General features: G+C 42.1%; 5 protein-coding genes across 5 annotated transcripts in view; 4 read left to right on the top strand and 1 right to left on the bottom strand.

Moving 5' to 3' along the window:
- Positions 1-16,038: 16,038 nt before the first annotated feature.
- Positions 16,039-25,013, top strand: lman1 (lectin, mannose-binding, 1). The gene is made up of 13 exons (XM_083657603.1): positions 16,039-16,259; positions 17,328-17,482; positions 18,303-18,410; positions 18,591-18,652; positions 19,267-19,366; positions 19,715-19,838; positions 21,082-21,140; positions 21,295-21,427; positions 21,994-22,181; positions 22,836-22,915; positions 23,978-24,137; positions 24,252-24,388; positions 24,492-25,013. Exons 1-13 carry the CDS (start codon positions 16,040-16,042, stop codon positions 24,526-24,528), a joined length of 1,563 nt encoding a protein of 520 aa, XP_083513729.1. The 5' UTR covers position 16,039; the 3' UTR covers positions 24,529-25,013.
- Positions 25,014-28,765: 3,752 nt separating this feature from the next.
- On the top strand, positions 28,766-36,786 carry cplx4a (complexin 4a; the record flags this gene model as incomplete). Its single annotated transcript, XM_083657655.1, has 3 exons — positions 28,766-28,929; positions 31,455-31,542; positions 36,559-36,786. 3 exons carry the CDS (start codon positions 28,766-28,768, stop codon positions 36,784-36,786), a joined length of 480 nt encoding a protein of 159 aa, XP_083513781.1.
- Positions 36,787-40,048: 3,262 nt separating this feature from the next.
- On the bottom strand, positions 40,049-41,770 carry LOC310795595 (E3 ubiquitin/ISG15 ligase TRIM25-like; the record flags this gene model as incomplete). The annotated part of the gene is made up of 1 exon (XM_083657663.1): positions 40,049-41,770. One exon carries the CDS (start codon positions 41,768-41,770, stop codon positions 40,112-40,114), a length of 1,659 nt encoding a protein of 552 aa, XP_083513789.1. The 3' UTR covers positions 40,049-40,111.
- Positions 41,771-47,187: 5,417 nt separating this feature from the next.
- Positions 47,188-53,022, top strand: rx3 (retinal homeobox gene 3; the record flags this gene model as incomplete). Its single annotated transcript, XM_083657654.1, has 3 exons — positions 47,188-47,422; positions 47,943-48,178; positions 52,585-53,022. 3 exons carry the CDS (start codon positions 47,188-47,190, stop codon positions 53,020-53,022), a joined length of 909 nt encoding a protein of 302 aa, XP_083513780.1.
- Positions 53,023-69,097: 16,075 nt separating this feature from the next.
- Positions 69,098-72,089, top strand: part of znf532 (zinc finger protein 532) — a gene marked incomplete at both ends in the record, with an annotated part of 8,486 nt that continues 5,494 nt past the window's right edge. The window contains one exon of the mRNA XM_083657377.1: positions 69,098-71,572. Coding sequence (XP_083513503.1) covers positions 69,098-71,572 — 2,475 coding nt within the window. The remainder of the gene's footprint in view (positions 71,573-72,089) is intronic.

Raw genomic sequence — 72,089 nt, 5'->3', positions numbered from 1 at the left:
TCCTCTACAAGCCTTAAAAGTGATCATTAAAATTTTAAAATCAATTCTAAAACGAACTGGAAGCCAATGAAGTGATTTTAAGACCGGTGTGATATGTTCTCTCCTGTTGGACCTGGATATGAGTCTAGCTGCGGCATTTTGAATTAACTGAAGTTTATTGATGTTTTGTTGTGTGAGACAGGAGAAAAGTGAGTTGCAGTAGTCTAACCGGGATGAAATAAAAGCATGAATGACAGTTTCCAGATTTTTAGTGGATAAGAATGACCTTATTTTTGAAATTTTTCTTAATTGGAAAAAACATGATTTGACAACGGAGTTTATGTGCTGATCGAAATTGAGATGGTTGTCGAATATGATACCGAGATTTCTACAGGAGTTAGTAATGTTAGATGAGAAGGGGCCAAGATGGGAGGAGATGTGATTCTGCGATGAGTCTGGAGCTATGATGATGATCTCGGTTTTGCTTGTATTTAACTGTAGAAAATTTGATGCCATCCAGTTGTTGATCTCTGTAATGCACATATGGAGGTTATTTAGTTGATTTACATCATTAGTGTCAAAGGAGATATAAAGCTGTGTGTCATCGGCATAGAAATGGTAGCTGATATTATATTTTTTAATGATGTGACCTAGTGGAAGCATATAGACAGCGAATAGTAAAGGCCCAAGGATGGATCCTTGAGGCACACCATATTTTAACATTGTTGGAGATGAATGAAAGTTGCCAATTTCCACACAGAATGACCTCGCAGACAGATAAGAGTAAAACCAATCTAAAACCAAACCTGAAATGCCCACCCAATTTTTAAGACGTTCAATTAAAATACTATGATCAACTGTGTCAAAAGCAGCAGACAGGTCCAACAGGAGTAGTACAGAGTGTTGACCACGGTCAGCTGCTAAAAGAAGATCGTTTAAAACCCGAAGGAGTGCAGTTTCTGTACTATGGCCTGCCCTAAAACCTGATTGAAATTTCTCAAAGCATTCATTACCATTCATAAAAGAGATGATCTGTTTAGCTACAATTTTTTCTAAAACCTTTGCGAGGAATGGGAGTTTTGAAATTGGCCGGAAATTATTAAGGATATTTGGATCTAGAGTGGGTTTTTTAAGGAGAGGTTGTACTACTGCCTTTTTGAAATAGTCAGGAACAAGGCCAGAGGAAAGTGAAGAATTTAATAAATCGACCAGAAATGGACTGATTGTTGGAAGTATTTCTTTGAGGAAATGAGTAGGGATGATGTCGAGGGAGCAGCTGGAGTTCTTCATGCTGGTAATGGTCTCGGTCAACTTTTCAGCTGTTAACAGGTCAAAGGAGGTTAATGTATGGGTCGTGCTAGGAGGAGAGGGTTCAGTGACAGTCTGGACAGTAGCAGAAATGTGATCTCTGATGGTCTTAATTTTATCAGAGAAAAAGGATTTGAAATTATCACATTTGACAGTTGAGGGCTCAATGACAGCGGGGGGAGGATTTGAGGTGTGACTTACAACATTAAAAAGGGTTCTGGGGTTGGATCTATGTTTGTTAATGAGGTCACTGTAATATTTATCTCTTGCCAATTTCACATCTCTGTTAAAACTCTTCATTAAATCCCTCAGATTCTGCAGGTCCGTAGGTTGACACGAACCCCTCCAGATTCGTTCAGCCCTACGACATAACTGTTTTAGGGATCAAACAGGAAACAGGAAGTAGGAACAGGACATTCTAGAGTAGACCAACCAAACTGGTGTGTTTGGTTGACAGTTGTCCAGACAGACATTTGGTTGCACTCCATAGCGCCACCATCAGGCCAACCTTGCAATAGCAACTATTCTTTCAAATTTCTCCTACAATGTTGCCTTAATCACAGTAGATTTTTACACAGCATATTTGACTTCCGGCATCATCTCTGTATCGCATCATTTTCATGTTACTACTACTTGAAACTGTTTTGCTGTGACACACAAAAGTATTTGATGGTGAAGATGCACAGATAAGAAGAGGGGCATAAACTGCACACAGCACCCGTTTGCGAGGGGCTCCAGTCATGATGAATTCATATACCGCCACCATCAGGACAAATTGAATATTGTTCAAATGGAAAAGTCAGGCAACAGTGTTGACCAGTTGCAGGGCTGTCACTATAACACTAGTCTCTTAAAACAGACTGTCTCATCTACATCCGGCGAATGCAGCTATACACAGTCTGTACGTTACAACCCCCAGAACATGCACAAGGAAGTTGGGAAAAAACCTTCAGACAGGAAAGAAGTTCGACGGAATCCGACCAATCACGACACGTGTGTCCACGAAAAATGCGGCATATTGGATTTTGATTGGACTAATGAGCGGAAGACCCGCCTTTCTGCGATTCTGATTGGACTAATGAGCGGAAAACCCGCCTTTCTACTTCCCATTCCGGTTGGTGCATGATTCTCCCCCACGAAGTACAGACGGTATGGCGGAAGCATTTGAAAATTGCGGAAGCCAACTCGTCTGTTCTAAGAGACTACTATAACACTATCAATGGCTGTCACTGCAAGATTTGTTGTTGACATGTCAAATAAAATAAAAATCACCCTTATTATCACTGTCAAATAGCTTTCCACATATGCTTGGACAGCATTGTATTTTATATAATATTTTTGTCTTTTTTCATATGCAGATTTTAATCTAAGCCTTCTGCGCGATTGTTAAATTTGTCTTCACTTAATCGAGGCTGGTCTTGTTTGTGTTTTTAGTTGATATGTGTTCTGTTGCTGCCCCAGTAGGCCATGTGGTTCCCATGAAAGATAGCATCCGCTCTCGCTGAAGCAAATGTTGGATATGAATAAATAATAATAAGCAAATATATAGCAAATAAATCTCGAGAAATAAATGCATTTCCATTTGATTATTGTAACTCAAACCAGAATTTAAAAAAAGTATAGTGCAGTCCTCAAGGCTTAATACTCTTTTAGAACAGTGTGTGTGTGTGTGTGTGTGTGTGTGTGTGTGTGTGTGTGTGTGTGTGTGTGTGTGTGTGTGTGTGTGTGTGTGTGTGTGTGTGTGTGTGTGTGTGTGTGTGTGTGTGTGTAGGTGTGTGTGTGTGCGTGCGTGTGTGTGTGTGTGGAGGGGGGGGGGGGGGGTGTTCATCTGGAAGTGAACCATGAGGAGAGATATTTATACAGACAAAGCTGTAAAAACTCACTCCAGGTCTATGTATGAATCACAGTTCTATCACAAACATTGTTTATTTTCTGTTTAACATGGTTAGTTATTAATTGAATTAGCTTCATGAGCGCATTGCAATCTGTTCAGCAGCCCCATTGTATGAATTGAAAAAAGCATTGACGTCATTGGGAAAGTGTCCCTTCTTTTCTTCCTTCCTGAAAATCGTTTGCCTGATAACAGCAGCAGTGCGATCACACAATGTACTGGTGTACTGGCCATTCCCCAGACTTCATGGGGCTCTATTCTCCCACAGGCCATCGGCGCTATTACGGGCCTTAACCGCAAAAAAACGTGCCTTGCGCCTGTTTCGGCAAGATAGCAATAGGCTTTAGGCTGCCAAATGCGCTTTAGGCCGAATGGGCGTGGCGCAGTCCCAAAGTGGGCGTGTCGGCGCTAAATACCAGCCTAGTCATATCTTGGGAGCTGGCCTACATTTAGCGCTTTGCGCTTTTCAAAAGCAGGCCTATTCTTTGCCTTCACTGCTTCTTCTCTGTCACCCTTCTCTCTCTCTCTCTCTGAGTTCCCAGCATGCATTGTGTTTCTTCATTTCGCTACTAAATAGCCACCAAATGAGCCAAAATAGATATAAAAGGTAGTTCTAAATTAATGTGTAATGGTAACACAGCCTGCCATTGTCAACATTTCAATATTGGACCAAATAAAACCTCGAAATGAAAACACCACCCTATGTGAAACATATATGTCCTCCTGGGCATATATATACCCCTTGTCGAGTTAACGTGATTTAGAGAAGTAACAGCGGAACGCGCTTCGGAACGCGCTTCTAATGGCATCTGCTATACTGTGATGTCCGTCCAATAACTTGGCCCTATTTCACATTTAGTTTTACAATAAAAACACATTTATGCAATGACTTGACATAATGTAGGGTATATTTATGTGCATCATCCTTCCTGCAGCAGGCGAGAGAAAATGATATCTTTCTGGACAAACTTTCACCAATCTAATAGGCTATATTTTTCTAGCTGATGCATAGAACATTATTTTCACTTTGATCTTGCTATAGTGTAGCGTATTTACATGCTTGCAGTATTGAAACTGCAGTTAGATTGGTTTGAGAAGCATAATAATATGGAATAATAGCCTATAATGCAGACAGACAGGCTGGATGAAGGGAGGGGGGGGGGGGGCAGAGCGTTTGGCTTTCGTCTGGTTTTGCGGGATCACTGGAATTGGAGCTAAAAAGGCAAGCGTGCGATTCGTTTATTGCACTTATCCAATGAGCATGACGGTGCATAATTTTACGCCTAAAAGGCGTGGTTGTAATGCTTTGGGCTGCATCTAGCGCCAGCACGACGATATCAAGTGCGCCTTTCCACGCCCACTGCTTTGATCTGCGCCTGCCGCTCGGCCTAGAAACTGCGCCGATGCAACGATAGGGGCCCATATCTCTCTTGGCTCACGTAACAAATGTAGACGTGTGCAATGATGACAGCCCTTTGTTTGTCTTTCTGATGTCAGCTGCAGGAGGATGAGAGAGAGGCTGGTTCTCTTGAGGTGAGAGCGATGCTTTGAAAGCAGAACCTTTTTTCAAATCGTGCACTCTGATTCACCTTCGTCTCTCTTCCTCATATATAATTTATTTACCTCTCTCTCTCTCTCTCTCTTTATAGTAGCAAAAGAAGCAGATGTGATCTTGGGAGCTTGACCAATTCAAAACAAGGTGATGTCATTGTTATGATTCCTGAAGATCATTGTAATGAAACTCAAAAAGGTGCCCTGCTCAAAACCCTTCAGTATGACATATCAATTGTTGACAACTGTTAGCAGAGGTCATGTGAATATGAGACGTCTAAAATCATGGAGAAACTGTGCTTTCTTTTATTTTCTTCATTTTTTTTTACACAATATGTGCATTCATTAATCATCAATCGCAACCCTTCATTTGTATATACTACTACAACAGCAACAACAATAAAAAACAATAAAATAAATAACATAATTTATCCATCAGGTTAATCTCACATGAGTTTTGCTAGATCTGTCATCTTTTAATCTTATTTATTTATTTATTTATTTATTTATTTATTTATTTATTTATTTATTTATTTAATTATTTATTTATTTATTTATTCATTCATTTATTCATGTATTGATTTATTGATTTATTGAGGAAGTTAGTTACTTTTTACTACCTCAAACGTGATGAGGGATCAAATAAAATGACTGGAGTATAGTGCTGCCTCTCAAATTCTGTACATAGCTTTTAATTTAATTTGCTCATTTTTGCTCTTTAAGCTGTTTCACCCGGGCCAATATTAAGGGTGCTACTGATTTCAGAATTGAAGCAGGTCAATCAGTAAATTACTTTTTCCACATTCTTTATTATTAGGGTGTAGACAAAAGAGTTACAAAAAAGGTTTAGTGATCATTATTTTTGCATATAACTTGTCTAATGTTGCTCATTTTGTTATAATGTAAAACATTTACAGAAGAATCTATTTGGCTCTCCTTTCATTAGTCCTTCAGTAGGCCTATGCCTCCCTCAATCCACAAGGTGGCAGTCATTTCTTAGTTATTATTATACTGTATTCCCCCCCCACCCATAGCAGGCTATAGGCAGTGTTCAATGAAGTCTCATCAAACTTGACAGAACAATTGACTGAATAGTTTCATGAAGATCATCAAAACATGATCTTAAAGCTTTGTGACTGCTGGTTTAGCATAATATGCAACTTGTGACCATTTTCTTCCTTGTTTTGTCTACAAATCAAATATACAAGCTATTCTACAAAAAAGAAAAAATCATGATAAAACAATGTCATTGTTATGATGGCAGCATTTATGCTCTTGTCTACCAGAGGGACAATTATAACTTGATTTTTAGAGACAACAGTCTTGTTTGTTTATTTTTATTTTATTTTTGGGAGACAACACACACACACACACACACACACACACACACACACACACACCTGTAAGCTAAACCAACGATACTAGACAAAAATGAACACCTTTGTTGTCATCTTCATCAACAACAACAACAACAACAACAACAACAATACTGGTTGACCCCCCCCCCCCCTCACAACACATCCAACAGTTCCATCAAACAACGTAACAAACTGGAAACACCTAAGCCAGACACCGCCTCATTAAACACTACAACATTGTTGACATGTTGTGTTTGTGTCGTTGTTTCAGTCAACAGTGCATGTCAACATTTGCTTTTGATTAAAGAGGGACCGAAATAAAAGGCCCTGTGCACATCCCTATAATAACAAGCATGGAGCATCCCCGTCCAGAAAAAAGACAGGACAAGCTTGGCAACATATTTGTCCAAAATCCCTTCTGGAAGTAATTAATCACCAGCATACAAGAGAATACCTCAAAAGATTTCAAATATTTGCTGAAGTGCGCCCCTTGTTCCTAATTATATCTCCCCTGCCTGACCCCCCTTATTATTTAGAACTGGCCACACACAAAAAACTGAATGGGAACCGTCACACAGCTAGCCCCGCCTCCTCCCAAAGCAAATGCTTAAAAGCACAAATGAATGAATGAATGAATGGGTTTACTGTGCTGCAACAAAGACTTTAATGAGGTAATTTTATTATAGCGACCGCTCAGAACTGTTGGAAACAGATGGGGGGGGACAAACAGAGGGGGGCAGCATAGAGGAAATTAGTGCTACCCAATTCATTCATTAATACATTCGAGCGGGCAGCAAATTAACTGCCCCAAAAATCCCCCCATTCATTGAAGATTATGATGGGGGAGAAAATACATTGTTGCCCTCCAACGTAATTGAAAGACAGTGCAAACTCAATTCTAATTAGGCGAAAGGCAGCCCCCTCCCCTCCTCTCTAACATCCCCTATTTCCCCCCTCTAAAGAAGGCTTGCTCTTGTCGGGGGCCTAAGTTTAAGGAAGTATTGAGCCTGAAGGAGACAATAATGAGAGATGGGTTTGGCCCCTGTGCTTTATATGCTGCAAACAGGTAGAGGCAGATTGAATGGTTCTCTTTCTGGGGCTCCTGGGGGGCCCCTGTCTTCCCAGCACAACAACCCCTTGGCCCTGAGAGAAGCTAGGCTCTGAGGAGTGAATGGACCATGCTGCGGCCAGGCATCGCTGAATGGCCACAAAGTCCTTCAGTGATTACTGTGTTGTGTCAGTCTTCATCACACACATGGACACAAACACACGCGCGCATGCACACGCACACGTACACACACACACACACACACACACACACACACACACACACACACTAGAGATCGGCAGTAACTAAGTACAACTACTTTGTTACTGTACTTAACTAGGATTTTCAGGTATCTGTACTTTACCGAGTATTTATTTTTCTGACCACTTTTTACTTTTACTCCCTACATTTTAACACAAATATCTTGTACTTTCGACCCCTTGCATTTTCAAAACACGCCAGTTACTTTAGTTTTAATGCACGACAGACAAAAACGATCTGCACCTTTTACGTGTGGAAAAACCATATCACACCAATTATGTATCCAAAGTATAGTCTGTATACATCTTAAAACATGTTTGGAGGGGATCTTTTAAGTTTAATAGTCTTCAAATTATGCTAATATGATGTGAGTTACAGTTAGCGTTGCACAGAAACAGCTGGTAGAAGTACTTTTTTACTTTTCTACTTTATTACATTTCAGAGCCTGTTACTTATTTGATTTTACTTGACTAAACAAGTTGAATCAGTACTTTTTTTTACATTTTTTTTTACACAAGTAACTGTACTTCTACTGAATTACGTGTACTTTTCCCATCTCTGGCACGTGCACGCGCACACACACGCACGTGCACACGCACACGCACACGCACACACACACACACACACACACACACACACACACACACACACACACAGACACACACACACACACACACACACACACACACACACACACACACACACACACACACACACACAGTCCTTAGCCCTCCACCTCTCCCTCTCTCTCACATTGAGTTATCTTTACTCAGACATTGTCTCCGCTAATTGGAGCTGATGAGCGACTAATTGGTAGTTTTTTTTTACAACAGCCAGTACTTAAGCCATGGCAAGCCGAGGGAGGCAGCATGAGCAGAGTTAATAAGAGGCTTTGCACAAATGAAGGCTTTAAAATGGGCCCGTTTTCACAGAAAAAGGGAGAAAAGGGAAAGTTGAGGATATCTTTTGTCCGCTCCACATCTTTCACTTCTGTGTGCAGGTATCTGAAAAGCAGGGGGCAGCGCTGGAGGGCACACACAGCGCTCGCTGCAATGCTGAGCACTTGTGTTGTGCATATAAAGGGCTCTGTTCTGATTGTGTGGGGGCCCATCGTTTAGTGTGTCTGTGAAGAATGCTCCTCAAATGAATGTAGCCAAGTCCTTAGAGATACAATAAGTGCCCCCTCTCTCTCTTCCAACCTGGACCACACTGGACTGTGTTGAACCAATCTGAAATAAAGGTTTAGTCCGCCCACATTGTTAAGGGTGAGTGTGTACTAGCCTACGTGTGCAGAATTGAGCCAGCAAATAATATAACAGAGATACTAGTCTATCAGAAAGACGTATGCGGTGTATGAAATCCTTTGTAAATTAAACATTTCAAATGATCGTTAATCCAATGCCTATACTCTGGCCCTAAATATGAAAAGGGGAGTCTGTGTGTCTTCCAGGGATGCAGTTGTGTGACATTACAGACAAAGAAAAATCATATTACCACATAAGGTCTGCAGCATTCATGTTAGAGATTGTGCATAACCACACCACAGCTCAATCTTATAGAGAGGCATAGTGACCGCCTACTTCCTGCTTCAGCACTGTACCAGAGATTTTCATCTGCCATTTATTTTCCCATAGACATTTCGTAAAATGCTTATAAAAAATAGTTTTACTTGTTCAAACCAAACGGTTCAGATATATTTAGAAACAGGGGAGGGCGCATGACATTTCACTCGGACCAAAACGTAAAAAAGTTGCGAATTTAAAGAAAATATTTTTTCGATGTAGTTTTTTTAAGTTTGGTCTGAGTGAAATGTTATATGTTCTGTCCTGATTCTAAATATAGCTGAACCGTTTGGTTTAACAAAGTAAAACACATTTTATAAGCATTTTACTAAATGTCTATGGGAAAATAAATGGCGGATGAAAATCTCTGGTACAGTGCTGAAGCGGGAAGTGACGTTCCACTTTGACTCTCTATACAAATTGAGCTAAGCCACACACCATGGTATCACACCAGGAGGTGACAAACCACTCTCCCTTTCCCAACATGCAGCAATGTAAACATCTTGAGATAACGAGGACAAGGATCCCCAATGCAAAGCAAAGCTATTATTTGTTGGTCTAAGTTGGTTTAAGCAAATTTCTTCACTGATTTTTTTCACCAATTCCCTACAGAAAAAGCAGGGGGGGGACGTTTCTAAAAGTGTCTTCTATTTAGTGGAGAAATGTCAGTGTGTGTTCAATACCAAAACAATAAGACGTTGGCTCAGTGGTTAGTACTGTTGCCTCACAGCAAGAAGGTCCCGGGTTCGAACCCCAGTCCGTCCCAGGTCCTTTCTGTGTGGAGTTTGCATGTTCACCTCCCCGTGTTCGTGTGGGTTTTCTCCGGGTGCTCCGGTTTCCTCCCACCACCTAAAGACATGTTAGGGTAGACTCCTGTCAGTGCTCCTGACCAAGGCACTGGCAAAAGGAACTAGAGTTGGTCCCCGGGCGCTGCACTGCGGCTGCCCACTGCTCCTAGTTCTAGGAAGGTTCCTAGTAGAGGATGGGTCAAATGCAGAGGATACATTTCCCCATGGGGATAAATAAAGGATAACTTAACTTATACCGGTCATAGGAAAAAACATAATCAAGCTATAATCTGTCAGTGTTACAGATTCACGACTCACAAGATAACCTCTATGTCCAATAAGTGTTTCCTACAGTGCATTTGTATCCTACTTTTTCCATTTTACCTTTACTTAAACATTAATGCTATAAACTAGTAAATACAGCACAATCATCAATCAACTCATTACAGCCCAGGCCCAGATACCTTTTCCTATGGTGTCATTCACTGGCCAAACGTTTGTGCTGAATCATCTGTTGTGCTATTCACAGTCTCTCAGTGACCCACTAACATCCTACAGGTTTGCATTGTCTACTTCCAAAGGAGCCATTAGTATTGCTATTGTTATTTTAATCCTGCATTTCCTAACAAAGAGTGGGAATTAACTCTCTAATGAGGACTTCCTCAGACACACACCAGAGGCCTCTACTCTACTTTCTCTGCATGCTGACAGAGGGTTCGATTTGAAAATGTTACAATAATCAATTGTGTAAAGAGAAAAAAAAGGCATATAATTTAGTGTTTCAAATCTGTGCTGCTTGCTATTTTTTATTAATCTATAAAAAAAATATTTTCTGTCTATTTTGTTGTATTATTTTGACAAATTTGATGTGTTGTATCTACTACTATTTCCTGCTGCAATTGCTCAATTTCCCTACATTATTGTTGATATTTTATTTCAAAGTAAAAGCCCCTCTTAACTGTGCCACCGTGCTGGCCTGACATTATCTCCTGTTATTCTGGCTGCATACACATACATTACATTTTCTCCATGTCCAGATATATCATATCTTCATAAGTTTCACCTTACAGTTTGTGGTATTTTGTGACCACATAGTTACCAATTCTTACATATGGCAGGGCATGGTATGGTGGTGACGCATGGCATGACATTATATAGTAATATACAGTAAATGCCAGAAAAAAAACCTGCGTCAGCAAGGTGACCATACAAGTCCAATTATAATTTTAGTCATTTATTTGGCAAATTACTGACTGATATAGGTTGTGAGTGATTGTAGGAATATGAAGAGAACGCATTGTGTATTAAGCATCAAATTGTATCACTGTAAAACCCTGCTGATCAGTTAGTCCTTAATTGTCATTTGCTGATCATTTGCCAGAACAGTCACTCAGCACCCCCCATACAGATGAGAGTAACCAGCATAGCCTGTATCGTTCTGGGGTTCGTGCCAAAACCCATAATCACAGCTTCGCACAGAAAGTGATGCTGTGCCTGCAGGCAGGCGCGGACTGCATAATCAGGCACGTCGGGCAAATGCCCGATGCCTGGCCTGGCCTGGCCTGCAAACATTTTTTTTTTTTTGTGTGTGTGCCCGCAGTCAGGCCACTCACTGAACAGCAGGCCAGGTGCCGCCTACTGGTTTACTAGTGGTTTTATTACTTTATTAGTTAGTCTGAAGTAATAATTACACTTCAGGGCTAAAGTGGGTGCATCTCATTGTAAAATTGGACTCGGCCCAAATTGGGATTCAAACGGCCTAAATTGGGCTTCAAACGGCCAAATCTGTCTTCAAACGACCCAAATTGGGCTTCAAATGGCCCAAATTGGGCTTCAAGCGACCCAAATCGGGCTTCAAACGGGCCAAATTGGGCTTCAAACGGCCCAAATTTTTAGCATTTTTTTTCCTGCCTGCTTGGTATCTAATGCCCGGCCTGAATTATGATCCCAGTCCGCCCCTGCCTGCAGGCCCTGCAGAGGCAACAGAAAGAAGCCAGTGAAGGTAACTAGAGAGTGAGTGACACATGGTGAAGGTAAGTAGAGAGTGAGTGGCAGATACTTGTGTCATCCTCCCCTCTCCCACCGAGCCTTTCACACTGCAGTGAAAGCTCCTGCAGCTGGCACAGCTGACCTTCCACTGACCTTAGACCCCCTCCAGAGCAACATGGACTCAAAGGACTGTGTGTGCAGCAGTTTTGGGGGTAACTCATTACAAACGTAACATATTGCATGTAATATATTACTTTTAGCAGTAACTCAGTAATATAACTTATTACTTATAGGATTTCAGTAATATTATACCAGTTACTTTGTCAAGTAACTCAAGTTACAAATTGAGTTACATTTTATTAAATTAAAGCACATATTTAAAAAAGATACAATCATTTCCTAATCAAACTATGTGTTTTTATGCAAATAACCACTATAGATGACAATAACAAAGGAAAAGAATAACATTTAGAATTTTGGATTGTTTACACTGACTTCAAGGTGGTTGAAATTATTTTTCGGGATGTTCCGGGGCGGCGATGTCATTCTACTGCTGCTGTTGTTTTGGTAAAAGTAATGCAAAAGTAGTGTAATAAGTAATGAGTTACTCTACACAGAAAGTAATATTGTAAAGTAACTTATTACTTTCAAATGAAAGTAACTAGTAATATGTAGTATATTACATTTTGAAAGTAACTTGCACAACACTGGTGTGCAGAGAGTGGTGCAGTTGGCTCATTTTGATTTAACTGCATTATAATCATTAAGGTTTCTGTTTGGTATAAAAACAAGTGAAATGTTATTTTGATGAATGATATACCAGACCTCACAGAATAATGTGCTGCTGACACATTCATCTTGTTTCAATGTGGCTAAATACTCAGCTGAGTTTGTGTTTAGTTGTCTCACTAAAACCCCTAGGCTATACTGAAAAAGACATTTCTCATAGACGCCAGAATAATTATGTTTCATGGGGAAGGGGGGGGGGGGCTGTGTATATAGATGACGTTCATTCAGAGTTTATTTTGTACACTAAAGTATTTAGTTTCAGTGTTCTGTTGACAGCATACTGTAGGCACTCAAAATAGTCTACATTTTGAATGCAAGCCACATATCGAGCATTTATTTCGAAACAGACTCTATAGACCAGGTTCTCAAACCTTTTCATGTCAAGGACCCTTAAAGTGACACAAATTTGAACACAGACCCTCATTTGATAAGATTTTGTCGCAGGGTCCCCCATCTGATATGATTTTTTTCTTCTAGATATTTTATTACAGACATATGAATTCCAGTATTATCCCATAATAATGAATCCCATGAATTATAGTGAAAATATGTGAAATATGTTTTTCTGGGTGCAGATCAGATAACGAAGACATGTGACAGTGACTGTGGTACAGTGTGTCGTGGCCTGTTAGGTAACAGCAGACAGGACTAAAATTACATTTTGGCTGGCTGGTCGCCTGTGCTGATGTCCACCCAAGCTAGCCTCATAATTTGACTAGTCATTAATTTCACTCAATCATAGTCTCACAAGGACCCCATATTTTCACTGACGGCTTCATTCGCAAAGGCTCTACTTCAACAATCACTATAAAACAGTACTTTCCTAAACACAATGTTGTTGTCTGCCGAACCGGGCTATTCGTGTTCTTAAGTTCTTAAAATCTAGCATCCAATAATATATGGTGGTGCACAGGAATTTTAGGCAATCTACAGTAGTGTGTTTATATATTTTATTTTTTATTTCTCTCAATCCATACAGAATAAATTGGCAACATACATTTGCTTGAGATAGCGCTTCTCTTCTTGTTGCTTGTAAAAGCAAAGTTTGCCACGTACTTAATCATGCAGCAAAAAAGAAAGAAAAATATACAAAGGAGTTACAAATTATTGGGAAGCACATGGCTAAGGTCGTTAAAACAAGAAAATTAAAAACATGATGTAAAACTACAGTAGGTCAATGAAAGCGTATTTTGAGACATGATTTGAAAGATAATACTGAAGTAGCTTATCTACAGAGTTCCTCAGGCAGGATGTTGTTGAATGGTCTAATCTTGCTAACAAAAAAATCACTTTAAGTCTGTGTCGGTACTGTGGAAAACAGGAGCTGGTAAATCTACACTTATACTGGATGCTTAACGAATTTTGTTCGGCCACAGCTATGCCATTTTACGTGCGATCGGGCTGAAACTTTCAGGAAGTGTAAAAAGCACCCCTGCAGGTGACCTAACGGAGCCTGATTTTTTAATTTGGTAATTAGGGATGATTAATTGCCATAATTACCTAATGATTTCCCCCTATCCACCTTATTTCTAGCTGCCATGATGCCTGATGGGTGCTTCTTCCGCTTCCGGTGTAATTTTTACACTGTTTTAACTTGACAAAAAAAAGTCTATGAGGATTTTGCAGCAGAGCCATTCTGCTCTACAGCCGTGTCGTTCAGGTGATGGGATAACGTAATGCATTGTGGGTAGTCGGCTACTGTGGCTAATGCTAGCGGCTAGCGTATAGTTACTTTACTGAATGACCAAATTGATTTAACTTTTAACCATTTCGAGTAACACTGTTTCCATACGGACCCCCAGCGTTGGTTAGTTGTTTATAACGTGACTATATTTATAACTTTTATAACGTCCTCCAGTTTCCGGTTTATAATTCGGGTCTGCAGCCGAGTATAACAAAGGAAATAGCAAGCTGTAACAATAAGTCACGTTAAAACGGACCTTGTACCCACAATTATTTTTTACAGTGGGGCATTCAAAAATAAGGTGGATAATTACCTAATGATGTGATGTTACTCGAGCAATGATGACATCATCTGGTGACATCACCACTAATGACACCATCATTGAGTGCTCGAGTGACATCACTGGTGACATCACCAATTCTATTGTTTTGTAAGAGAGAGTCTGGCTGAACTATAGACGTGGAGACAGCCATTCGCCTCATGATTTTGGCATCTGAACGGCACCACCATGGCGGCCCCATCCGTTGACGTCACCGTGGGAACGATGATGCTGGGTAACGTTAGAAGTCAATCACTTTTTCACAGACCCAGTATTGCAATGAGCCACAACTGGCATCATTCCAGCTGTTTAGTTCTCGACGCCAACATGTGTTAACACAGTCCTCCTTTACAACAAAGCAATGATATCCACTGGGCTGACCATTGTGCCAGAACCTGTTTAAAGAAAGAAAACAGTCAACTGTACTTGATGGAATGATGGAAGATGCACAGGCCAACCTGTTGACTTTGTTTTAAATTGGACCGAAGAATGGATGTCTTACTGTGTGCTGTTCAGAGGTTTACCATCTACCCATTTCCAGATTCCCTCATCATCCCTGTCACTCAAACCAATCTAAATGGTCTTTTTCAAGGAAGCGATGAATTTCTATTGTTTAAAAGACAAATGACATCAACTCACTTGTGAAACACTCAAATAAAGTATGGAATGTGAGACACGTTTACTCCTTTTTTTAAACAATCAAACAGCAATGTGTCACTTTTCCCTTTACCTGTTCTTTGCTGTTTATGATGAGCAGGTCTGCTCCTCTCTGTAGACAGTCCTGATGAGCAGGTCTGCTCCTCTCTGTAGACAGTCCTGCCTGCTGTCCTGCCAGCTCTTCTGATGATCTGACACATAGTAAAGACTGGTGCTGAATGATCTGCACCATCCTCCAGCTTGACAGAAGAACTGGGCTGCAAGAGAGGAGAATATCTTAAAGGCAGCAAATAAAAGCACAAATGCCTATGCACACAACACAACACAACACACACACACACACACACACACACACACACGTACACACGCGCGCACACACACACACACACACACACACACACACACACACACACACACACACACACACACACACACACACACACGTCACACACACTTCTATTTCTTCTATTAGAAGAAATGCTATAATTTCTATTAGAAGAAATTAGGCAGATTGTATCTGCAGAAAGTATACACAGTCTTAATGGAGCCTGCAGTGGAATATTAGGGTCCTTGTCTGAGACTCAGCATGAGAAGACTCAAATGAAATGTTGGCTGGCTGGTTGCCTGCACTGATGATATAGCTCTATGCTCTTATCCTCCAGCAAACCTGCTGGAGAGCCCGCTAGCAAACCTCAGCTGTGTCAACTGTCAACGACCAAAAAAAAGAAAAAGAAAAAGAAAAAAACCGTCAATAAGAAATGGACCAATGAGAAAACGCCCTGTTGGCCCTACAGGCATCCCGTCATGCGCAGCTCGACGCTCCAGCGCTGCTACGTCAGCAGTGATACCGAAAACATGGCGGTGTCCACAGCCAGGCGCCCTGCTGCCTGCGCGTGTTTATTAATATTAACCTTTCTCATAACGCTCATATTTCATCGGTGCGACGCCGATATTGTCCCCAGCGCCTCGACGACAGGGGAGCTTCCTCACCGGCGATTTGAATACAAATACAGCTTCAAAGGACCGCACCTGTCTCAGCCCGATGGCAGCATTCCCTTTTGGCTGCACACTGGAAGTAAGTGACTTATTTATTGTACCAGCGATCAGCTGTCATCATCACACACACAGAGGTGTTGCAATGTTGACAGTCAGAAGAAACTCCTCGTTCAACTTGTCCTTGCTGCTGCTCGCTGTCACAACGTGGGACGAGCACAGAGGAAGCAGTCGGCGTTAGCTTTTCGACAGTTTGTGGCTGCTAGCTTATTATGTGTACTGTTAGCCAGTGATGCTTAGTCAGAAGTGTGAGTGTTACTCAACTGTGACTGTGACATATTGCATCAGGAGGTGCACAGAACACTAGCAGGCTAGCTATATAGGCTCGCCACCACAATAGTATGCAAACGGGTGAAACGCTGCCCCACCACACAGCAGAGGCCCAGGCAGCTGTTTGCTGTCAGAGCCTGCTGTGCTACTAAGTAGTATTGAACGTTCCTTTATCTTTGGGCCTTTGGATTCTTGCAACACAAGATCACAATTGCTGACATGGACATGCGATAACATCAGACTACACTGCATTACTTTGCACTAAGCAATACCCCCAAGTGTGACAATGCACTTTGTATGTGCAAGTTATGTGAGAAAAGGATGCTACCAAAGTTGCTCAATCAGTTACATAGGCAAGTAAAGTGCAAAGATTACAGGCACACACTTGTTTTTTTAGCATAATGCTGCTCTATAATCACAAATACTGCAAGTAAGTTAGCTAGGTTTCCACATATGTTTTGTTGATCACTGGACACAGCAAAATATTCCAAGTCATTGTCAATAAGTTGACAATACTTATCAATACTAATCAAATTATACTTCTCATAACGAAGCCTGCAGCCACACACAGACATGGTGGATGGCTATAAACTACTTTTGCCTGAATGTTTTGTTATGATGTTAGTACTTAGCTATTGGACCTTCTGACAAACTGCAGTGTGGTACTTTCAGAGGAAAATTATTAATGGAATATTATCGTTTATTGACATTCATTCATAGGATGTTTATTTTAATGAACCATTGCCAAATGCCTCTTGTTAGACTTGTTGGACCTGAACACTCATGTGTCACTCGAACACCTCTCTATTCTTCTCTCTAGATGCCATTCCTAGTGCCGACCAGGTGCGCATCACGCCCTCCCTCAGGAGTCAGAAGGGCACTGTGTGGACAAAAAACGCCGTCACGTTTGAACACTGGGAGGCCGAGGTGACCTTCCGCGTTTCTGGACGAGGAAGGATGGGAGCAGATGGTCTGGTAAGGAAGGAGGGGCTTCGGGGTGGATTCATGGTAGACAGGCTTGATGGTTCATGCCCACCAAAAGCGATACAGGGCGCCGTCATAAATTCACTCACACACAAAGTCCCAGTGATGATGTCATCAGTGATGTCATAAATTGTGGCATCATCAGTGATTCAGTGATGATGTCATCAGTGATGATGTCATCAGTGATGTCATCAGTCTGAGGCTCACGAGAGAGACTGAGGAGGCTCACGAGAGAGTCTGAGGGAGAGAAAGGAGAGGGGGAGAGAGACTGAGGGAGAGGAGGAGGGGGAGAGACTGTGGGAGAAAGAGTGAGGGGAGAGAGACTGAAGGAGAGAGAGAGAGGGAGACATTGTGCGTGCGCCAATAGGGCAGGCAAGGCCACACAACAGCCGAGCTGCGGGCAAGGCCGCACGGCTGCAGGGCCAGCTCGGCGAGCTAGGAATCGATGCCTAGTATTTTAAAATTGAATAAGATCCACATCTCTATACTACCTTGATCCATCAGTGGAGGCCACGATCCAACGATCCATGCTTCCACTTTCAGCAGTAGTGATTCGCTACGACTTTGCCCCTGCAGCAATGTTGGCGTCACTACAGGGCAAAATGCAGAAATCCATCGCAGTATGCGTGTACTGAGATAGCATTCCATACTTTAGGGGGCAACCACACTGATCCACTGTGTTATTTATTTCCAATGAGCGGTGTGGTTGTGGGCTGATGATGCATCCATATCCATCAGATGACAGGATGGACAGATTTGTTATCAGCATTATAGATGATCAAATGTGTTCATTCTTCTTCTGATCCAACAGGCCGTGTGGTTCACGTCTTTACAAGGCCTTGATGGTCCAGTCTACGGGGCAGCTGACAAATGGAATGGAGTTGGAATTTTCTTTGACTCCTTTGACAACGATGGGAAGGTTGGTGTCAAGTCTGTGTTTCCAAGATTTGATCTACCTGAAGAACCTTATTGGAAAGGTTCCATGAGTACTCGTAACAAAATGTGTGTATAATGCCATTAGTGTGATGAGATAGATTTGGAATACATGCTAGATAGATTAGGATTAACATGTTTTCTTCTTTTCTCCACGTCGCTCCAGAAAAATAACCCAGCTATAATTGTTGTGGGAAACAATGGCCAACTTGTTTATGACCACCAAAAGTGAGTCAACATTTCTTTGCTGCTCTGATGTGAGATCACCAACTCAAATTGTTACAATTTGAAGAAGATTAGGAAACGTGATTATATTTGCTTGGAAAATAAATAATCCTGTATATTTCCTAATCTCCCCTGGGCCAGTGAAAGCTTTAAACCACTTTTTCAATGCAACTACAGTGTCTTAGACTTCACACGTCACTACAGGAGTGTTTACAAAAACATGTTTGTGCCCAAGTATTTATGTATAGTCTAATATGGTTGAAAATAATACTAGGTATGTGTAGTATAATATGGTTGAAAATAATAGTTATGTGTAGTATAATATGGTTGAAAATAATAGTTATGTGTAGTATAATATGGTTGAAAATAATAGTTATGTGTAGTATAATATGGTTGAAAATAATATTTATGTGTAGTATAATATGGTTGAAAATAATAGTTATTTGTAGTATCATATGGTTGAAATTAAATAATATGTATGTGTAGTATATGGTTGAAGATAAATATTTATGTGTATTGTGTGAAAATAACAGCTGTAATGTATTTATGTGTAGTATAATATGGTTGAAAAATAATAGCTGTAATGTATTTTGCCTCTAAACAATCTTTTAACCCAGTGATGGCACAACACAAGCCCTTGGAACGTGCTTAAGAGACTTCCGCAACAAACCGTACCCCGTCAGAGCCAAAATCACATACTACAAGAAGACATTGACGGTAGGGGATGACACACACACACACACACACACACACACACACACACACACACACGCTCACATGAGCTTCAAATAGAAGAGTTATTAGTTGTTGTTATTATGAGTTATTAGTCATTATGTGTCTAGTCTTGCTCTATGAATGGAATAATCAGTTTACCCAATAAGAAAAGGCAAAAGGTAATGCGTCGAGTAGACTGAAAACTGGCCGTTTCACAGCCAGTGGTTACATAGTGTCTAAAGCTCTCGTGGAGAAGACAGGCTTAATGTTACGTTGCGTAACTTCTGATGGTCATTTCTGATGCCGTTGTGTTGAACTGCAGCACCGTTCTCTCTCTCTCTCTCCTTTCAGGTGTTGATCAACAACGGTTTCACTCCCGACAGAGAGGACTACGAGTTCTGCGCCAAGGTCGACAACATGATCATTCCCGCAGAGGGCTTCTTTGGCATCTCAGCTGCCACCGGTGGTTTAGCAGGTATCTTTACATTCCGTATGCATGTTAAACATTTAGGATCTTATGTCCGTGTTCATTCAAAAAGTAAGCTTTACTTACTTTAAGTACTATTTCACTTCAAAAAGTAAGGTATTTTTCTCAAATTAGTCTCGCTTCATCAAAGTGATAGGAGTCACCTTAATCTCCCTCTTGAAGCATCTAGCATTCAGGCTAGCTGTCTAGGCTAAGCTGAAACGGATGTCCTACACATCATTTAGTGGGAAAAAAGGTTAAAGATGAAATGAACCCAACAGAATGCAAGTAGTGCAAGGGTCAGAGACGTTTCAGAGTCCGAAAACAAATCTTGTCCGAGATGACAGGGTTGAGAGGCGGACCATAATAGCATGTCGATGATTTGATTTGACAATTATTGGGACTGGCTTTGGCATTGGCCAATCCTGGCGTATTCCGCCCCCAAATCGAGTGGGATTCAGCGTGTTGTGGTGCTACGCGAGTGGGATCCGCCGAGTACCAGGCAGCCAGCTGCTTCTGTGTGGAACAGAGCGGACAATCCGATGCATGGGTGCTGCCCGCCCACCTGGAATCTCAGAGGGGCGACACCTTATGACAACCAGGCTCTCTGAGGCACGCGCCACTTATGCTAACTTGAGAAGCATTGCAGTAAATACAATATTCCTGGAATGCGAGTTTAACGAGCCAGTTACATTTCTTTGCATTCTTCGACATTACAGTTTGCTTTATTTTGTATGTTACATACAATTGGCCAAGTAAGTAGTTAGGTTATGGGCTAGAGATTCTGCCATACCGACACTAGGCGCCATTTTCTCCTTCATTTGGAGGAGAAAATTATCCTGAAATGAAGATTGGTTGACAGCTGCCATGTCGTGATATGATTGGTTGAAATGGGGTAGAGATTTGATAGTACTAGGTGACGTCAGCAAACTGTAGATTACTGTTATGAATGAAATTTTGAAAAATGAACTTTTGATGTGGAAAAACGAAAGAAATTTGATTTTTGTGATTTTCTTTTGGCATACATTATTAAATAGGTGCACTGAATACCGAGGTATTTAAACTAAAAGAAAAGAAAAGTCATTTTTGGGTTCCGCTCGACTTTAAGTACTTCGGAATAAGCATCAATTATGAAAACATCCTTATTATACACTTTAAAAATCAACATCATCATAAAACATTTCAACTGAAATACACTGATTTGTATTTTTTCCTCGTTTTCTAATTTAAAATCTCTTTTTTCCCCCATCAGATGACCATGATGTTTTGTCCTTCTTATTATTCAGACTAACAGAACCAGGCCAGGAACCGGTAACTATATTCCTCACGTTCCCAATACGTCCCACTCCTGCGTGCAGGCATTCATTTTTCTGTAGCCGTGTGTCTTTGTGTGCATGTGCACAATATAGCCTCAAGCAGGGCCTCCATTGAGTTCAGAGTGCTTGTTTTGTTTCTCCCATTGAAGCCCCCACCTGAAGCCGAGATGCCCAAAGAAGAGAAGGACAAGTACCAGGAGGAATTTGAGAACTTCCAGAAAGAGCACGACAAAAAGAAAGAGGAGTTCCAGAAGGAGCACCCGGACGTCCACGGAGAACAGAGTGAGTTTTCTCAAAGCGAATGCACCCAATGCACTTTGTGAAATAATGAATCTGAATCTTTATTATCTCTGTTTTACATGATCTGAACCAAACCAAATTTCATTTAATTCAACTATTATGGAAATGCAAACAATTTACATTTTTAATTCCAAAAATTACAGATAGATAGATAGATAGATAGATAGATAGATACATTTTTATTTGTGTCATGCACAATATTCATAGTGCCCAACCCGTCTGGGCTTACAAGACACAAATCATTCAAGTTCAACAATACAAACAAGCCACAAAAAGCTCAAACATAAACAAGACAAGACAGAGTTGTATATTCAGATGAACAACTTCTCCATTCCTAGTTTCCAAGCACTCCCAATAAACCTGGCCAAACTGAAGACTTCATCTCTGAATAGCCATTCCAACTTGGCCTCATCTCCTGACCAAAATAGTTCTTACATTTGCTATGCCTCACATTAGGTAGATGGCAGTGAGGGTGTGGTTGGTTGTCATCTTTGTGTATTTGAGTACATGTCAGAAGGTTTTTGCTCATGTGTGTGTATCCCCTTCAGTTGAGGACCAATATGAGAGTGTGACTGACCGGGAGATCCGCCAGGTGTTTGAAGGCCAGAATCAAATCCACCTGGAGATCAAGCAGCTCCACCGCCAGCTGGCCATGATCCTGGACGAACAGCGGCGATACGTCTCCGTTATCACAGACGAGGTTGCAAAGAAAGGGACCCATGTTGAGCTGGGACAGGTAGGGATGCACAACATCACCAGGAAGTGGGTATGGGGTAGTGTAGAGGTAAAAGCATTCGCCTACAGTACCACCGCAGAGACCCGGGTTCAATTCCCGGTAGCAGTACCTCTGGCTTGGTCAGACACAATTGGCCGTGTCTGCGGGTGGGAAGCCGGTGGGGTATGAGTCCTGGTTGCGACACGTGCATCTCCTCTGGTCGGTCGGGGTGCCTGTTCAGGGGGAGGGGAACTGGGGGTAATAGCGCGATCCTCCCACGCGCTACGTCCTGCCGGTGAAACTCCTCGCTGTCGGGTGAAAAGAAGCGACTGCCGACTGCACATGTATCGGAGGAAGCATGGTGCTAGTCTACAACTCTCCCCAGATCGGCAGAGGGGGTGGGGCAGTGACAGCAGGGAGAATTGGCCAAGTACAATTGTGAAGAAAAAATTGAATAAATGCATGTTTCACATTTCCAACACAAACAGAAATGCTGACCAGTTTATTAGTTTATGCAATTTGTAACTCAACTTCATGGAACTGCTATTTCTCTGTATTCCTACTGAAGTCAACTTGTTCTTTATTATTAATGATGTATAGTATGATTACCGTATGTATAATATCAATACTGAAGCATTTAATCTCTAGTCAATCATGTTTTCATTATTCTTTTAGCAAGATACCGCCGGTCAACAGCAGTTGGGCTCAGTCATTGCCACCCAGCAGGAGGTGCTTAGGAACCTGAATGAGTTGAGGTAAGTAACAACAGGAGGTGCTTAGGAACCTGAATGAGTTGAGGTAAGTATATAACAACAGGGACAGTTAGTTGTTGATGTTTTTGCCATTCTTCCAAACGAACCCTCTTTTGACCAAACAACATTTTTGTCAAAAGATATCTGTGATAGTCCCCGAAAAACAAGCAAAATCCTGGCTGTTAAATCCCTCAAATCACATTGACTGTAATCTCACGATACAATGGCCGTAACGTCACAGGTGTCTGCCAGCCTGATAATCCAACTGCAGTAACAGCTTCTTATTAAATCCCCCACCCATACGAGGGATCAGCCGAGCAGCATTTTGGTAAACAAACCGCGTCACTGGGTGGCAACGGCAATGGAACCCTATGGAGCCCAAGTGGCGCGAGGCGTGAGTGTCTGCTCTAGCCGTCTAACTCTGTTTACATTTTAAAAACTGCGAACAGTTCACACAACTTTAACGCGACATGCATATGTTATACATCAAACTTTTGAGACACTTCTGCTCTCACTCAAAATGTCAAAATATAAGCGATGTGATCTATATATATCTAGATATTAACATTTGTTTGGCACAACTCATACTATTAACTGCCGCGGGGTTCCATATTTCTGGGTGGCAAATGACATCACGCTGATTCGTCCTATACTCTGCTCACCTAATGATAAGGGCGAGCCCCCCCACACTGTGAAACACATGAGATGTTGTTTAGATGTTGTCCCTGTCCATCTTTCAGACCCTAGCTAGCCATGTGGCCAAGCAAGAAAAAGGCCATATCTTACCACCATTTTGTCATCTTTAAATCTGCACACAGCCAGAACATCTTTTCTTCTGATTGCTTTCTTGGCACCCCCCCGCAAATGAAAAAACAAAGGACTTCTCACTTATGGAACTCATTTGTCAAGTCACTTTTGTTCTTGAGGATCATCTTACACATGCTTAGAATGATAAGAGACATTTCTTTCTTATCAGTAGTACTCATCATTTGAAGAAGTGATGATTTCTTTAATTCTGTTAATTCCCTGTATCTGACTGCTCTTTTGCTCCGTTTGTCTCCACAGAAACTCCTTCTATGAGTCACTGAAGCAGCTCGGTGCAGGCCAGCACCAGGGCAATGCAGCGGGCATGGGAACATACGAGACCATGCAGCACTTCAATGACATCAAGGAACATCTGCACCTAGTCAAAAGGGATGTGGAGCACCTGGTCCAGCGTGCTCCGGTACGATTCAGACTTTTCAAACTTTATATCTCCATTTGGCCTCTGAGAAAATATGAATGCTATTGATTTATCGTTCATTTTTTTTTTGCTCTCTCCTGTGTATTCTCCATGAAGAACCCTGCTGAGAAGCATGCTGAGAAGCTTGTGAAATGCCCCGAGCTTCCTCCCATGCCTTCCTGTTTATCCACCGTCCATTTTGTAGTCTTCGTGGTTGTCCAATCAGTCCTGTTCTTCTGCTACGTCATGTACAAGTAAGTCCTTATTGTTGTCATTTGTATTTGGCTGTGCTTTTTGATTTGAGTGAGTCTTGATAATGTTCTGTTTCATTTTCTCTGTTTTCTTTCCCTTATTTAGAAGTCAACAAGAAGCAGCGGCAAAGAAGTTCTTTTGATGCGACGCATTTCTAAAGTTCGAATGTGTAAATGAGGGAATGTCCATTTTGGTAATTTTTGGTTTGATTATTTTGTTTTCAAATTGTAAATTATTGTGTTTGAAAATTTTTGATTTTGTTCAAGAAGGTTTTTTTTTTTTTTTAATTAATTACAGTTTTAATTTGATCAGTTGTACAAGGTGTGTATGAATGCTTGTTCAAAGTGTGAGACATATTGTTCTCGATTTCCAATATGTACAATTATCCATACAGTATTTTTGGTCAGCTCTTTCGCTTTTGTGTTCTACAGCTGAATTATGGCGCAGTCCTATTCCAGAAAACACAATTTCCATAAAACACACTATTTGTGGAAAGAAACCTGTGGTTCGAAATGTGCACTTTTGTATAAATGCTGGACTATGTTGATGACAACTCTGAGAGCAGATGTCTGAAGCATCTATCTGTCTTGAATGATTGAAGCATGTCAGAATCTGACATGTTCTCTTTCTTCCCAAGCAATTTACATAAACAGAAAATCCAAATCACTTTGTAGTGCAGGTCTGCTTATTGTTTCATCATGTCAAACATGACACGCCCCATGCAAAATGCATCTACGGTTATGAGAAGTCTTCTGTTCATTTCAACACACTCACACGATCAGATAAATTCACCTAAGCGTCTCCAGTGCTTAAAGGAACACTCTGCCCATTTTCAACCAGCTTTGTATCATTAGAACATCAGTAGTACGGTATATCAGAAAACTGTAAACTGTTTTGAAGTCTGTCATTTAATTTGACAGTTATTGAGTGTTAAAGTGGACCAGTGACATCACTGGTCCACACTAACTCAAATTAATAACTCATTAACTCAAATCAACTCTCAATAACTGTCAAACTAGATGGATGATGAATAGTTTGACAGTTATTGAGAGTTGATTTGAGTCAATGAGTTATTAATTTGAGTTAGTGTGGACCAGTGATGTCACTGGTCCACACTTTAACACTCAATAACTGTCAAATTAAATGACAGACTTCAAAGCCGTTTACAGTTTTCTGATATACTACTGATGTTCTAATGATACAAAGCTGTTTGAAAATGGGCGGAGTGTTCCTTTAAAAGCAAACTTGCCTCTTGTAGTTGAAGTAAATTAGTTAAATTTTCAACCTAGTTAAGTAGATGTTGATTTCAACAGGTTATACATTGTGGAGCCAAAGCCTGGAGTTGCAAGCTGTAATTTTGAAACGAGGCTGGAGCTGTAAAATCATGTCAGACAAGGAGGGAAAGTCGTTAAGGTTAGTGGAGTTCCCTGGATGCCAGTTAAGTAGTATCAGGTCAAAACATCGGCACATTACAGGGTTAAGTATTGCTGGGGGTACTGGAAGTCAGATAGGCTACACCAAAGAGGTAATGTAATAATTGGTGATTAATTGGACTACATAAAACACATTTCTCTTATCCCTCCTGATGTCTGTATCGGTGTCGTGAAAGTAAAAATCTGTTTGGTTCTGGGCTGAGGATGTCAGACTGAATATTTTCAACTAGAAAACAACGCTGCATCCCGTTTGGTGCTCACTGCTCACTGGGTATTGTTGACATTGCAAATATGGGATATTTATTATCCATCTCACAGGCTGAGGAGGCAAAAACGACAATGAAACAGTTTGATTGCAGTTATGTAAGGAAGTTGTAGCTTCCACATATTATGTGGTGGATTGTTTTTGAATCTGAACCCGCCGGTGACCTCACACAGTTGCAGTGACATCGGCGATGATGACCTCACAGTTGGGTGACCCTGATGAAGGTCCACTCCATGACATCAGCTCATTAGGTCACCGGTTCGAATCCCGCTCCCAGATATCCCATTGTGTATGGTGGTACCATCATTTGGTATGAGAGGGTCTTTTGTCAGAGGGTGTGTATGTACAGTATGTGTGAAGGGGGGCGCTCCATTTTGTCTCAATTTGTTCAGGGTTTGGTGCCTTTTTTCTTTTCATATAATGACTGGTCTAAATGTGCCAGTAACGGTGGCCATGATGGACGGAAGGCTTGTGTGGTAATAGACTACTTGCACAACTCCACTACTTCCTGAAATGAGTAGGGCATCTTGGTTTCCTGTCCTACACTATTAGATGAACTGATTAATGTCAGGTGTGCCTGACTGCTGCAGTCACAAGTCAACAGTGATCAGGCACACCTGACATGAATCAGTTCATCCAATAGTGTAGGACAGGAATCCAAGATGCCCTACTCATTTCAGGAAGTAGTGGAGTTGTGCAAGTAGTCTATTGAGTACACCCCTACTCTTGCGAAGACTAGTGCTAATGGGATCTTTAAGGACCACAGAAAGTCGGGACCTTGGTTTAACATCTCATCCGATGGACAGCGATCACTCACAGGACAGAGTCCCTGTCTCTGCCCTGGGGCATTGGGGATATTATTCGTGAGACCAGAGGGAAGAGCACCTCCTACTGGTCCTCCAATACCACGTCCAGCAGCAGACTAGTCTCCTATCCCAGGACTGATCACAGCCAGACCTGCTTCCCATAGCTTCCCCATCAAGCCAGTGATGTCCAGGAGCCAGCATTTACTGTGACTGTACACCACAGTGTTTAGAGAGCATTAAGCTCTCTCCCAGAGAGGTTTGTTTGCAATTGCGCATTTCTGAACCATTTGAGTGCTCAGGAATATTGATTGTAATCTTCATCAAGCTCTTAGATCGTGACGGGCTGATAGAACTGAAATGAAATGAGAGTTGGCTCCTCCCCATCTCTCATCCTCCTGTCACTCATTGTGCTGTTGAACAATAGCACGACGACAGAATGAAGGATCAAGAATGGCTCTAGTGGGGATCAACAACCCTGTAATCTCCCTCTCTCTCTCCCTCCCTCCCTCTCCCTTCCCCTCCCTCTCTCTCCCCCTCTCCCTCCCTCCCCCTCCCCCCCCTCTCTCTCCCTCTCTCCCTCTCTCTCCCCCCCCCCTCTCTCTCCCTCTCCCCCTCTCTCCCTCCCTCTCTCCCTCTCCCTCCCCCCTCCCTCTCTCTCCCTCTCTCCCTCTCTCCCTCTCTCTCCCCCTCTCTTCCTCTCCCCCTCCCTCTCTCTCCCTCTCCCCCTCTCTCCCTCTCTCTCTCTCCCACTCTCCCTCTCTCTCTCTCTGTCTCCCTCTCTCTCCCACTCTCTCTCTCTCTCCCACTCTCTCTCTGTCTCCCTCTCTCTCTCTCTCCCACTCTCCCTCTCTCTCTCTGTCTCCCTCTCTCTCTCCCACTCTCCCTCTCTCTCTCTCCCTCTCTCTCCCTCTCTCTCTGTCTCCCTCTCTCTCTCTCTCTCCCTCTCTCTCTCTGTCTCCCTCTCTCTCTCCCACTCTCTCTCTCTCTCTCCCACTCTCCCTCTGTCTCCCTCTCTCTCTCTCTCTCTCTCTCTCCCACTCTCCCTCTCTCTCTCTCTCTCTCTGTCTCCCTCTCTCTCTCCCACTCTCTCTCTCTCCCTCTCTCCCTCTCTCTCCCCCTCTCTCCCTCTCCCCCTCCCTCTCCCTCTCCCTCTCCCTCTCCCCCTCTCTCTCTCTCCCTCTCTCTCCCCCTCTCTCCCCCTCCCTCTCCCTCTCTCTCCCTCTCCCTCTCCCCCTCTCTCCCTCTCTCCTACTCTCTCCCTCTCTCTCTCCCTCTCTCTCCCACTCTCTCTCTCTCCCACTCTCTCTCTCTCTCCCACTCTCTCTCTCTCTCTCTCTCTCTCCAGTATACATGTAAATCTCTGGGTGAAGCTGCACACAGGCCAGCCCCTACTTAACTAATATGATTAAGAGGCAGAGTGGGCGGAAGCACCTAGCCTGTGTTGTCACGGGCCGAGGAAACACTTCTTCAAAACCATTTTTTATTGTGAACGTTGATACTATGCACCCAGAATTGCAAAACAATGCACAATGTGTCAAAATTGATAAAAAATAAAAAGTAACAGAGAAAAGTATCCACGTTTTAAAAACAGAGAGAAAACAGGCCATCTGCCTCTTAGCATAGCGGAGCCGGGGAGGATTTAATCCAGATTACAGCTGATGTCAAACTGTTTGGTTTTTTTACACCCTGCTGGCTGGTCATCAGTGTGTCCTTGGCTACATAGACAAGCAGCAGGTTAGCCGGACAGCTAGCACTGGATTTGACGGCTATAGGAACCCAAAGGTGCCCGTAAGGGGAGCAGCATAGGTGGAGCAACTTCAGTTTAAGTGACAAAAGTATTTTAGGAGAGCAGAAGAATCATCACATAAGGCAAAGATGGCTTTCTTGATCAAGAGCATGATTGGTAACCCCTTGTCAGGATTGGTTCCCAGTGGAGGTGGTGACAAGGAAGAGGAGGCCGCCCCGTCAGACCCCGCCAAAGCAGCAGGGATGACACGCGAGGAGTACGAGGAGTACCAAAAACAGCTGGTGGAGGAGAAGTAAGTTGTGAGCCAGACAGCAGCACGCCATTTTCTTTTGAGCTCACTGGCCCCATGGAGGATAGCTTGACTGCAGACTGTGTGGCAAGACCATCTGACCTTGACAAGCGTTATTCACGAGATTTTACTATTTATTTGTTTTTTGTATTACTATTTTTCATCTGCCCCTGACTAAATCATTTAATCACATCAGAATTAAATTAATTTAAATTTACATTTATATGCTTGTTGATGTTATTGATCAAGGTCAGTGCAGACGTACCACCATAATGTATCATTTTCCAGGATGTTCCCTATAATGCAGCAATCTGATAGATAAATAATCTCCCATAATCAATATGTGGTTCCAGCAAAAGAAAAAACATATATTATTTGCAAAGACTCTCAACACAAACTCAAATACGCAATGTAAAAAAATCTGATATGACTTGATAAAATTGCGTACAATTTCACCATATTTATTACTTACACTTCAAAGGGTTTTATAGGACTAAATGTTCCAGTGTTTGATCCCGGATGATACAAAACAACATGGTTCCCTGTATCCAGTTATGTAAAGGAAAACCAATTACAATGTTTGTTACATACTTGCATAATTAAATACAATTATATTCTTTATACACAACTAGTTTGAGAAACATTATTGTTGGTGTTTTATATCAGTGGAAGCTCTATGAAAACTATTTTGATACATGTTTATAACTCCTCTAAAATGAGCAGCAGGTTTTGTTTTGTTTTGTAGTACAGTATATGCCAGTTTGTCGAGTACATCTCCTTTCACTGAAACATAAATACAAGTATTCACTATTTCACAAGGCAAAAGACTGCTACTGTATTCTCTAATAAATTATGTTATATTAATATTCAAACATTAGACATTGGTAATCCACAGAAGCCTCCTCACCATCAGTCACTATGAATTACATAACACGATTTGTCCACCCTGTCTTTTCCTCTTTATAACGTGTATTCATTTGTTTCTAAATGACAGCACCCTTCCAAAAACTGACATTTCTAACAACAATGTCAGATCTACTATACTTTAATTCTTGATGCAAACAAAATATGTGCTGGGAAGTAAACATAATAAATTGTGACTACATGCCGACATTTAAAATCTGTCCAATACAGTCAGTCCAGTTGAACATGTTTAACAAGTACATTGTTACTACATTGTTACTACATTGTTACTACAGTATTTCAGTACAGTGCAAGCTGTGGTGTTTTGGCCTGATCATAAAGCTGCCTCACTCAATCTGACCTATTATCCCCATCTTTAATTGGCTGAGGGAAAAGGCATGAGTCTCTCCTTGAAAATATTGGAAAATGCAGGCGCAGTCCAAGTCCCCATCTCTGCAATTCATGCATAACAATTGGCATGTATGTTCAAAATAGAGGTCCCAGTGTCTATACAAATTTAGGAAGGATATTGTCCAAACCCAAACCCACCATGACTTAAAATACCTTTTGTGATAGGGGCCATATGAACTCACACCAATGTAAATTTGTTTTCATTTGGACTATTTAACCCTAGAAATGTTTCAGATTCCATGAAACTTGATTGAGCTGAGTTTAAAATGCATAGGCAGGTGCACCTCCCTACTTTAATGATACATATACTGTAGGTGCCAATTAAGCTTCATGACCAAGTGTTGTGGAGTTTGGTCAATATTGGAGCTATGGTGACCAGATTGCTGGACCACCCAAATGCTACTTTCTGCCTAACCACTTATAGTTCGAAAGGTTTATTCCACCAAAATACTACTTGATATGTCTATAACTACAGTTTTAAAGGTTTATTCCACCCAAATACTACTGCCTGATATTTGTTGTTTGTTGTGACTGCTACTACCAGATATTTGAAATGTTGGCGAGAGGCAAGACATAAGGGACAACTCCGGGACACTCTAGCTGTTTGCCACTCCAGATAGATTATTCCAAAACAAAACATACACATGATCACTCCAATGAAAAACCACTCACTATGATTACAGTCTATGCATGGATGTATCAATGTAAACTCTTATTTCACTCCGACTGTAAATTAATGTAAATCCACTGCCTATTTAACGCCTATTTAACTCAGTCTGTAAATCTCATGTAAATTCAACGTAAATTCATATTTATCATCCACAGAACACTTCACCACTCATGTACATATTGTATATATTTACTCGATTTGATTGCACTTGCAACTTTGTGATTGTCTTTAGTTATCTTCCTACTTCTTATCTCTGTATATTGATGTGACCGCTACGCTGCATACAGACACTAAGACAAATTCCTCATATGTAACTTGCATACTGTGGCAACAAAAGTGATTCTGATACATTTTCTTTTTAAAATGTGTTTACCCAAGAGGTCATTAACATCCAGATCGTTGCTCGCTGCTGTGTTTGTATTCTAAAATGATCAAAAAGCAATCGTATTCTTCACTGTGCATTTAATGTAAACCTGTTGGGGATGTTTGCATGAGAAACAATAAATGTTATTGTGCACTGATGTTTATTACTTCTGTATTTCAGAATGGAGAGAGATGCCGATTTCCTGCACAAGAAGGCAGAGAGGGCAACGCTCAGGGTGTGCCTCAGGGATAAGTACCGGCTGCCAAAGGTAAGTAGGTTTGTAGAGCAACATTTGTCAAGTCTCTGTAGGGGCGGCTGTAGCTCAGGAGGTAGAGTGGGTTGTCCATCAATCGCTTTGGATAAAAGAGGTCGGTGGTTCGATTCCCGCCTCCTCCAGTCTGCAAGATACTGACCCCCAAAATGCTCCTGATGGTGTGCCAGCACCCTGCGTGGCAGCCTGCCGCCATCGGTGTATGAATGGGTGAATGTACCTACTCATTTTAAAGCGCTATATAAATGCAGGCCATTTACCATTTACCATTTTACCATTTACATTTGTAGAGTAATATATATATTATATTATATATATTTCTGCTATTTATACTTTCTTTCTTCAGCGGAAACACAGCAGCAGCATGATTGGCTGCAACTGAAATATAACTCCAAAATCAGCTGTGGAACGGCTACACACAGGACAGTTACAATATCTGTGTGAAGTCTGTGTAAAAGTGTAACTGGTATTCTTTCATTTGATTAATCTTTTAGTCAAAACAATCGACGTGCAGGATTGAGTACTTAACTTATTGTCCTCTAAAGCAGCTATACTCAACCAGTGGGCCATGGCCCTGCACTGCTGGGCCTCAGAGCACCTTGAAGTGGGGCACGGAGGCAGTGGTATTGCCAAATATATGAATAAGAAATAAAATAAAAAAAGTGTGATGACAGCTAGTTATTTATTTATTTTGATATCTACATGTGCTCAAGAATGATATCGATCAAAAACGTCCAATTAAAATGTGTCATTTCTAGGGGTGTCACAATATATCGTCCCACGAAATTTCGCGATAGTAAAACGTCACGATATGTATCGTTGAGATGAAATCTCATATCGCAAAAAAAAAAAAAATAGACTAAGAAACGTCTTTGTTTGTTGAAGTTCAATGTGTGGAAAGTAGTTCAGTTGAACAAGTCTCTGAAGAGACACATGAGAAGTTATACAGGAGAGAAACCATTCAATTGAGTTTCTGGCAAAACTGTTTACTTGACAGGAAAAACTGAAGATGCATAAAAAATAGACTAAGAAAAGTCTTGTTGTTTGAGTTTGAAGAAAAACTGAAGATGCATAATGAGAATTTATACTGCCGAGAAACCTTTTAGTTCAAAGTAAATCTAAGTGACGGTGTAACTCATTCTATTTCAAGATAAGCCTTATCTCCAATCTCATGTTTTTTCTAGTTGTTATTGTAATAACAATTTCCCACAACAGCATGTTTTGTATTTGTGCATTTCAAATAAAATACTACTTTTCCAGTCATATATTGTCATTATTCAAGTTTAAAAAAATATTGTTAAAATCGTATCGTATCGTATCGTTATCGTGAACCCAGTATCGTGATACGTATTGTATCGTGAACTGAGTGTATCGTGACACCCCTAGTCATTTCAATTCCTTTTTTTCCCTCTGTCTTTCATTTATCTGGGAAGGTGGTCCTCGGAAACTGTTTTAACAATCAGAAGTGGGCCTAAAGTTACAAAAGGTTGAGAACCCCTGCTGTACACCTCAACAAACGGCTGCTCGATGCTTGGGTTGAAGTTGTGTTTCATCCGTTGGGCAGCAGTAGGGCTCCTCGGTGGTTCTAGCTTGGAGAACAAGAGGTGGTGGAAGCCATGTCGGCAGATTAGGTGAGCAAGGTGTTGTCCCATATTGCACCTTGAGTCTTAAAGCCAAATGCCACTGAGCAGCTCATTAAGCACCCGGCTCATTAAGCAACGTCAGGCAGTGTGACTGTGAACTGACTTTAAGAAAGGGGTTCCTCTACTTGAGCCGATGTCAGCTGAGTGATTCCAGGATTGTGAAGGATTCTTACATCGGAGAAACGTTAAATTATGGAAGGAGAGAAAAAGGTGTGTTGGGATTATATTTAAACCATTTGTAGATTATTCATATCCCATAAATCAATCTTGTGGTGAAAACATGCTATTAACAGATGCATGTTGTGTTGTTGTTGTTGTTGTTGTTGTTGTGGTTGTTGTTGGCGGCGGCGGCGTTGGTGTCAGCGTTGTTGTTATTGTTTTTATAGCAAAAGGGGATATGAATTGCAGGTTTTCTAATACAATGTAAAGTTGAAGGCAGTGGTAACCATGGTTACATGCAATAGACACTCAATTGTTCACTGGTCTCTATTAGACAATGGGCTGCATTTCCTTTCTGTGTTCGTCTTTTAAATTGAAACCACACATAAACCTTGAGGACAAACGGCAGGAAGAAATATGAATAGATCTAATTAATTTCCTTAATTGCACACCGTGCCATCTTGAAAAGATAATACGACAAAGGCTGCGTATGATGTCGTGTCTTTATGTGTATTTTCACCATGGCAACCTAACCTAGAGAGTGCCAAAAGGAGGATAAGAAATCTAAAGATATCCGGCTCTGTTGACTGCTTTGTTTTAACCTGGGTGGTGGTGCGTACATTCTGTCAAGAGCGACTTGGATATATATATGTAGTAATAATATTACATATATATATATATATATATTCAGTCGCCTATAGTTCAAGTATTTGGGTAGGAAAGAGGAGTTGGTGCCGAGCATCTAATGGAATTAAAGTCTCGTGCAGCGCTATGGAAGATATCTTTAGACCATCGTTAGGAGTCAGAGAGGAGAGGCTAAGGCTAGGTCTCAGATAATCCCACAGATTGACGTTAAAGTAGTCACAGCACCGTCTGCATTGCATGAGTGTTCTGGATTGGTCAGGTTTATGTTCCAAAGTCATTGAATTTAGTATCCTACAATCAGTGTTGGGCAAGTTACTTTCAAAATGTAATATACTACATATTACTAGTTACTATCATTTGAAAGTAATACGTTACTTTACAATATTACTGTCTGTGTAGAGCAACTCGTTAGTTATTACACTACTTTTGCATTACTTTCCCGGAAAATAATTTCAACTGTCTTGAAATCAGTGTAAACCATCCAAGATTCTAAATGTTATCCTTTTCCTTTTTTTATTGTCATCTATAGTGGTTATTTGCATGAAAACACAATTATATCAGAAAATCTTTATCTTTATCTTTATTTAAATATGTGCTTTGATTAAAAAAAAAGTAACTCAATTTGTAACTTGTGTTACTTGACAAAGTAACTGGTATAATATTACTGAAATCCTATAAGTAATAAGTTATATTACTGAGTTACTGCTAAAAGTAATATATTAAATGTAATATGTTACTTTTGTAATGAGTTACCCCCAACACTGCCTACAATGTAACACAGCACATTATTGAAGAAATGAAGATATTATCATGTCAAAAGGAGACTCATGTCTGCTTCACAAAATACTGAAGATAGAATGCAGAATGTCTTCTAGGATGCAAGGAAGACGGATTAAGATCGATCCTAGAGTTGGCCTAGATCTGTTGTTTGTTACCTGCAGCCACGACAGACAGCAGGGCTGGTGTTGTTTTCACCTTGTTAGTCTGTGTGTCATCAGGGCAACATGTGCTCCTGGAGACACCTGTTAGCACGAACTACCACAGAAGCGGTTTTGAGTACTTTGCAAGGTGTCTATCTGTCTGTCTGTCTGTCTGTCTGTCTGCCTTGCTGTCTGGCTGGCTGGCTGTCTGTCTGTCTGTCTGTCTGTCTGTCTGTCTGTTTATCTGTCTGGCTGGCTGTCTGTCTGTCTGTCTGTCTGTCTGTCTGTCTGTCTGTCTGTCTGTCTGTCTGTTTATCTGTCTGTCTGTCTGTCTGTTTATCTGTCTGTCTGTCTGTCTGTCTGTCTGTCTGTCTGTCTGTCTGTTTATCTGTCTGTCTGTCTGTCTGTCTGTTTATCTGTCTGTCTGTCTGTCTGTCTGTCTGTCTGTCTGTCTGTCTGTCTGTCTGGACGGACAGATTTGGCTAGTGTGATAGCATCAAAACTGTGCAAGATGCAGTCATGAAACTTTTGGTGCATTAACGTTAAGGAAATGCCTATAATAATATCAACTAATCAATACTGATACTGTATGCCTGGGATACTCAACTTGCTTTGCCCGGGGGCCACTTTTGTGAAATGATAGGAGGCCAGGGGCCAGTTAATAAACAAACAGTATACATTTTTCTGTAGCGGATTGTAGTTTTTTGGGGTGTCAGCCGGAGTTTAGTCTGACAATGTTGTGCACACCGGATAGTTAGTTAGGTTAAATTAGTTAGGTTAAGTACATACATAAGTGCCTGGGTAGCGAGCAGATGTCAGTATTTGACAATTTAGCAGCTAAATCATAGATTATTGAAAGATATTCCATATTCCAGACTGAAATGCTATAACAGAAGTGGAGTATTGGCCAGAATTACATGAACATTTGGACACTTATTCAGCGGGTATCTTGCATGTTGCGTTCAGGTGCACTGTAAAAAAAAAAAAAAAAAAAAATTGCAATTCCATCGCGGGCCGCAAGTTGAGTATCACTGCTGTGTGCTAATAGATAAAGGAGTGAGGATAATACAGTACATGCTTTGAATTGCTTAGTTTGAGCTATGCAGTGTTCTAAGCAGACTGGATGGCATGCATCAGATGATAGAACGCTCATCCATAAGAGACTTGAAACTTGACTTGGACTTGTGACTAAAGACTTGAGACTCCACTTGGACATGCAAAAAATGACTTCTGCGCATCTCTGGTGTGGAGTTTACATCAACATGAAGGGCTTGTTTGAAAATGGGTGTGATCCAAGCAACAACAAGACTCTTTAAATATAAGAAGCTTTAGAGTAAAAAAACCCCGAATCATTACCCACCAGCCTACTCCATCCTTTAATATAGAAATCTTTTTCATATGCATTATTCTGTTAGGATAAAATATTGAATATACAATAAGATTTTCTAGATGAGAAATTATTAAAGACCTCTGAAATAGTTTGGCTGCAAGACTCAGACTGAAAACATCTCAATATTCTGTCTGTTTGTAAAGATTTCCGCTAATAATGCAATTTAATGTAGACTCTGCAATATATATGTCATTCTCTGGCTACACCTATCATAATGGTTGTGTCCATGTTCTGTCTCTGGTGTTGTCATCCACAGAGCGAGCAGGATGATAACATGCTTGAGATGGCTGGGGATGATGTGGATGTGCCAGAGGAGCTCCTCAAGATGGTGGACGAGGATGCCGACGAGGAGGAGGGCAAGGACTCCATCCTGGGCCAGATGCAGAACTTGCAGAACATGGACATGGACCAGCTCAAGGAGAAGGCCTCAGCTACTGTCACCCAGTTGAAGACCCAGGCAGAGGAGAAGTGCACCGTCATGTGAACGGGCGACGAGGCGTCCATCTTTAGAGCATGAAGAAAGGAAAGGGAGAAGAACGGCGATAACACAAGAGAATATACAAGTCCAATGCTTTCTGGGAATCTACAGGCCAAGCTGTGTTCAAAGGTCTGAGATTCAGTTACACTGAAGTATGCCTACAAAGTATTCACTTTTACTATATACACCAAAAAGGCCAATGTTCCAGTACCAAAAACCTTTAGCACAGCCACAACACAGTATTATATTATTACTGATACTTTGTATCTACTGTACTCCCACAAAGGCTATAGCTGTTCCCCTGCCCCCATGTGTACGGGAAGTACTGTTAACATTATCATCAACTAACAATTCCTGGATTGAATCACGTCCCGAACATTCCTAGCCAAGTTATATTGTGTATTTCTTTCCACAACTCTCTCACATGGTCAGAAGACACAATCCACTTAAGAAAAAATTGTGATTCTTAATATATATATTTTTTCTTTCTTTGTTGTAAAATGAGACCGGTCTGATCTTCTAAAAGTGTGCTGCTCAGTCAAAGAAATCACAAGCAAGTCTTGGTAAAAAAAAAAACACCACAATCGTGTCTAAGTTAGTTGTTTCAATGCCCCTTCCCCCGCTCCTCTTGGTTTGTTGATGTTATTCTAGATTTTCTTTTTTGTATGTGGTGTCTGAATAAATGATGATATTTAGATGTGTTTTTTCCCCTTTCTGTGTTATAATAAGGCTGACAATCCTTGACTTTAAAAAGGCAGTAATTGTCAATAAAAAGTGTACATGTTTTGCAGACTACTCCACATTATCTTTCCACTTACTAATAATCATCTTTGAAAGCAGTTGAGCCTGGCAGAGATCAAACATTTGCAGATTTGCACAAATCATAATTTGGACATGCAAATACTGTAACTGTACATAAACGCCGACAAATATATGGAAGTATTTCAAATTGAGAATACAAATGATTGTGAAAAATAAAGGGGTCTTGAATACAATTATTTCGGTTTGTGTGTGGTGAAGGTTGAATTGTACGCCTTACCGAAGCTGAAGCTATAAAACTGCTTTCTGCAGCGTAACACAAACTTTTTTTTCCAAGTCTATCATCATTAATTAGCCCGATATGGGGTGGTTCATGCCTGGGTTGGGTAAAGACCCATGGATACCTTGTTATCCTACACACATACTACACATAAATGGGCAAACCTACGTATGTATCTATGTATGTATCGCTGGAACGCAATTGGCGAATTAATGGCCAAAATGAGTGAACACAGGTTCAGCACCATGGAGAGCTCCATACATGCTGAGCTACTGATGGTGGAGCACACCTGAGTTGGACTCACTCAGGGAAGTGGGTGATGAAAGCCCTAAGCAACTATACAATCAGATAGGGGCTGATTAAGTGAATAAATGTGTCTTAATTTAATTGGGCATTATTCAAACATTTGCTTGGAATAATTAGACAGAAGGGGGGGGGGGGATCTGGGGGGGGGTCGTCAATGTTTAGCGTTTCACGTGAGCCAAAGTTTAAAAGGCTGTGGATTTGTAAGGTCTGAAGATTACTGGTAATAGGATCAGCATAGCAAGGTTGTCAGTCAATGCACTTCTCTCTCTCTCTCTCTCTCTCTCTCTATCTCTCTCTCTCCCTCTCTCTCACACACCATAGGTACATTATCACAGTATAATTGTATTTTAGTCTTAAATCTCAGAGCTTGTCAGCTCACAGAGCACATCTTGAATGCTTTTTAGGTTTCCTTCTCGATTCTTTTCATTCACAGAGTCCATGGTGAGCAGCAATTCTAGAAATTGTAGTGGAGCTGATGGCAGCAAGGTTACTCTCACCGCCTTCTAGAGCCTATTCTTCAAGTAAGCAACAAAACAAAGAATCCCCATCCAAGACTTGTTATGGAAAGTCTCTTGATTCTAAATAAATAAATAAATAGGGGCACGGTGAGCAGTGGTAAGAGCTGTCGCCTCACAGCTAGAAGGTCCACAGTTTCAAACTTAAATAGACTGCTTGAGGTCACGTGACCACAGTTTCATATTTAAATAGACTGCAACAAAGTAAGGGAGTGGGGGGGGAGGGGGGATTTAATAATTTTAGGGGCAAGGCCATGTGGCCTTCAGGGTCACACATTTATTTTTATGGCATAAGGCCACATGCCAGGGCACAAAGACAATTGCTCTATTGACATTGTGAAGAGCGATTTTTTTGAAATGTGTGTTAAAATCAGTGGTGGGAATGAGGGGGAACGCCTGGGAACAGAGTTCCCAGAGTAAACGTTGAGAGGGAACGGTGAGAAGGAGAGGGGGAACAGCATTCCTCCTCAGGTTCCCCTTAAAAAGTGTCTTTCAATGCAGAGCAGCAGTTAAAGGCTTGAATAATGTTCTTACCAAGTGATCACAGAAAACACAGATATAATTTCAAAGTGCAAGTTTAATAATTTCTCTGTTCATCTTAACAAATAAATAATCTGTTTCAACATCAGTTTAAACTTAAAATTCCTACACTTTTTTGGTGTTTCAAAAGAGAACATCTGTAAACACGTGTGTCTGTAAAGGTGACAACTGGAACATATCAACCCCCGATGTTAAAGTCGTTATTTTCTACATTCAGGCAAGTGTTATGTACAGTATGTACTTCCTGGAATGAATCAGAAGAAATATTTTCCATACATTCCTGGGGATTTTTTTTATTGATCTTTGCAAACATTCACTTTGATCACACATTCAATCACTAAAGCCTGGTAACACACACACACACACACACACACACACACACACACACACACACACACACACACACACACACACACACTCACACTCACACTCACACTCACACTCACACTCACACTCACACTCACACTCACACACACACACACACACACACACACACACACACACACACACACACACACACACACACAGCTCCATTAAGGCCCATGTAGTGGGACAGAAACAGTCACTACAGCAATACACAACAATAAGAACTATATAGGCCACATGTGTGGTTGGATACTCGCTATCACTGACTGATATAACACAAAGAAAAGAGCACCACCTACAGGAAATCAAACATCATCCACAGAAAAGTCAACTTGGAAAAAGACATCACAGTCCCGCCCACAATGTTTGATTGACAGGTGATCTGTGGGCAGTGCAGTGCAGAAACACCACGGCAATGAGAGCTAAGCACCATAGATGGAGAGAGAACACACACACACACACACACACACGCGCACGCACGCACGCACGCGCACACACACACACACACACACACACACACACACACACACACACACACACACACAGCTGCTTCAATAAGTCCTGTCTACTTGAGCTTACACAGCTCAGCAGCTCCAGTGTTACACCACAGTCCAGGATGGAGAGGCTGAGTGAATGTGGTCTGGACTCTTTGGAGGAGAGTCATGGTTTCAGAGACGTTGTAGAAGGACAGAATACCTGCTCTGTGATCCAGGTACACTCCTACTCTGGAGGAGGGAGGGACTGAGATGAGAGTTCTGATACTCTTATGTCTGAACTGACAACTATTGCTGTAATACTCTAATGACCAAGACTTGTCATTGTTTCCAAATTCACTTTCACTCCCTGTTCTGCTAATATCTTTATATGAGACTGCTATTGAAACAGAGCCGCTCCACTCCACCTCCCAGTAACAACGTCCAGTCAAACCCTCTCTACTCAGGACCTGATAGCAGTTAGTGAATCTGTCTGGGTGACTAGAATATAACTGTGCTTTCCTCATGCCTGTTGCTTTTCTGTTCCCCTCAGATAATAACAGCCATATGCTTGTTGTGTTTGGATCCAGTGTGATCTGACGTGAATATTGTAAGAAGTCAGCTCTGGTCTTGGGCTCTGGTTGTGGCAGTAAAACATCCACTTCAGTCACTGTCAGTGAGATCTTAGGCCGTTCCTCTGTCAGAATGTCCTGTAGTTTATCTCTGACCTCTGACACAGCTGCAGTCACATCCTCAAAGTAACACAGAGGATGGGTATTGATCCTGGGTGAGTCTGTAGATTGACTGAGACGTGACAGTGAGGGGTAACTGTGGAGGAAGTGGATGTGATCCTCTGTGTGTGAGAGCTGCTCCAGCTCAGTGTGTTTCCTCCTCAGCTCATAGATCTCCTGCTTCAGCTTCTCCTGAAGTTCTTCAGCCCGACTCACTTCCTCTTTCTGCTGGGATCTGATCTGCTGCTTCACCTCAGAGCTTCTCTTCTCAATGAGACGGACCAGGTCAGTGAAGATCTTCTCACTGTCCGTCACTGCTTTATCAGCAGAGAGATTCATAGCCTTCAGGTTCTGTTGAAGCACCTTCACGTCTTTCTCTCTGCCCTGGAGTCTCTGCTGGATTTTCTGCCGATTCACCCCGAGCTCTTTCTGCCTCTCGGCCCTTTCTGCTGCAGCTGAGACTGTGTCGTGTCCCTTATGTTCGTCCACGGAGCAGAGATAACAGATACACTGCTGATCAGTACGACAGAACATTTTCATCACCTCGTCGTGACGAGAGCAGATGTTCTCCTGAAGCTTCACCGTGGCTTCCACCAGCCTGTGTTTCTTAAAGGTAGAGGATTCATAGTGAGGCTGGAGGTGCTGCTCACAGTAAGAGGCCAGACACACCAGACAGGATTTGAGGGCTTTCAGCTTTCTCCCAGTGCACACATCACAGCTCACATCTCCAGGTCCAGCATAGCAGCGAACAGGAGGAGCAGCTTGGAGTCCGGTCTTCCTCAGGTCCTCCACCAACTCTGCTAACATGGTGTTTTTCCCCAGGACAGGCCTCGGCGTGAAGGTCTGTCTGCACTGGGGGCAGCTGTGGATTTTCTTCTGATCCTCTTCATCCCAGCAGTCTTTAATACAGCTCATGCAGTAGCTGTGCCCACAGGGAACAGTCACCGGATCCTTCAGTAGATCCAGACAGATCGAACAGCAGAGTTTCTCCCCGTCCAGCTGAATTCCTTGCTGCGCCATTTCACTTCTCAGTGACAGTGAGTCAGATAGTTTCACTTCCTCTGAACTGAAACAAGCTGGGCTCTGCTCCAAACCAAACCTCTGTTGTTTTCTTTGTGTTCATGTGCTGATCTGCAGTGAATGTGCTGGTCAGCTCTTGCACTTCACAGCATGTTTACACCTATCTATAAACTGGCAGATCTGTGAAAGGGGAGGAACAGGAAATATGTGGAGAGAATAGAACTGGCTGTGTTTGAGGGAGTGGTTATCAGGCTTTGCTTTATTCCAGGAAGAGGAGTGTTAAATAGGCAGTGTGTGTTTAAATACAAACTTACAATCAATCTCTCTCCCCCCTTATCCCCCTCACTTTAAGTGCAACATTTCAAAATAAAGTTCCAAAGCCTTGTGGAAATTAACTATTTAGAATGGTTGGCTCTCTCTCTCTCTCTCTCTCTCTCTCTCTCTCTCTCTCTCTCTCTCTCTCTCTCTCTCCCTCTCACACACCATAGGAACATTATCACAGTATAATTGTATTTTAGTCTTAAATCTCAGAGCTTGTCAGCTCACAGAACACATCTTGAATGCTTTTTAGGTTTCCTTCTTGATTCTTTTCATTCACAGAGTCCATGGTGAGCAGCAATTCTCTTAATTGTAGTGGAGCTGATGGCAGCAAGGTTACTCTCACCGCCTTCTAGAGCCTATTCTTCAAGTAAGCAACAAAACAAAGAATCCCCATCCAAGACGTGTTATGGAAAGTCTCTTGATTCAAAATAAATAAATAGGGGCATGGTGGTGCAGTGGTAAGCGCTGTCGCCTCACAAATAGAAGGTCCTGGGTTCGATTCCCACCTGGAATGCGTGCCCGTCCGCATGTCGTCGAGTGCCCGCCGCCCAGGTGGGGTCGTCAAAAGGGCCTTTCTGTGTGGAGTTTGCATGTTCTCCCCGTGCCCCCTGGGGGTTTCCTTCATATAGGAACCCCTTCACCAAAACATGCAATATCCTGGTCGCTGATGTGGTGCCTCCTCTGGTCGTTAGTGCCGCCTGTTCGGAGGGAGGGGAACTGGTTGGAATAGCGTGATCCTCCCACGTGCTATGTCCTACCGGTGAAGCTTCCCCTGTCAGGTGAAAAGAAGCGGCTGGCTAACTGCCCATGTCTCGGAGGAAGCATGGAGCCAGTTTCGGCTATCCCCAGATCGGCAGAGGGTGGAGCAGCAGCCAGGATAAATACATTAAAATTAGCACTAATGGGGGATAAGAATGGGATAAAAAATCAGGGAAAAAATATAAAATAAATAAATAAATAAATGTGGTGCTGCTTAACTAGGAATTAAAATGATAATACAATGATAATACCTCCCATACATGTACTACACACGCATGCTCGAATTAGCTAGCTTCACCATTCTGTAATATGAAAATATTACTTCATTGTATGAATTATAGGCCAACATCACTCAAGGGGTGTTGGTCTCATAGGCTAGACTCCAGTAGCCTGTACTACGAAGCTAGTTTAATGCCTTATCCGAGTAAGTTTGAGTTTAAACCTGGTTTAGCCGTACTACAAAGCAAGTTAACTTTCAATCACCATGGCAACTGACGCTGCAAAGCTAACCTGGTCGCGACCAGGTTAGCTTCAGAGGATAAGATCAAAATCCATGACAGACCCATATAATCGGCTCTCTGGAGTCACTCACCGTTCATATAAGATCGCCATATGAAAAATAGATTGCAGTCAACTGAGAATATAACAAGAAAAACATTTGTGGCTCTGTAGGCTACATAATTAAATTAAGCCTACTTACCACTTTATGTCTTAACAGCTCAACGATGCTTGGAGAAATATGATCCCTATTAATCACCGCGGCGCATATCATGAATGGACCCTCAAATGGAGTGAGGGTGATATTCTCCTACATGCCAGAAAAGCCTATAGGCCTACATATAATATAGATATGGGATAATATGGATAGCCCCAATACTAAATATGCAGGCTATTCTTGCATCTTTCAGCTGGAACTGTGAAAGTGATAGAGATCATTATTCATTGAGCATGCGTTTCTAAATCTATGGTCTAAATAGGCTTACAGATTGTGGAAATGTATAGACTGAGATTACACATTACATTTGTTGCTGCTGTATCAATGTATGCAGCTGTATCAGACAGAAATCGCTGATCACAGTAAATCAAATGACTGATGTGAATACAAGCTGCTGCTTTAGACAGCCCTTCAGCAGACTATCCAACGCGGATTTTCATTCTGACATTAAATCGCGGATACATTAAATATCCGCTAAAACTCTGATCATGCACTGTGCTTTCATGGAACGAGGAAATGGGTGTGGAAATGGGTGTGGGCGTGGATCAACTCAGCTGTTCATAAGGTGATTGGCTAGCGCACCTCTTTCGCGTGGACGCGCGCCTGTGCACGAGCGAAAAACGTGCGCGTGCACAGGCAGATCCCAGGTCCACTTACCTAGTAAAAAACCAGCGTCGTAGTATCAGTTAACTAGATAGCTTTGATCCTGTTCAGTCAAACCAGATCAAAGGGACTTATCGCGGATCTGTTAAACTAGTTTCGTAGTACAGGGCTCTGTAGGAGAGAAGTTCTCTCAATGTTGTTGCAATTCCTACCCGTCACCATTAGGGGAGTGATATAAGTCAGATTACCTAATGCCTCTTTAAGTGCTTCAACATATGGGCAAAACAGCTTTGGCTGGGTTTTCATTGAAATTAATTGGAATGAAGACAATCGTTCACTGTCAGATGAGTGACTGAACTGTCCCTACACAAGATTTAGGTGAAAGCTTGCAATATGGATCCTCTCACATCCTTATGAGGAGTCGGACAGCAACAATAATGAAATCTCCAAGAAACTATTTTAGTCTCCTCTTTATTAGTGTTGTCAACACAAGACTTTACTTGGCATTGTACCTATATAGTGCAACAGAAGATTCAGCCTCTCAAGGCCAACTGGCTGGGTCTCGTAATGAGAAAGACATTGAATGTTCAGCTGTTCGGATCAATGTTCCATCTCCACAGTTCCTGGTATAGGAAGATATAAGCCGAGCCCAAAGGCCTTTTCAAGACAACACAACATAGACAATGAAACAGTTCACCCAATGCTCAAGATATGATGTCTGTCTGTCTGTCTGTCTGTCTGTCTGTCTGTCTGTCTATATCTATCTATCTATCTATCTATCTATCTATCTATCTATCTATCTATCTATCTATCTATCTATCTATCTATCTATCTATCTATCTATCTCTATCTATCTATCTATCTCTATCTATCTATCTACTGTATCTATATATCTATCTATCTCTATCTATCTCTATGTCTATCTATATATCTATCTCTATGTCTATCTATCTCTATCTATCTATCTCTCTATCTCTCTATATCTATCTATCTACTGTATCTATCTATCTATCTATCTCTATCTATCTACTCTATCTATCTATCTATCTATCTATCTATCTATCTATCTATCTATCTATCTATCTATCTATCTATCTATCTATCTATCTATCTATCTATCTATCTATCTATCTATCTATCTATCTATCTCTATCTATCTACTCTATCTATCTATCTATCTATCTATCTATCTATCTACCAGCTCAGTGGCCTTGTGGTCTGAGTGTCCGCCTGAGACTGGGAGGTCGTGAGTTCGATCCCTGGCCGAGTCATACCAAAGACTATAACAATAGGAACCGTTTGCCTCCCTGCTTGGCACTCAGCATTAAAGGGTTGGAATTGGGGGGTTAAATCACCATGTGATTCCCGAGCGCTGTGCTGCTGCCGCTCACTGCTCCCCCAGGGGATGGGTCAAATGCAGAGAACACATTTCACACATTGTGTGACAATCAATGGGACTTTACCTTTACCTTATCTACATATCTATATGCATAATAGCACTGACTCTGAGTGGTCTTTATAAAAAGCAATGCTGTAACAACAATCACTACAATAATGCAGTTCCTGGAAATGAATGAAGCAGCATTGTATTCAGAGTGACCTTCAATATATTCTTCACTCTGGACAGGAATAAATCAACAATAACAAATCAAATAATAATAATAATAATAATAATAATAATAATAATAATAATAAGCTGTTAAAAGGAATGTGTTTTGAAAAAACGTTTTTGATGTTAATATTAAAAGGGTGCATATCATCTCTCTCTCTCTCTCCCTCTCTCTCTCTCTCTCTCTCTGTCTCTCTTCCTTAGACAAACAAAGGATAATGTCACCTTCTGTAATTAGGAAAAGATAAATAGTTTTAGGGGTTGTAATGCTTTAGAGTAAAATTATGTAATCCCCTTAAGTGTGTGGTCAAAGGATTACTGAACTGCTGTCAATCTTCATTTAGAGTATGTTTATAGCTCAACATGATCAAAGCCTGGACATTTTTCCCTCTATTCAGACTAATTTGCAGAACAAATAACATAACACCTAAAACAAACAACGTCCCTCGGGCCAGTTTGTGGTGATTGAGTCAGTTGGTTTAAGCAACTCTGTCCTGTTTGGTCTGGTTCAAACACCATTCAGAATATAGCAGTCTATCATTTTCATTGGGCAATGATGAGCCTAATGTGTTTCAGTTTTTCATGAAATAGCCTATGTGAAATTATATTTTATTGTAACAACTTGAAAAAACTTTTTTTTAACGTTTTCTTTTTTGACAAACGAAATGCCCTTTACAACTGATTATTGAACTATTGACATAATTAGACCTATGTCATTTTTCAATTAATTATTCTTCATTGTAATAATTTCTTGATGTTTTGATTAAATATTAAGCTGTCATCTTGCAAGCCATGCCCTCACAAACAAACCTGTTATGATGTTGTTGTATAGGCCTCCTTAATATGTAGGCTATAGGCCTGCATGCTACCCGCTCCTCTTTTTTCACAGGCTAACATGAACATGACATCTGGAGGAGGGGAAAGATGGTTTTAAGATGTTTGCGGGTTTAGAGCACTAACTGTTGTGCGGTGATGCACTTGAGATGAAGGGTTAGGGAGGGCTACTTTGCGCCGCAGTGCCTCGGTGGACAGCTAATAGGCTAAGCATTGAGTAACCCCTAAATCCAGGGGCAAATCCCGCAGGCCGTCCCCTCTCTGACGTGCTGGGGGTACCACATGAGGGGGTCTTACACCAGGGACTAGCCTACTTTAAAAGCCCCATCTGAAGATGCGGTATATTCACTGAGGAAGACGGTCTGCATGGTTGACAGGCACTGGTCTCGTTCTTGCAATGGTTGCGGTGATATTTGTTTTGTTTAGGCTAGTTTTTGAGCAACTTTTCTCAACAGACAGCCTGAACGGCAACTTTAATTAATAAAGGATTGAGGATTGAGTTGAGAACAACTTCAACATCAAGAAACCCGCGAAGAAATCGGAGTGCGTAATTGCGCAGTCTTTTGCCTTCGCCAAATGTGGCTCCTTGGATCATCTTCCCAAGTTGTGATGGACGAGCGGCTGTCGCCCTCTGCGCGTCTCGGGCACAGCCCGGGGAACCCCTCCAGAGTCCACAGCATAGAGGCAATATTGGGATTTAAAGATGACATCTTTCACAAATCAGCGTCCTACAGCGTGACAGAAAACAGTGCGCGTAACGGAAATGTAATGGCCCCAATGAAGAAAGGCCATCTTGCAGAAAGTTTTGACAGTAAGTAGAAATCAGTGAATTCATTTGGGGGTTTTTTCTAAATCCCATTTTAAATGGGCTATCTTTGGCTGTATAGCATACGCCTATTGTATTACTTTGAGGCTATGCTACCCAGGCATGAATTTGTGGTCACACTGCAAATAAAATATAATAACAGAATAATTATTAAGCCAATATTTTTTCATGGAAATAAGTGTGTGTGTGTGTGTGTGTGTGTGTGTGTGTGTGTGTGTGTGTGTGTGTGTGTGTGTGTGTGTGTGTGTGTGTGTGTGTGTGTGTGTGTGTGTGTGTGTGTTCATGTTAATTAATTTTTATTGATAATGAATGCTCGGCCTTATTATGTTTCAGGATGTGATAACTGACACTGAAAAATTACTCAAAACATTGAATTGGAAACAAGAGAAATTAGTATCATCTTCTTCTTCTTCTTCTTCTTCTTCTTCTTCTTCTTCTTCTTCTTCTTCTTCTTCTTCTTCTTCTTCTTCTTCTTCTTCTTCTTCTTCCTCTTCTTCTTCTGCAGGTGTGTGTTGCAGCAGCACGTGTGAGGTCGCAGTGTGTCCTGATTCACCAGATGGAGAGGCCACACTGTCTGCTGATGAAAGCCCCGGCAGGAAGAAGCACCGTCGGAACCGGACCACCTTCACCACCTTCCAGCTGCATGAGCTGGAGAGAGCTTTCGAGAAGTCCCATTACCCCGACGTGTCCTGCAGAGAGGAGCTGGCCCTGAAGATCAGCCTGCCCGAGGTCCGAGTGCAGGTAGCCCACAGAAAAACGCTTCATTTTATGTCCATCTCAGAAACCTTTTTCCCTCGTGCACATACTGTAGCATAGTGATCAGCAGCCTTTATGCATTTAGTAATGAATAAAAAGTGACATACATTTGGTATAAATCATCATGGCATCACTGCAGCTATAAATCAAAGCCATTTTCACAAATAGAGACATGATTTCTCTTTATGTTTTAGAATTAGCGTTTGGATCCACTGCATCAAACTTAGAGGGAGGCTAAATATAGCCTAATTAGTTGAATTACATTGAAACCGCGAGCATATATTCTCTGGGCGGGGCGCACATTTAGGCAAATATGAAGAAAATGTTTTCTGTTGCATAGGCTTCACACAATCCGACAATTTGGCAATTAAAAAAAATATCATTGGGGATCTAATTTTCTATGGTTTACAGTAGAGAAAAGTGGCAGATTTTATTTAGGCTAATTGCCTGGATTTTAACCAAGAGAAAGAAAGAAAATCATCGCATTTGGAGATTATTTTATTTTTATTTTATTTTCAATTTATTTCTTTTTTATTTTATTTTCTATCATGGGTTTATCGAGGCACAAAAACACAGATCATTCATCAATAGCATACAATTAAATTGTTCGGGAAGACTTTGAAAGCATAGGAAGCTAACTACAGTATAGACCATGGAAGTAGTTGAAACTGCAGCAAAGCATCCCTCGGAGTTTAGGAAACTACAAGCTATGCAGAAAAAGTAGTTCAAACTGCTTTGTAAAATAAAATATTAAATTGACAATCTACATGTGTGATATATTAAATAAAATATAATAGCCTATACAAAAAAGTGCAATGCCAGCAAAAATATGCCTCTCAATTGAGTTTATTGACAGCCAATTTGTAAACAAATCTGGATTCTTCTGGGTTTTGTTTGATCAGATAATAAACAGTATAAAGACTGGATTGGTTAAGGTTAGTGTAAGAATGTCAGGGTAAGCCAATCAGCAGGCAGCATAGGCTCATGTGTGTCTTGTCAAGAAGTACAGTTAGTGGGATCCTGGCTGACTTCTATGATGCCTTCAAAGCGATCAGGACAAAAGAAAAAGGGGCAGTCCTGTCAAAGGGGTTTTTGGTTCAACAGTAATGGTAAAATAAAATAAATATATATTCCTTTCCAGGGACGGCACTACACCGGGGCGAGGGGGCTATAGCCCCCTCACAAATGTGCCAGTTAAACGCCCTCAAGCATTTTAGTATCTTTTTTATTTTTAAATAAACAAATGTGTAAATTAGCTAATCATTTATTTGATAATTGATAAAAAAGATATGTATACAACTGCCCAGCAGGAATACATACAGTACATACATTTAAAGGTTAGTCAGTCAATCAATCAATCAATCAATCAATCAATCAATCAATCAATCAATCAATCAATCAATCAATCAATCAATCAATCAATCAAAAGGCTTATTTCCATTGTGGACTTTTTCTGGAGACAAGCTTAGTTTGAACAGTAAGCAAATAAGCTGATGAAGAAGACTGGGCGAAGTCTCTCTGACTCTAGCTCAGTGAGATAAACTGCTGCTTGTCATGTAGTTGTTCACTGGTTCAAAGCCCACTTGTCAAACTCTCTATGCCTTCCACACTGAGGAACAGCTCAGTGGGATGAGTAGCTGTTTCTCTCTCTCTGCATGATGCTTGGTTCGATTCCTGAGGGAGGATCAATTTTGTTCCTCAAACCGGTCTCCCATCTTTTTTAACATGGCTGGAAACACACTGGCTGACAGAGCGCCCCCTACAGACAGTCAGCCCCCCCTTCCCGGCCCAAGCCTCAGTCACTTTTGAATGGCAACAACCAGAGGAAACGGTGAAAACCACTGAGAAAACCAGCCATAAGAAGACTGACCTGGTGGCATAGAGGGTTAACTAGCTGCCATACAGTGTTGAAGCCTCACTCACTTTTGAGGTCGTGGGTTCGAGTCTCAGTCAGTTTTGGATGGCAAAATTTGAATTTGAGGATATTAAACTGTTAACATAAATGTTCTTCAATAATCTATACTACAAATAATGGTTCCTACAGTGGGTTTTGAACCTTAGTGTATCAGAACAGAGACAACTGCACTCACCACTCAGCCACACAGACAGACCCATAGAGCTCAGGCTTACACATCCATGACACACAGACAGAGGCAGAGGAAACAAATAATTTTATAAATTTGTATGAAATAAATAACATTTGTAAAAACCCACGTATTTGTGCTTTTTGAATACCGGGTTCGGCTCCACCCCAGTTCAAACCTCTAGCAGGTTGTTGGAGGATACTGATTGGCTGTTCAATAAAGTAATCACTAATTAACACCAGCAGGTGTCTCTCTCTCTCTCTCTCTCTCTCTCTCTCTCTCTCTCTCTCTCTCTCTCTCTCTCTCTCTCTCTCTCTCTCTCTCTCTCTCTTCTTTCTCTCTCTCTCTCTCTCTCTCTCTCTCTCTCTCTCTCTATCCCACACCTCTGTGTCCTTCTCTCATCATACGTCTGTCAATAAAGCATAAAATGTCTGAAATAAAATAAAAACATTAAGGAACATAAAGGAAGAGATCTCATCTTTGTTTTTTACCATTACATTTTTCAGAGACTTTATGACCCCCCCCCCCCCCCCCCCACACACACACACACACCAGCTTTATGTTGATTGACAGCTGAAATGTAACATTTAAAAAAACCAGACAGGTCAAACTTTTTACAGTGGGATTTTGGCCGAACCCTGTTCTCTCTCTCTCTCTCTCACTGTCTTTCTATGTCGCTCACTCAAAGGAAAGCCAGACTCCCTTCAGGTCCATTAGTTAAATTCAGCTTGGGCTGTGTAGTTTCTGCATGTAAGCTTCAGTCCTCCCCACAGTAACCTTGGTACAAATGCAGCATGCAGGATTTTGTTCCATGTTCTTCTCTCTTCCTCTCCAGCTTTATGTTGATTGACAGCTGAAATGTAACATTTTTTAAACCAGACAGGTCAAACTTTTTACAGCGGGATTTTGGCTTCACTCTGTTCTCTCTCTCTCTCTCACTCTCACTCTAAGTCTCTCGCTCACATGAAAGTGAGGCTTCCTTCAGGTACATCGGTACATTCAGCTTGGGGAGGGGTGGTGCTGGTGGTTGCTTAAACCTGTGCTAAAACTGTGGTGTCACTCCACAATTACTCTTTAGGCTTTAGGGCAAGGTGTCACAATAATCTACTGGAAATCTCTTGGACCCAGTAATGTTGTTTCTTATGAACTTTTATGATTGAAATGTCATATGTATGCCTAGCGGATGAAATTCAACTTGGTTGCTAAGAGTTGCATGTTGGGTAATTTGAGTAATTACCATAATGAGCTAATTAATCACCAAAACTGGAAATGAGCATGAATTATATAAATAGTGAGGCTGAAACCAGGAAATTGTTATACTTTATTGTTGCTTTTAATCAATTTAGAAAGCTGATCTAGAGTCTAAATTGATGTTTGGAAGTCCAGTAATTAATCTGTTGCCATAACTGAGTCTACTTAACTATTTCTAAATTGACTAAGCTAAAATATACAGTAGCCTTTTCCAGATTTTGACCTATAGCCAGGCACTTCAAAAGTTATACAGAGAGAAATACAGTGGCGGTCCCTCTGTGGTTCACTCACTGTGTATGTCAGCTGCCTTCAGAGGGAGAGGTTCTGAGTTCTAATCTGGGATGTGCATAGACTGAACTTTCATCTGTTTTTTTAGGCAGCAAAGTTATTTCGATTTGAATAAAAGTGGAAATAGGTGTAACAATCTTATTTTAGTTTGTATTATACTTATAATTAATTTGAGGATATTAAAGCCGGCGCTAAAGACAGGGTGGTGCTGTAATAAGTCTCCTCCATCGGGAATCGAACCAACAGTCCACCTGTCAGATAGCGATAGAGAGACATCAGCGACTCATCCTGCTGAGCTATGAGCCGTTTCAATTTCACCTTCTGAATTCTACACACAGAGCATAAAGCGTGAGATAGGTTGGAATTGAACAAGTGAGCAGCTGTTGATCTGACTGAGCTAAGTCAGAGACTGACGAGACTCCTACATCAGCTTATTTCTATCAGTGTTCAAACTACTGCTGATGATAAAAATAGCATCACTGGTGCTGCCTGAGGCAGGGACTGAACTTACAACCTTCGAACATCACACAATATCCACTTACCGTATCCGTTTATCTGAGTCACTTCCATATCTCTGTTCCAACAGTCTTTCACACAATAACTGATTTTAGTTAATATAAATAAATAAATAAATATATAAATAAATAAATAAATAAATAAATAAATAAATAAATAAATAAATAAACAAAAAAATAAACAAACAAACAAACAAACAAACGAACAAATAAATAAATAAATAAATAAATAAATTCTTCTCCTTGTTCTCAGGTGTGGTTCCAAAACCGGCGGGCCAAGTGGCGGCGGCAGGAGAAGCTGGAGGTGAGCTCCATCACGCTGCAGGACACCCCTTCCTCTCTGCTGTCCTTCAGCCGGCCCCCCAGCAGCTCCCTGTGCTCCGGCCTGCAGCTGGACCCCTGGCTCACCTCCACCTCCCTGCAGTCGCTCCCCGGCTTCCTCGGCGCGTCGCAGGGCCTCCCGGGCATGCACACCCCCCTGCCTCCACCATCCATGCCCTCCTCTTCCTTGACGACCTCCTTCCTCAACTCCCCCACCCTGGGACACGGCCCTCACCTGTCCCCCCACATAGGCTCCGTGTGCCCCCCGCCCCCGGCATACCAGTGTTCACCTGACCCGAGGAACTCCAGTATTGCCTCGCTGAGGATGAAAGCCAAGGAACACATCCAGTCTATTGAGAAGTCTTGGTAATGTTGTGGCTCGACCAGAGACCTGATCCATCTGTTGCATCTGGTGTGGAGTGACTTCACCCTCATGCTGATGGGAGCATACTTATTTTGGACAATTTCTTTTTTACTATGATTTTGTTATTTTGCTGAAGAGTGAGAACTAGCCTACTTTGACATCCAGGATCAGAGAGATGATCCGCTTTTGCAGCAGCTATCTGAAGGGTTGTGGCACTTTAAGTAACATGTGAAACCATGCATTTCATGCTTTTCTAAAGCAGTGGTTCTCAAACATTTTCATCTCAAGGACCCCCTAAACTTGACAGAAATTAGACCACAGACCCCCATTTGATCAGATTTTGTCTCAGGGCCAACCATCTGATACGATTTTTGTTTTAAGTTGTTTTATTACAAAAAAAGTGTATGACACCCATGATCAAAATAGTCATAGTCTGTCATTGTGTTACTTATGAATGGAATTATAGTGAAAATAATATGATTCCCCTTTTTGCTGGGGACCCCACGGAACCCCCTCAAGGACCCCTGGGGGCCCCCGTGCCCCATTTCGTGTCACCAACATAACAAATGAAGATCCATTACCTAACAGTATAGCCTATTTATTTTACTCTTGGAAATGGACCACGCCTCATTTGAATATCTCTTGATTCATTCATTCATTCATTCATATGTTCTTCATCATAAGAGATTTGTCAAATGATTATTTTCTTTATACAATAAACTTCCTGTGTAAATTTAATTCACATGATGATGACTGATCAAATTTTCCCAAACCCCCGCAACTTTGTCTTTTCCCAACAGGCTTCAAACCACTGATTAGGCTCCATTCCTGAAAAAGAAGCTATTGCTCACATTTGAAAGGGAGACATGGGAGTAATTTGTTTGTATGTTAATCTTTTTTTAGGTTGTGTAAATATTAAGGTTTCTCTTGGTTGTTTGATAGGAAATAACAGATGAACACAACAACAATACAATGGCAGGCATGATTCATCAAGCTCACACGTAGAAATCTTTAAATTATGATTAACCATGCCAGGCCCAATAGGTACATGCAGCCAGCCACCAGAGTATACAGTACATCAACACATAGCACATTAATACAGCACCCCTTAGTGGTAGACTACATAACTATCATGCTGTTGACAAATTCTTACAGTATGAAACAAGCATTTATCTGAAATATGATATAACAAATACTTGCAATATTGACATGCCATTATCATCTCATGCTGAAACATCTAACATGGCAACTAATTTAAGATTTAGTTGAAAGAAATGTGCCTTCTCTTTTCAGCAGTGCTTTCTCAAGCCATAGTGAGTTATTTCACACAGAAGTGGCTTTGAAAAATAAAAAAAGTTCTGATAGATGCAGATCTATATTGGTCCTGATGATCTCAGTGAGTAGAGCATGGCATTAACAGGGTTTGGTGCTAAAAATACTTTCATACTATCTCAGTATCACAGTATCACACAGGGTCCATTATAAAGGTCAAAGGTCAAACCTCAGACTTTAGAGACTGACCGAGTTTGCTGATTTCTGTCAACCTGATCCCTTTCACTGCTTGGGTTAGATTGATAATGATGGGGTGAAAGTGGCTTGGCCTACTTCTATTCACCATCCAAGGTGTGTGTGTGTGTGTGTGTGTGTGTGTGTGTGTGTGTGTGTGTGTGTGTGTGTGTGTGTGTGTGTGTGTGTGTGTGTGTGTGTGTGTGTGTGTGTGTGTGTGTGTGTGTGTGTGTAGTAGGAGTCAACACAATGTTCACAATGACTGTGAGAAAAAGGCAGTGTGATAGTTCACTGGTACACTTACGGAGTGCTCATGGTCATCTGTAACTGTCTGCAATCTGTCTGCAATGATCTGCACTCTTCCTATGATGCATGCCGCTATTAAAGTGCTCTTTCATTTAAGAGCAGAAATGATGCCATCTTGTGGTATAAATTGGTTAGTGCAATCCAAAAGGAGAGAATTACGTTTTCCAAAGAAAAACCGCAGCTCAAATTGTAATAATTTAACTGGGGAGATTAACAGGAAAGTTACACATTGCAGCCCACGTGTGCAAGATTAGTGGTGTGAAAGCACGGTCAGAGATCCACAATGCAGTTATCACAAATTAAAAATTTATTCAGAATTCTCAATTTCTTTGTATTTGTTGAGCTGTAATCAAACCAAGCATTATTGCATGAACACTCACAAACAACTATTGAAAAATAAAATGATTTGCTAAAATAAGAGGCAATCATCTAGTGGGTTTCCAACTGATTGTTATTATAATAAATAAAACATGCAATCTGAGTATTGTGATTAGACAGCACAGGTTTGTAGATAATGATGTGCTAATTAAACTGATGTTGCCACAGAGTCTTGAGTGTCTTGCATTCAGTTGGAGCCCTTGTCTTGCTGGTTCAAAGCCAGTAGTAGGAGGTCTGACATCTACAATACAAGGAAATGGAGAAATACATTTATGGAACCTTATCACATTTAAAAAAATATAGATATTATGATTGACTTCAGTGCATGAGAAATTGGTGGCACAATGACGATGAGGAGATGCAGGACGCAACACATGGACAGCTTAATTAGATTACTGACCTCTCTGAGATATGTGTCTCTATCCTCCTCTCTCCAGCCGCCCCTGAGCCCGGCGTCTGCAGAGATCTGTCGTTGGCTCTTGTGAAGGAGCAGTGCCCTGAGAAAAGCTGGCAGCTTGGCTGGACTCAAGTATTGGTCCAGCTCTTTGTCCCCTCTGTCTAAGGGTGTCGGGTAGTCACCGTCATAGCTGCTGTCCTGCAGTCCAGCCAGGCTGTCCAGGCTCTTCTTTCCCATCAAATGACCTGGGAAGTGGAACACAAAGGGATTAATGAAATAATCTATAATTTCATTGAGCACTTCTCATTCTATATCTATCTTTCAAGAAATCAAAATAAAAAAGAAACAAAAACAACGTAGATTATGATAGTACGATCTACAATAGCCTTCATCCTCTACTGTAGTAGACTAGTAGTGATGCTATAATGCAGGTCCGTCACAGTGGTCCTCCAACTTTTTCACATCAAGGACCCCTAAACGGACACAAATTAGACGCCCCCTCATTTGATACGATTTTGTCCAGAGTCCCCATCTGATAAGATTGTTTTGCTTTTAGATGTTTTATTACAGAAACTGCACAGAACCCATATACATTCTGTCATTGTGTTACTTATGGAATTATAGTTAAAATAAATAAATTATTTTTGCTGGAGAGCCCCTGGAACCCCCTCAAGGACCTCTGGGGGTCCCCGGACTCCACTTTTTTTAGAACCACTGGGCTAGGTTATATCAGCTATATTGTTTCAAAATAACAACATTCCCTTACTGTTGTTTTCTCTCATATGATTTCTATTGATTTCTAAAAATAATAACACTGCCCATGTGCTATGATCCTCCTGGATCATATTCCAGATATCCTGTCTGATCTGATGCATATTAAATCAAGCCATTAATTAGGCCAATTATAGCCGCCCTATACACTCTTTACTCATTTTAAAGTTGACCTTACCTACAGCCCAGTGATTGCCGCGTGGAACCATCTTCCCAGGAGTTGCTGCAGCACGTTCTTGGCAGTGCACCATACAAGTTATTGTTGCCAGAATAATAATTGGTAACCCTGGTCTGTAAGTCCACGACCAGATGCAAACTTCACCCATGTTATCATCAGAAAATGCGCGTTTTCATAAATGCTTCGCCATGCACAGTCGATTTTATTTATATCAGCCTCTGTCGCAGGAAGAAAAACGTAAAAAAAACATGGATGGAAATGACTATTGATAAAAGTTAAATGCCCCTCCTGATAGAGTAGTATAGCCTACGTCAGCGGTGTTTTTAAAAATACACCGGTGACAAATGATGATCTATAGCCGGTGATTGTTGCTCCGGTTTGTTTGTCCAGAGATTGCATAGTGATCGCTGGAGGTGTCAGCGTCATTTCACCACGATGGACAGGAAGTCAGAGTTAATTGCTCCCCTCTTTTCAAGTAGGTGGCACATGGGGGTAGTGGTATAATTAGCTCATGTGTGATTCAATAAAATAAAATAAAATAAAATAAAATAAAATAAAATAAAATAATATAATATAATATAATATAATAGCATAATGTAGAAGGACAGGACAGAATAGAATAGAATAGAATAGAATAGAATAGAATAGAATAGAATAGAATAGAATAGAACAGGACAGCACTGATGCAGACTATTTCTGAGACTCATCACTGCGTACCAGCAGGACAGACATCCCAAAGCTTTGGAAAGAATGCACATTATGGAATTTGATGGGCTATCATCCTGGCTTATGACACTTTTTGGAGCTAAATGCAACGTCATGCAGAAAGCTTGTACGTGTTGTTTTGTAAACCTCATACTTCAGAATAGAGGAGAGGATGCAGAAGTCGATAGCAATAGTGATAGCCAGTGTTTACAAAAGTAACATATTATATTTAATATATTACTTTTAGCAGTAACTCAGTAATATAACTTATTACTTATAGGATTTCAGTAATATTATACCAGTTACTTTGTCAAGTAACTCAAATTACAAATTGAATTATTCTTTTTTTAAATCAAAGCAAATATTTAAATAAAGATCCAATCATTTCCTAATCAAACTGTCTGTTTATATGCAAATAACCACTATAGATGAGAATAACAAAGGAAAAGAATAACATTTAAAATTTTGGATTGTTTACACTGACTTCAAGGTGGTATGTTCCGGGGCAGCGATGTCATTCTGTTGCTGCTGTTGTTTTGGTAAAAGTAATGCAAAAGTAGTGTAATAAGTAACAAGTTACTCTACACAGACAGTCATATTGTAAAGTAACGTATTACTTTCAAATGAAAGCAACTAGTAATATGTAGTATATTACATTTTGAAAGTAACTCGCCCAACACTGGTGATAGCTAGGATTACAAATGAAAGAAGATGGCGTGAATGTTAGACAATACGTAACACATATGTGTTCTTTGTGCAGCGACGATAATTTGCCAATACAGTGTATGACGGCATGTTGATCATAGAATCCACATCCTTTATCAATGCAATGTATTACAGTGACTTGTCCCTCTGGAAAGATCAACAAAGTGTAATAAGCAGGCCTCAAATATGGTGTGCGCCTACGTAAATGCCTGTGTGAAATTCTCATAGTTGAGTGATCCCATTCAGGACTGTATTGACATACAGATTGCCATTCCTTGCTCACCCCCACCAGAGATCATGGAAATAAACTCAGGTCACACAACATAACCAAAACTAATTAGCTCAGAAGTTTGAATAGTCATTATTAGTTGCATCATTCAACATTTGACACTTGACAGCTGGTAATTACAAGTTTAAAGTTTAGATTGTGTCATGTTCAATTAGTAGCCAGCACAGGAGATGAGATATTTCCACTGGTTTAATAGTATAGTTTCCTATAGGCAGATTTCTCCTTAAATGTATAGCACACTTGACAGATTTTCATCAAAAGTAGTAGAATGGAAAGGTAGATTATGCTGCTATAACTCTGAAGTCCTGGTTTATTCTAACCCAGTGGTTCCCAACCTTTTTACACCAAGTACCACCTGAGAAAGTAGTTGGCTCTCCAAGTACCACCATATGACCGACGTTAATATACAGTGTATTCAGCCAGGCCCGTAGCCAGGGTTTGAGAAATACCGAGATCATTTTAGCGCGGCGTGGGGGGACCAGGGGGGGCTGTGCACCCCCGGATAGAAAATTTTGTCCATTTTAAAGTAAAATGCTTCAATCTGGTGCACTTTGAGAGCAAAATGAAGAGGCTAGATCTATAAAGAACTACATACATCATGTTAGATTAATATCCTCTTTACTGTGCTGTTGCTTTAAAATGATACAAAAAATACATGTCTCCCCATATGATATAATTTATATTCTGCATACAGGTCACATGGCAGAATACTGCTCAATTAAATACAATGGCCCATCTACACAAACATCACTTACAGGGGAGTTACTTACCCATTCACTTCAATAGAACTGTCCCCAAAGTCTAGCCCCAATCTAGCCTCAATGCAAAATCTGAATGTTGTGAGTTATCTCTCTTCTATAGCACACAGAGAGGAAGCAAATTGTTGCATTTCCGATCAACTGTCGCATTAAAACATCAATGACAGATTAATAGATCTGGGGACCAGGGCTATTTTTCAAAAAAAATTGGTGTGGAAAATACCGAGGTCATGACCTCGGTGTCCTCAATGGTAGCTACGGGCCTGTATTCAGCTATGCACAGTTCACGCAGGAGGCAAATTTATTCCAACCTGCAGCCTATGTGCAACCTGCAGCAGCTGCACTTGTGCTGGGTTGACTGCTGTCTTCACCTCCTTGTGCTTCATCGTTGCTGCTCTCCTCTACTACAGCTCTTTTACGATTCCCTCCCGTTTTGATCCACTTCATAATTTAAACATTGGGATTCCAGGGATCAAGTACCACCAGCAGGGGGGGCGCAAGTACCACCTACCTTGAGAAACACTGCCAATAATATTAATAATTATTATTATTATTTCACTTTCACATGTTTGAAAACTACTACTAATGACCACCATGGATTTTGCACAAAAACTAAAAAAAAAAAAAAAAAAAAAAAAAAAAAAAAAAATTGAATTTTCACAGAGCCTTCCAAGTACCACCAGCAGGGGTCGCAAGTACCACCTACGGTACGCGTACCGTAGGTTGGGAACCACTGTTCTAACCTATTTCTTTAAAATTTAGAGCAATGTAGAAACACCAGATGGCGCTGTAGGGTGAATGTAGGACTCGGGCCCATAAATGCAGCCAATGTGATGGGCCGGGCCAGGCTCAGACAGAACGTGCACGGGCTCGGGTTGGGCTTGTTTTTTGGGGCCCGATCTAAGCTCTAGGGTGCACATGATCACCATTGCACTTAAAACGGCATTATTTTGATTTGCAGCAAAAAAAAAAAACCTGCAGTGCAACTTGTCACAAATTAATTCCTCTTCAGGGTGTGTGTGTGTGTGTGTGTGTGTGTGTGTGTGTGTGTGTGTGTGTGTGTGTGTGTGTGTGTGTGTGTGTGTGTGTGTGTGTGTGTGTGCGTGCGTGCGTGCGTGTACTTTAGAGCAGATATGGGTTCTCTCTGTTCTGCCTGTTCTCATCGCTGTGCTGCTCCTCCTCTGTTATTCTGTGTTGGCTCACTGAAATTACATCCAACAAGAAAGACACATAATGTTTAGTTATGATGATCAATGTTCGTGCAAATGCGACAGAGCAATATCATGTTGGTATACTAATCTTCTTCACAACATGCATTACCTTTTGGAATGGAAGGCTATGGTGGCACTGGCTCCTCCTGGCCAGAGCGTCTCACCACCGCTTCCCCTCTGCTCCTCCTCTGTTCCTGTGTCTGTCTTCGCTCACTGAAATGACCTCACATAATTAAAACAGATGTGACAGACAGGGAGGGAAATAGTGTTGCACTAATCTTCACATACATGAAATGTTGTTCAAGCCACTGAAAACTGGTGTAAAAAAAATAGCAAAAATGCATTATCATATCAAACTTGACTCATATTAACTTTAAAGAGGACATGAAACATTTGATCATGTGACTCTAGTTAATTTGCATTCACCTAAAACAAGACAGGACACTGCTTTCAGGTCTCAAATTTACCCAGCTTTGCTAGAAAGATGAACATTTCACCTTTTCGCCCACTAGGGTGCTGCTATGATGTCACTAGCTTGACTGTACAGTGGACTACATTAGTAGTAAGGATTTTGAACGTTTTGATGAGTCAAAACAATCACAATCCAAGTCAGAAACACAACAGCATTATTATGATGTGAACTTGTTAGAATTCAAAATCCTTACTACCAACACTTAACTAGCCTGTAGGCTACTACTAGTTGGTGAAAAGGTGAAATATGTTCATCTTTCTAGCAAATCGAGGTAGCCTAAATGTCAGACTTGAAAGCAGTGTCATGTGTTGTCTGAAATGCAAATGAACACTCATCTGATCTAATGTTTCATGTCCACCAACAGTAAAAAAAAAAAAACACATCAAACCCAGAGTCCTCATGGCAAACGTTCCTTTAGCCATGCGCCTGCTTCCTGCGTCTCTCACGGCTTCTCTCTCTCTTCAAATGGCGCCCGTTTGCTCGGTAAGGGCCGCCCTCTAGCCAGATCAGCCAATCAACAGCCCATCCCTGCTGACACATGCGAAGGCTTAGCCTATTACTCAAAATAGTGACTATGATTGATAGTTAAACTAACCAATGACTGCTGGTCCCGAATAACTCGACGGTATAAGAGTTTTACACTGACATTTAATCTGACCAATGACAACTCAGAAATGACGTGATGAACCAGTGTGAATATATATAAAGACAATCTCACAGAGAAGCCTGAGAAATATAGAGTAGATGGAAAAGGTACCTCTATGGATGGGAAAGCTGTGCCCTGGTAAAGTTTTAACACAATGAGTTAACTTACCTTGGAATGACGTCATCAGCATTAGTTACTTCTAATTTGGGAAACACTGAGAAGAAAACATGCCTTTAGATTCAGATCATTATTTGGTTTTATTTTCAACTGGGCAAAGTGTCAAACCTATATTCACCTTATGCAGCCCCGCCCACTTGACCCATTGTATCGCGACTTCCTGTTTCAAAACGCCGGCTCTTTTACCTGCTCAAACTAGTCTGACTCACCTGGTCAAACCTAGTTTGACTCACATTATGTGTCCGACTAGGTTTATGAGTCACAGGAAGTGTAAATATGATCGGAACCTCCAATTGTATTTGCACTTCCTGTTAGTCTCTCAAGCCAGACGGTCTCTTGTGAATAAGGTGAATAGTCAATGTGGAAACACTTTGATAGGAATGAAGAGTCACCCTGTTCATGGAGGCTCTTTCAGCCTCCAGGTAAAATGAATGAAAGGAAGCATACCGTTAAGTTCAGACAGGGAGACTAGAAGCTTTCATTCATTCCTCTCCCCTTTTCCCGCTCCCTGCTGGCATCAGCTGATTAGGGGCGGTAGTGCTTTTGCTAAACCAATCAGAGTCAGCGACATCGTCCTATGCGGCCAATCGTGGCTAGCCACATCTTCCTCTGCAGCCAATCATGGCTTAGCTGTCAAGCATGAAAAGGGATGCTCTCCTCTCTATGTGTCTGCTGTTATCACCTCCTGTTATCACCTCCAGTCTCCTCCATCACCCAGGCCCATGACGTCCAGACGCCCGCTCCTTTCTCATCCATCAGATCTGAGTCCCCTCATCAGCACCACCACCACCAGGTCCAGATTCTGTTCTTCTCTCGGCTTCACTACCCCCTTCACAATCATGATGACGTCATTATGGAGTCTAATCCCCAGAGACTTTCTATAATCATCGTGCAACATGGAATAAATTATTGGCAATAAATCACTGTTCAATTAAGAATGAGTCTCTCCTGATTGAAATGGTGCGATTAGTGTGACACAGATGGTCTGAGTTGATTGACACCGTTCCTTACCCAGGCCTTCATTTCAGATTTGTAACGTTACGTTTGGAGTGATAAATAGGACATTTACAATACAATAAGTGTACGATGTAGGCTAAAGAGAATAATATAAAGTAAAAACAATCAAATAAAAATATTCTGACGAGAGAAGCCGTTACAGACACATGAATCTAACATTGCAGTCCAGCTACATGTACGTACATTTCTACAAATCAGAATATTCGACTACACCATCATATACAATCATAGCCTTGATTTATTTGAAAAGAAGTCTGCAGCATGAATTATGTATGAGAAAACAGGACCTTTTGAGTGATTTTTTATCCACGCACTTTGAAAGTCAGGCTTTCAAGTGTTAAAAATAAATATGGCTGCTTCATAGCAGGCAATTGTGTCTATGAGATGTGCAATGCTTTAGTGCCTCCTATAGAGAGGCAAAGTGATCGCCTACTTCCTGCTTCAGCACTGTACCAGAGATTTTCATCCGCCATTTATTTTCCCATAGACATTTCGTAAAATGCGTATAAAATAGTTTGACTTCGTCGAACCAAACGGCTCAGCTAACGCTATAATCGGGAGAGACCATAGAACTTTTCACTCGGACCGAAACTTAAAAAAAACAACATCGAAAAAATATTTTCTTCAAACCCGCATTTTTTTTTAGGTTTTGGTCCCAGTGAAATGTTATGCGGTGATCCTGTTTCTAAATATATCTGAACCGTTTGGCTTGAACCAGTAAAACTCTTTTTATAAGCATTTTACGAAATGTCGATGGGAAAATAAATGGCGGATGAAAATCTCTGGTACAGTGCTGAAGCAGGAAGTGACGTTCCACTTTGGCTCTCTATTTGCAGACTGGAGGCAACGTGTGACGTCACGTGACTCGGGGGGGAGTGGGGAGCCGCGCCTCCTCTCCTGCACTGAATCTATCACACAGTAGAGCAGGCAGCATTCACAATGAGGGCCTTTTACTATATGTGCACACAGTGGTAGCATTAGTAGCAGTAGTAGCATTGCAGTGTATGAAATGCAATTAATTATGTCTGATCAATAAATCTGGTATTCCTTTATGCATGAAGGCTACTTAGAGATGATGCTGCAGTATGGCTGCCTTTGATAGGACTGGTGGCAGAGCATAGATAGAGAGACAGCCTTAAACCTGCTCAAAGCATCTCTCTCTGCAGGCTCCCAGGTAGGTTATTTTAGTTTATTATGGCAAATTGAATGGTGAAAATGTCTTAGGGCTCAGTCATTTCCTTGCCCTTTCTGCTTGTTGTTGGGTTGCTTATCTTGTGCTATGTGGCTTATTATGTGAAGAATGGAATAAGGGCAATCATGATCATCTTTGCAGATCTGGAGTAGATGAATGTATAATATGACACTTCATGTTTAGCTACTCTTGACAGAAAAGCAACCACGAGACCCACTGACCTTGGCATACGCAGCTGGACTTAAACAGAAGTCTATATATTATTATAATAATAATGTATTTATGTGATATGTTATTGATCGCTGTAGAAACATGTACATGATTAGGACTGCTTTACCTACACGCTCCTACATTACCATTGATCATATGATGTACTAGGTCGGTATAAAGAAAGGCTTAAAATAATATGTGCATATTGTAAATATTTATGCACTTATGGATGCTCTTGTTCATTTCCTTTTCTTCCTCTCTATCTCGCCCACCTCCCTCCCTCCCTCCCCCTCTCTCTTCTCTTCTCCCTGCTGCACCAGCTGCTGCTGCTCCAGAGCCAGAGTGGAGAGAGTCCCCCTCACCCCCCCTGCACAGACAGACAAAAGGCCTGAACACTGCCCCCTTTCTCTCTCTCTCCATCCCTCCACGCACGCACGGCCGTGTGGTGCTCGGGCTACGGGGGAGAGAGGAAACCGAGGCCTGGATCTGGGACTGAATCTGTGGGACTGACCCCACGGAGGCAGTGGGGACGAGGGGGAGGAGGGGAGGAGGATGGGGGGGGGACTGCGATGGCTGGCTGGGCCTGAGTAGGTGCTGAGGAAGGCCTCACCAGGAAGATTTCACACTGAATATCTCTCAGAGTGGAAGCAATCTGACAAAGGGTATGCTACCTTTCCTACTCCCTCTGCATATGCATGATTTGGTGTTTATGTTTATGTGAGTCTATGTGGTTGGAGGCTATATGTGGTCTGGGACTGCATGCGTTTGAAGAAAGTTTGGGGATGTGTTACCTCCCCATGACCAAGTAAGGTGTCCTTGTATTCCTTGTCTTTATATAATCATCACAATGGTGGATGGCTACTGTTGATATAATAGGGGATGTATGACACAGATCAGTTGGCCCTCAGACCAGTGCAGCACAGTGGGGGGAAAGCACTGGTGGAGGATCTGGTGGACCGTGGAGAAAAAGGCCCCTGTAGGCTACAGAACTGCATTTCTACCATCATGGTTTCCTCCCCCTCTGCGAGTCAGTGTTTTGCACATCATCTTACTTCTCATCTTTTAATTTTGAGCTCATCCAAGTTATTGTTTTGTTTACATGCTGTGTTTTTACTCCTTCATCCGTTTCTCCTGTTTGTTTGTTTTGATTTATTTGTATCAGGGTACCTGTCCTCCCCTCAATCTCAACCTCCGTTTATTTTCTCCCATCCTGCCCAGGTTGTTGTTGTTGTTGTTCATTATTGAGGCCTACATTTCTGACAGGCAAAACGAGAAGTACCAGATTGAGATGGGAATCTCTCCTTTAAACCCTGCCTCGAACCCGTCCGGGAAAACGTCTTGTGTTTTGTTCTCTCACCAATTCTGCACAATGGCCTACGTATATTATATTATTTGAGTGTAAAAATGTCGCAGTGCTTCCTGGGAGGTGTGTGCACACTCTTTCCATCCTGTGTGTGTGCGTGTCTGAGGCCGTACTGCAGCAGCAGACTTTGGGTGACCGGAAACCAGTCGAAACCGGTTTGAGCCAGACGGAACGGCGCACACACAGGAACAATGGTGCCTCTGTTGCTCCACTGAGGGACAGAGAGATAGCCCAGGCTAAACGCCACGATGCGACCATGATGGCAGCCCGTCACGACCCAGACACACTGGCTGCTGCGGCACAACCACAGCTCGTGCGGCTGATGACGGCTGGCTGGATGATGATGATGTGGGCGCACTGCGAGGGCAGCAGGCAGAGGAGAGAATCTGCAGCCCTAGAGAGCCTGACTCACCTCATCTGTTTGTGTGTCTGTGCAGGCCCGCTGGAACTATTATTAAGTAGGGGGTGCTGCAAGGAAGGGACTCTCGGCAAGAAGAAAATTTGACGTTTTTTGGGACTTTTAGCCATATATAGAAGAATATTTAATTTTAAATTCACATTAGGATTATACTGTTGCAATGTCATTATTCAGTATCTTCTCCTTTTCTCACTCACTTTCATGTAACCACCTGCTCTCTCTCTCGTTTTACACTACAACAGACAGCAACACAGGCATAACTGAACTTATTATTATTATTATTACTAGTGCAGTGCCCGTTCCCCCATGCACCACCCCGTGGGCGCTACCCCCCCCCCCCCCCCCGCACACACACTGCACTCTGTCAGGTCCCCCTAAGCGCAAGTTTGAAGTCGATCCAACAAACGGTTCTCGAGATATGCGAAGAAAATACATACAAACATCCAAATTGCATGAAATGCGGCACTGCACACCATCGGGGTCCGAGCAGCGCACTCCCCAAGTTTGAAGTAGATTGGACGAACGGTTCTCAAGATAAACCACTTTTTGTGTGGCCAGTAGGTGGCGCTGTGCCGAATTACACGAAATCCGGCACTGCACTGTGTCGAGTTCCCATCAGCGCACTCCCCAAAGTTGAAGTCGATCGGACGAACGGTTCTCAAGATAAATCACTTTTTGTGTTGCCAGTAGGTGGCACTGTGCCGAATTGCACAGCATTATGCACTGTTCTATGTCAGGTTCCCAGCAGCACACTCTCCAAGTTTGAAGTCGATCAGATGAATGGCTATGGAGATAAAGAGCTTTTTGTGTTGCCAGTAGGTGGCGCAATGCCAAATTGCACGGAATTCAGCACTCCCTTGAGTCCCCCTAAGCGCACTCCCCAAAGTTGAAGTCGATCGGACGAACGGTTCTTGAGATAAACAGCATTTTTTATGTTGCCAGTAGGTGGCGCTATGCCGAATTGCAAGAAAACAGGGCACTGCACTGCACCCTACTTACACAGGATGGGGGTTCCCAGAAGTGGCGTGGCCCTAGAGCAGTGATACTCAACTTGCGGCCAGGGGGCCAGATGCGGCCCGCGACAGGGTGCAGAGTGGCCCCCCGACCATTTTCTAATAATTTCACCTTAGTTTTCATTGTGAATTAGAATCTAATTCACAATAAAAACTAACATGGAATAAAGTTTGACTGAGCTCCAGCTAAATTGTCAAATACCGCCGTCTACTCGCTACCCAGGCACTTATGTATGTACATAACCTAACTAACTTAACCTAAATAACTATCCGGTGTTACAACATTGTCAGACTAAACTCCGGCTGACACCCCAAAAACCTACAATCCGCTACAGAAAAATGTATATTGTTTGTTTATTAACTGGCCCCTGGCCTTCTATCATTTCACAAAAGTGGCCCCCGGGCAAAGCAAGTTGAGTATCCCTGGACTAGTGTAAGAGGCTGATTCACTTGCACTCTATTGAGATAGGTGTACAGTGTGGATTTGAGGTTGTAACGACGCGTGTTATTAAACTGGTGTTCTGGAGAGGAGATTTGTTTTGTGTATTTTTCATATTTGTCTGTATTCAACATTAATTTACTTCCTACGTCAGGCCTACGGCGCACACTGTCATGGCTGCATGTGACTAGCTGTTCTCTTCCCCACCACCAGGCCCCTTTCTGCTGCAGTTACCCGCAGCTCAGCACCCAATCCGTCTTTCCCCCCTCGTCTCCTCTCCTTGCTGCCCTCTCTCTCTCTCTCTCTCTCTCTCTCTCTCTCTCTGTACTGTGTGTGTGTGTGTGTGTGTGTGTGTGTGTGTGTGTGTGTGTGTGTGTGTGTGTGTGTGTGTGTGTGTGTGTGTGTGTGTGTGTGTGTGTGCGTGTGCGTGTGTGTGTGCGTGTGCGTGTGTGTGCGTGCGTGCGTGCGTGTGTGCGTGCGTGGCTGCACGTACAAGCAGAGAAGCACAAAGCCGTGCCTTTTTTCTCCCACACCCATAACATACAGATGCAATGCATTTCAGTCCCCATCATATTTTGTTTGAAGTGTTCACTATCACAGTAAAGATATTACTGATGTAGGATTATTTAGGAGCAAAGTTTTTCACAGTTTTATAATGAACATTTCCCCCCCCACACACAATATTCACTATAAATATGTTTTACAGACTGTCATAAATAAACATGTCTGCTTGAGAGACCTATAGCCTACCTGCACATCACATTTCATTCTGCTGAAATATTGTTTACCATATATCATATTTATCCCAGAACAAACCATTGGGCTACACTATACATTTTATCTGTCTTCTGATTAGTGATTACAAAATATTATTCAGTAAAGAGGAACTGACCATCTGACGCTTTTCAAGAAAAGTACAAATGGATTCAGGTATTGTTTTTTTCTATGTAATTAGGAAATCAGTTTCGCTACAGCACCCAGATTAAATGCCATTAAAAATCACATCTCCCTGTGTGTGGAGTGGACAAGCCTCTGGTTCATTGTTCAAGGAGTCATTCCAGTGTTTATTGGGGAATAAGAATGAACATTTTGGACTGTCTTTGTGGACTCAAACAATAATAATCTGGAATTTGATAAGGTATATATTACTTTTGTGATGATGTGTTGCCTAATCTATTTGTATTTTATTTTATTAATTACTAAGTAGTAGTACATATCCTTCCTTTCCAAGTAATTTCCTGTGGAGCGGTAAGTCAGTCGGGCATAGGTGTATGTGTAGGATTCAAGGGGGGTTCAGCTTGAAGGTGGGGTGGTGGGTGAGAAGAGTTCAGCGAAGCTGTTTCTGAGCCTGGTAGTGCAAGCTCTGAGACTCCTGTAGCGCCTCCCAGAGGGCAGGCTGTGGTTTGGGTAGGTAGTGGGATCTCTACTGATGCTGAGATCTCTGTGCAGGCAGTGTTTGTGATAGAATGTATTTTATGGCTGGTAGCTGGGTACTGGTGAGTGATATGCTGGGGCTACCTTGACGACCCGTTACAGGGTTTTCTAACGTACCACACTGAGATGCAGCTGATTCAGATGCCCTCACTGGTGCAGCAGTAGAGGTTGGAGAGTATTTTTGGAGATAGGCGGGCGCTCCTCAGCCTCCTCACGAAGTGCAGGTGTTGTTGGGCCTTGTTCAGAAGGAGGCGGGTATTTGATGTGCAGGAGAGGTCCTCGCTCATGTGGGACACGCTCAACTTTGAACTCGTTGATATGGAAGCGAGATGGCTGCACCTTTTAGACCTCCTGAAGTCCATGTTCAGTTCCTTTGTCATCTGCACATTGATGATGAGATTGTTGGAGGCACACCATGATGTCACAATGTATTTATTCTCCCATTTCTTCTGTGTTCTCCAGGTCATCTCCACAGCAGAACAGGAGCAACAACACCATGGGAGATATGAAGACACCAGACTTTGATGATCTGTTGGCTGCCTTCGACATCCCCGACATGGTGGACCCCAAAGCCGCTATTGAGTCTGGCCATCATGACGACCATGAGAGTCAGCTCAAACAAACCAACGGTGGGGTCACTACCAACGAGGACGATGTCCACAACCCCTTGGCAGCACACGACATTGGCGTTAGCGTCATTGTCAAGAACATCCGAAACACGGATGCTGGTGAGAATGGTGGAACTATCTCAGAGAAGGACTCCCGTCCCCACACCCATGCTGTTACCATCGGCAATGGACTTCAGAATGGCTTCTTACCAGCCATACACCCTAGTAATCATTACATCACAAATGGATGGACAGCTCCCAAAGAGGAAGGTCTGCCAGTTAGCAACCCAACATCTACCTTCAACCAGTTCAGTCCTATCTCCAGTGCTGAGGAGTTTGACGACGATGACAAGATTGAGGTAGACGACCCTATGGACAAACAGGGTAGTCAATCATGTTATAGGCCCACTCCAAACTCCATAACAGGGCATCCTTCCTGTTCTAAGCGAGAGGAGCAGACATCTCCAGAATCTCCTATATCAGTGGACAATGTTTCTAAACCTAGAGCCAATGGAGACTCGGGTCAAACCAAACCGGATCAAAACAACAACAACAATAGCACTTTGGATTGCTCCAAATATAGCAACCCCCCTCAATCAACGAAGCATGTGGAGGAAGCCAAAGAAGATGTCCTCAAGCCACAAGAACAGGAGAGCGAGGAGGATGGAGAGTTACGGCTCGGCTCTGTCACTGTGTCCGATCTCTCTGAGGCCAAAGCCAAGTCATCTGCAAAACTCTCCTCTTGTATAGCGGCCATAGCAGCCCTCAGTGCCAAAACGGTCAGTGCTGCCGACTTGGGTGTCTCGGATTCTCCTGCTGTCCAGAGAGAATCCACACACATCGCTCCCCAGAGAGAGTCCCCTAACGAGGCCCATGCAAGTCCCAGGGCTCCAGAGAAGCCACATGAACACGATTCAGCCATGGAGGTTTCTGCAAAGAGGCTGCTGCCAAGAGAGCCAGACAGCCCTTCTAGTGTCACCAATGAGGGTAGCAGTAACGGCTGCCCTGCCTCACCCACAGGCACCACGCCCCCCGTCATCCCAAAGGTTTGGATCAAAACCATCAAGACCTCATCGGGCCAGATCAAACGCACCGTCACCCGAGTCCTTCCGGAGTTTAAACCTGAAGGCCTGAAGAAAGGAGACAATTTGAATAATATCCCCTCTGTCGTGGCTTCCTCCATGCTTTCCTCCACAATCTCCAATGCAATTTTCTCATCCGCCACACGAACCTCTCTTCCAACCGCAGTCGTGACCACCACCGGAGGTCACTCCACCAAGCAGTTGACGATCAAACCTGTGGCGACGGCCTTCCTGCCCGTCTCAGCGGTCAAAGCGGCGGGTTCACAAGTGATCAACCTGAAGCTGGCTAATAACACCACAGTCAAAGCGACAGTGATCCCCGCTGCCTCGGTGCAGAGCGCTAGCAGTGCCATCCTTAAAGCCGCCAAAGCCATCCAGCAACAGACCGTCATGGTACCCGCCGCCACTCTGGCTAACGCCAAACGTGTTCCAAAGACAGTCCATCTTAGCCACCTGAACCTTCTGCCTCAGACTGTGTCCTCTGCTGCCTGTGAGCTCCACCAGGCCCTGTCCTCCTCCAAGAAGCCTCAGCGTCAACAATCACAGCAGCAAGTCAAGCAGCAGACAATACTGTCCGGCCAAGCCCCAAAGAAAGTATCAAGGATTCAAGTGTTCACCAGTTCTCAAGGTTCTGTGGTGGACGCCTTCAATAAAGTCCTGAGTAGCATAAACCCTGTCCCTGTGTACGTGCCCAACCTCTCTCCTCCAACTGCAGCCGGTATCTCACTGCCCTCTCGTGGGTACAGGTGCCTGGAGTGTGGGGACTCCTTCGCTATCGAGAAGAGCCTGACCCGGCACTACGAGCGTCGCAGCGTGCGGATCGAGGTCACCTGCAACCACTGTGCCAAAAGCCTGGTCTTCTACAACAAGTGTAGCCTGTTGTCTCACGCCAGGGGCCACAAGGACAAAGGGGTGGTCATGCAGTGTTCACACCTCATCCTAAAACCCATCCCTGCAGATCAGATGTTAACCACGTCGCCTTCAGCAGGCCAACCAACCCACTTCACTTCTTCTAACAGCCAAGCCCAGGGTTCTGCCGGTCAAATCCCAGGGAAGGTTGTTGTTGTTGTTGGTGGTGGTGGTGGTGGTGGTGGGGGGACCCACACTGCAGTGATCTCAGCCCCATCCAGTGCTCCTCTAGTGGCAGCCATGCCCCTGGAAGATGATTCGTCAAAACTCTGCAGCAGGCATAGCCTCAAGTGCTTGGAGTGCAATGAGATGTTCCAGGATGAGAGCTCCCTGGCCATGCACTACCAGCAGGCACCGGAGTCGAGTGGGCAGGTGTGCATGTGTGTGTATATAGCACAAACTATAGAGAGGCAAAGTGACCGCCTACTTCCTGCTTCAGCACTGTAGCAGATCTTTTCATCCGCCATTTATTTTCCCATAGACATTTCGTAAAATGCTTATAGAAATAGTTTTACTGGTTCAAACCAAATGGTACAGATATATTTAGAAACAGGAGAGATCGCATAACATTTCACTGGGACCAAAACGTAAAAAAAAAAATGGTTTTAAAGAAAATATTTTTTCGATGTTGTTTTTATACGTTTTGGTCCGAGTGAAATGTTCTATGGTCTCTCCCGATTATAGCCTTATATAGCTGAACCGTTTAGTTCGACGAAGTACAATTATTTTATATGCATTTTACGAAATGTCTATGGGAAAATAAATGGCGTATGAAAATCTCTGGTAGAGAGCTGAAGCAGGAAGTGATGTTCCACTTTGCCTCTCTATTAAGGAAAATTAACATGCTTCCATTGTATCTACAGAATGTTGAATGGGGAAAAGAGTTACC

Source organism: Poromitra crassiceps (assembly GCF_964638095.1).
Source record: "Poromitra crassiceps genome assembly, chromosome: 21".
NCBI classification, from domain to species: Eukaryota; Metazoa; Chordata; class Actinopteri; order Beryciformes; family Melamphaidae; genus Poromitra; species Poromitra crassiceps.
The sequence above is the reverse complement of the archived record's forward strand: the minus strand, read 5'-3'. Positions and strand labels throughout refer to the sequence as shown.

What these genes read in the sequence shown, in the direction of transcription:
- lman1 (XM_083657603.1), top strand. Translation starts at nt 16,040, where the DNA reads ATGGCGGTGTCCACAGCCAGGCGCCCTGCTGCCTGCGCGTGTTTATTA. An exon ending in GGATGGGAGCAGATGGTCTG is followed by an intron (nt 17,483 to 18,302) that starts GTAAGGAAGGAG and finishes CTGATCCAACAG; the next exon opens with GCCGTGTGGTTCACGTCTTT. An exon ending in CAGAACCAGGCCAGGAACCG is followed by an intron (nt 21,141 to 21,294) that starts GTAACTATATTC and finishes CTCCCATTGAAG; the next exon opens with CCCCCACCTGAAGCCGAGAT.